The 60,948-nt window shown below is 36.6% G+C and overlaps 8 protein-coding genes across 10 annotated transcripts in view; 5 read left to right on the top strand and 3 right to left on the bottom strand.

Annotated features, from left to right (window-relative positions):
* The first annotated feature begins 6,525 nt into the window (after window positions 1-6,525).
* Window positions 6,526-26,952, top strand: LOC116173339 (proclotting enzyme-like). The gene is made up of 6 exons (XM_031490744.1): window positions 6,526-6,824; window positions 25,008-25,319; window positions 25,485-25,713; window positions 25,765-25,949; window positions 26,184-26,525; window positions 26,573-26,952. The coding sequence occupies exons 1-6, from the start codon at window positions 6,759-6,761 to the stop codon at window positions 26,858-26,860; spliced, it is 1,422 nt and encodes a 473-aa protein (XP_031346604.1). The 5' UTR covers window positions 6,526-6,758; the 3' UTR covers window positions 26,861-26,952.
* Window positions 26,953-31,104: 4,152 nt separating this feature from the next.
* LOC116173343 (mitochondrial fission 1 protein-like) lies at window positions 31,105-32,101 on the top strand. Its single transcript, XM_031490750.1, has 2 exons — window positions 31,105-31,300; window positions 31,466-32,101. Exons 1-2 carry the CDS (start codon window positions 31,256-31,258, stop codon window positions 31,871-31,873), a joined length of 453 nt encoding a protein of 150 aa, XP_031346610.1. The 5' UTR covers window positions 31,105-31,255; the 3' UTR covers window positions 31,874-32,101.
* Window positions 32,102-44,101: 12,000 nt separating this feature from the next.
* LOC116174929 (lysosomal alpha-glucosidase-like) lies at window positions 44,102-46,778 on the bottom strand. Its single transcript, XM_031492964.1, has 7 exons — window positions 46,420-46,778; window positions 46,163-46,366; window positions 45,700-46,110; window positions 44,703-44,851; window positions 44,480-44,654; window positions 44,343-44,433; window positions 44,102-44,297 (listed from the first exon to the last, which is right to left on the bottom strand). Exons 1-7 carry the CDS (start codon window positions 46,594-46,596, stop codon window positions 44,125-44,127), a joined length of 1,380 nt encoding a protein of 459 aa, XP_031348824.1. The 5' UTR covers window positions 46,597-46,778; the 3' UTR covers window positions 44,102-44,124.
* Window positions 46,779-48,375: 1,597 nt separating this feature from the next.
* Window positions 48,376-50,062, bottom strand: LOC116172991 (cytosolic Fe-S cluster assembly factor NUBP1 homolog). 2 transcript variants are annotated; one of them, XM_031490278.1, is made up of 8 exons: window positions 50,044-50,062; window positions 49,862-49,990; window positions 49,572-49,813; window positions 49,271-49,372; window positions 49,060-49,222; window positions 48,752-48,945; window positions 48,515-48,701; window positions 48,376-48,457 (listed from the first exon to the last, which is right to left on the bottom strand). In XM_031490278.1, the coding sequence occupies exons 2-8, from the start codon at window positions 49,893-49,895 to the stop codon at window positions 48,432-48,434; spliced, it is 948 nt and encodes a 315-aa protein (XP_031346138.1). In that variant the 5' UTR covers window positions 49,896-49,990; window positions 50,044-50,062; the 3' UTR covers window positions 48,376-48,431. The 2 variants fall into 2 exon arrangements, with proteins under 2 accessions (XP_031346138.1, XP_031346137.1); XM_031490277.1 differs by lacking the exon at window positions 50,044-50,062 and having other exon boundaries at window positions 49,862-50,036.
* LOC116172990 (tektin-3-like) lies at window positions 49,366-57,732 on the top strand. 2 transcript variants are annotated; one of them, XM_031490274.1, is made up of 8 exons: window positions 49,366-49,560; window positions 54,675-54,829; window positions 54,882-55,133; window positions 55,177-55,668; window positions 55,719-55,941; window positions 56,615-56,769; window positions 56,836-57,484; window positions 57,533-57,732. In XM_031490274.1, the coding sequence occupies exons 1-7, from the start codon at window positions 49,516-49,518 to the stop codon at window positions 57,044-57,046; spliced, it is 1,533 nt and encodes a 510-aa protein (XP_031346134.1). In that variant the 5' UTR covers window positions 49,366-49,515; the 3' UTR covers window positions 57,047-57,484; window positions 57,533-57,732. The 2 variants fall into 2 exon arrangements, with proteins under 2 accessions (XP_031346134.1, XP_031346136.1); XM_031490276.1 differs by lacking the exon at window positions 49,366-49,560 and adding an exon at window positions 54,403-54,623.
* Window positions 57,733-57,879: 147 nt separating this feature from the next.
* LOC116172994 (huntingtin-interacting protein K) lies at window positions 57,880-58,394 on the top strand. The gene has a single exon (XM_031490282.1). It carries the CDS (start codon window positions 57,980-57,982, stop codon window positions 58,334-58,336), a length of 357 nt encoding a protein of 118 aa, XP_031346142.1. The 5' UTR covers window positions 57,880-57,979; the 3' UTR covers window positions 58,337-58,394.
* Window positions 58,395-58,447: 53 nt separating this feature from the next.
* On the top strand, window positions 58,448-59,671 carry LOC116172993 (cytochrome c oxidase assembly protein COX11, mitochondrial). The gene is made up of 3 exons (XM_031490281.1): window positions 58,448-59,218; window positions 59,263-59,430; window positions 59,474-59,671. The coding sequence occupies exons 1-3, from the start codon at window positions 58,835-58,837 to the stop codon at window positions 59,615-59,617; spliced, it is 696 nt and encodes a 231-aa protein (XP_031346141.1). The 5' UTR covers window positions 58,448-58,834; the 3' UTR covers window positions 59,618-59,671.
* A 1,257-nt stretch (window positions 59,672-60,928) lies between these two features.
* LOC116172992 (luc7-like protein 3) overlaps window positions 60,929-60,948 on the bottom strand; it is a 3,718-nt gene continuing 3,698 nt past the window's right edge. The window contains exon 3 of the mRNA XM_031490279.1: window positions 60,929-60,948. This exon is cut by the window's right edge and continues 116 nt beyond it. The gene's annotated coding sequence lies outside the window, so the exon portion shown is untranslated.

Genomic DNA, 60,948 nt, shown 5'->3' with positions numbered 1-60,948 from the left:
ATTGTAGGAGAACGACCCTTTATACTGTGATGTCTTATGGAGAGGTATGGTGAGAAAGTTTTTTTTCCTAATATTTATATTATGGACGTCTGTTCTAAAAGAAATATTTTCGAACAAGTATGGGGGTTTATGCGTGATTAATATGTTATGATAAAGTCCGAGTCGATGCAGTTTTCTTTGGTTTTCCATGTTCAGCCATTTTAATTTATTGAGGGTGTGTGATATCCTTTCATATTTACGTATTCCAAAAATAAAACGTAAACAGCTATTTTGGACCTTTTGAATTTTATAACAGGTTTGTTTAGTTATGCATGGTCCGTAAACGGCATCACAGTAATTTAAAGGTGCCAGCACTAAGGAATTAGACAGTAACGCTTTTGTGTTTTGTGGCAGCACATGCCTATATGAATATAAACGCCGCAGATTATTATATGATTTGTGAATTTTTGAGTTTACATGTGTTTGGAAGTTTAATTGGTTGTCCATGTATAGTCCAAGATTTTTTACTACATTCGAGGGTTTCAAACGATCACCTTTAAATTGGATAGATATTTTTTCTTCGGCAAGATTTCGATTTGACTTTGTACCGAAAAATATCAACTGTGTTTTTGCGGTATTCACATTGAGACAATGGTCTTCTGCTGTATTTACAAACGCGGCTATATCTTTGTTAATAGAGTCTGCAACTGTGCTAATTTCTTTAGGAAGTATTTTAAAATATATTTGACAATCATCAGCATACATGTGAATACTGCCTAGTTTTAAAGAGGACTGTAGATTAAGGGTATAGATCGAAAATAGTAGTGGCCCGAGTATTGATCCTTGAGGAACACCACAAGTTACCGCTACCAGGTTCGAAGAGACTCCATCTATGACCACTTTCTGATACCGATCAAAGAGGTAATTTTTAAGTAATTGTATTGCAGAATTCCCAAAACCGATGTAGTGCAATATTTTTAAAAGAAGATTATGGTTAACTGTATCAAACGCCCTTGAGAAGTCTACCAAAATTAGTGCAGTGATGGCGCTTTCATCAGTATTCCGCATGATGTCATCGGCTATATCCTCGTCTGAAACCAGATTGAATATCAGGAAGAATAAAAGACGCACTGAGAAATATGATCTTTTTACATTTGTTTTTTCGCAAGCTACGTTTTGTAAGTACCGCAATTTTGAGCTTTGCCATAAATTTACTGTTGTAACCGTATCGTATTGAAATCGTCGATCTTTTACATTTTGTGGTTAACCGAAACGTAACTTTTTTTTTACTTTTGCATCGCTTGTTTTTTGTGTTTCAACCGTATTAAAATTGGATATTTTCCGTAAATTTATTTTATTTATTTATTTTCATGCCTACTTTATCTGAGGAAATTTTAGTTTCCTGTCGTCTGTCACTTTACCGGCCGCATCTGTGGCATTGCTAAATGACTGCTGTCATCACTGACAGATTGACATTAATTAAAAGTTCTATACAAAAATTGAAATTTTAAATTAAAATACAATTTCGGGAATGGCATTACTTGACTCGGAAATTAAGTAATCTGACATCCTGACTTTTATGTAAATAACTATTGTAGTCAGATCGTTTAATTTTTTTGCTTTTCGATTTTGCAGCACCAAAACTATAGCTTTTGATTTTTCTTGCATTTGCTCTTCCGCTGCTTCCGCCGATTTGTGTTTTGTTGCTTTCATTCTCCTAGGGAGTTTGCCGTAATTTTATTTTAGTTTTTCGGAAGTGACCGCCGTCATTTTCTGAAACCGACCGATTACTGGAGCTGCCGTTTACAATGGAGTTTAGACCCGAGGCTTCCGAAACCGTCCCACCAAATCACTAATCCTGCCGAGTGCCGACCTCGACCAAATGGTGGCGCTCGAGCCCGTCCGTCCGCCCGCTAGTTAGTTCCGCCGCTCCCAGGATTGAATTATTATAAGTTGTATATTAACTTATGTTTCTTTTGAATATTAGATTGCAATTATTATTTCGCTAATACTTATTTAATTTTGAACTCTCACTGTATTGATTTCTTATTGGATTTACAAGGAGGGAATGCTCGGCAGCAAAATTTAAAAATTTTTTTAAGTAGATCTTCACTTAGTTCCAATCCAGGTGTGAGAACTTGAGGAGTGTGAGGGCATTGTTACTTTTAAACGAGTAGTCCACGTCGAGGTGGCAACTGGTTTCGACACTAGTAAAAAAAGAACTGCCTTAAAAAAATATAGCAAAATCAGAGTGTAATTTTTCTATTATTTATCGTAACTGGTCAAAATGTCATTAGTTACAGATAATAGTACCTACTGTTTCACACGCGTAACCCTTTCGGAAACCAGATTGTTTTTCGGGAAGAATACCAAATTGTTCTCCGTGAAGTTTCAGCTGCAAGTTTAAAACCTTTTGAAACACTTGACAGGATACATGTGATGGAAAGAGGACGCATGTCAAAATATTGTTGGGGGTCAGATGTTTTGCCCAAAGAATGAACAATAGTAGGTTTATTTGCATGCGGGTATACAGAGTGTTCTATACAATGAGGTGAGTATAATAACAGGTATGATGGTTGTAATGCAACACTTGATCATAAAAAGTGTTAGTCCATCACTTCCACAGGCGTTTGAACAAAACTCCAAAATTATTTTGAGGATATCTGACTCAGAAAGTGATGATGACAATACCAATGACGAAATCTTCAGGATCACCTGTTGTACCACGACAGCATTCTTTATCAATTCTGCATCCAACACATGTATTGTGGGCATCAATTTTGCTGTCATATTAATTAATTGGAATATTATTGCTTTAGCTTCCGTATTTTTATTTCCGTTCGTGTGCGATGTATTCAATTGAAGAAAAACTTTTAACACTTTTAAATTAGTACTTATTGAAATGCCATCCACTAAGACACCGTAAACAACCCCCAATTTTATCGGAGGATATGAAACTGAATGTTTAAGTATTTTTGAAGTGTTTACTTTCGAAATCCAGGGGCTGACTGGGTACTTAAGGGCCAGGTGGCATTGCATAGGTTACGGGCCATTAAAGTATTAGTGTAGGTGGTGGGGAGGGGGGGGGGTTAGCTCTGAGGTACACCACAAAAACAGTACTCCTTTCTCGAAAATCAATTACCATACAGTTTTTTTTTAAATTCCAGCTGATACTTAAAAGTAACAAAATAAATATACAATCCACACGAGGTGCGTCGCCTATCATTGTATTTCAGCACTTTCATGCTACGACAAAAAATGATAAATTCATTCTAAAACAATTCAATTAAAACAGAATTTTTTAACAACCTAACATCAACCCCAATTAGAGAAACGTGTTAATAATTTTGAGCCCCGAAAAAAAATGTCTCAGATCGACCCGGAAAAAAAATTTTCTTATAGAATGTGGCCTCTAGAATCCATAATTTCAAACAGTTCCAAGATTGGGCTACTAGTTCAAAAGTTACAGCCCTTTGAATTTTCTTTCGAAATTGGTTTCTAGTCTATAACTTTTTTTTTAGAAGTCTGATCGAAAAAGTACGAATTGTTTTGGATTCTACGCACCAAAATTAATAAGAAAAAGTGTTTTCCCGAGAAATTTTGGTGCAGTCGATTTTTGGTAAAAAGGAAGGTTATACACTGCCTTTTTTTGAGCCCCGAAAAAAAATTGTCTCAGATCGACCCGGAAAAAAAATTTTCTTATAGAATGTGGCCTGTAAAATCCATAATTTCAAACAGTTCCAAGATTGGGCTACTAGTTCAAAAGTTACAGCCCTTTGAATTTTTTTTCGAAATTGGTTTCTAGCCTATAACTTTTGATTGAGAAGTCTGATCGAAAAAGTACGGATTGATTTGGATTCTACGCACCCAAATTAATAAGAAAAAGTGTTTTCCCGAGAATTTTTATTGTAGTCGATTTTTGGTAAAAAAAGGAAGGTAATCCACTGCCATTTTTGAGCCCCGAAGAAAAAATTGTCTCAGATCGACCAGGAAAAAATTTTCTTATACTAGAAAATTACCATACAGTTTTTTTTAAATTGTAGCTGATAATTAAAAGTAACAAAATATACAATCCACACGAGGTGCGTCGCCTATCATTGTATTTCAGCACTTTAATGCTACGACAAAAAATGATAAATTCATTGTAAAACACTTCAATTACAGAAAACAGAATTTTTTACAACCTAATATCAACCCCAATTAGAGAAACGTGTTAATAATTTATTAATAGTGCAAGAAACTAAATACAGCACATACTTATAAATTTCCAACGGGCCATTATGATCTACAGGCCAGGTGGCAACCGCCACCCGCCCCTCCGGGTCAGTTCGCTCCTGTCGAAATCTGCAATAAAATGTGGGGTGTTAAATAAACGCCAAGTTTACCACGCCACTGGAATACAGCACCCCCTGATGATCAAAAATATTTTAGAAACATGACGACGGTAATTGTGTACAACTTTGCTCTAAGACTCTTTCGCTATCTTTTATGGTAACGGAACTATGATCCGAAGGGTCTTAGATTTCCCTTTATCGTCGGCGCTAGGGATCGCACCAATTAGGCTGATAATAAAAAACGAGAGCCCCGACAGCGAGGTCGGAATAATAAAGTAACTGAACTAACACCTTTAAAATGTAGTGGAAGAGCCTATGAAGAATTATATAAACAAACTTGAAATATGTCAAGAATAAAAGGGAATAAAAGATATATGTTTCAACTTAAAAATCATTGAAGAAGCATCGGGATTCTTTCCTTTTTAGTCCTGTCTTTATTTGTGCCTGAATTTAGTCAAGACATTTTACCAATTCGACCCACTATACGCACAAAGTTTTTCTGCACAACAAAAAAACTTAAACATGTATTCCTTTATATAAAATCTCTGAAAATCGCGATATGGAAGAAATTCTTGTAACGTAAATTTAATTACGGGGTTTACTTATTTACAATTAACTAACAAAAATGTGTAGCAGTCTTTGAATGAATTGATTTATAACAGTTAAAATATTATTTATCACTCACACATAAACAATTTATACCAGCTCGAACTATTTATTACTTCGGCTGTGAAACTGGAACTGACTGATTTGTTTAATAGCAAACGCCCCTCTTTCTCAAACGCATTCGAACGCCTAATATTTCTCCAACAAACGTCACATTTCCCGGAAGGAATGTGTCACATACGCTTTCGTTTATTACCGCCAATGACTAATCTTTTATGGCGCCTTGATGTCTATCGGAATTTATAAAATACTCGCTACATTATTAAAGATCTACCAAGAGAACTGTATTTAATACAGATTTTTGCCAAACGATTCTCAAGTGAATTATTATAATAATTTAATTTGAAAGAGCGCAAATTGTGATTAACGCATTGTGCTCAACTTTTAATTTTACATTCGCCGATATAATTTTTTCAATTTTGTTTAAGAACAACCTGTAGATTAGTATCACAAAAAGAGGATCCCTGTGCAATGAGCATGGTCAACCCCATCTCAAACTTTAATTTGATATGGAACTCCAAAACTGCACCGGAAAACATTTGTAACTAGATTTTGACAATATCATGCAATGGTATGGAAAGATTATTTGGGTGTGAGTCAGTTTTGCTATAGACACACTTTCTTTTTTAAAAGATCAACTACGAGTATATACGCCCGCGAAATTCCATTTTAGACAGTTTTTATACCTATGAAAACTATAAGAGCAGATTTATATCACACCGCAAAAATAACGGAATCAAATACAATACAAAATTAGCGTAGGAAAGGATTTTCAATTATGTAGCATCCCGCCGAGAAGAGGTATGAACTTCCGTTTTAAAAGTTGAACAACTTAAGGGCACAAAGTTTGTCTCGTACTGACAAAATAAACGCAAAATTAAATCAAGAAGTTAAAAATTAGTTAAAAATTTGCAAGTTGTTCAGTCGCATTTCCTAAATCAATAATTAAAGTAAACTGACACTGTAAAATCATCCCTGAGTTGGGTTATTCTTTTGTCCAATTTTCCGAGGAGCTGAAAACAAGAAGTCCTTTGGTACCCATATTCCCTACTGTTGCGATTATGCTCCATAACAGAGACTTTTTTCTTAAAAAATATAGCCCAACAGCCTTCAACTGTCAAAATTAGATACAGCAAGTCGTAAATAGCTAACAAAATTTGAACATTGAAAACCTGTCAGCGTTCTAGAAGCAACATTCATAACTAAAAATAATTTACACGAAAAAATTCGGAAAGGTTACGCGATGGGATGGACAATCGAAACGAACCACGTAAAATTTCTTTTAGACGAAATTTCTGCATAAAATTATTTTAAAATGGAAATGTCCTCCTACTTTTCTGGCGACCTGTTTATTGCCGATTTTTTAGGGTTTTTAACCGATCAAGGATAAAGCCTATGCGTTTGGCAAATAAAATTGCACGAGTAGCATAATAAATTAGAAAAAAATCATCACGTGCAACGAGTAAAGACAATGCGCTCGTGGGAGTTTTTACGTCAAATCTGTATGTATACAAATAAAATGTAAATAAAGATAGATAGTTCATAACGTAAAGTTTGTTGTGATGTAAACTTGACGTGCAGTCGGCTTCTACTTTTGTTGATATTAAAATAGTACAGTATATAGTCAGTATTAAAGCCTCCAATGTGTACATTAGCTCCCGTGCGTCTCGGAATTATTAATTGATAAATAATGCTCGTTAGACGTATTTACAAATACGCGATAATTCATAAGTGCTAGTACTCAATTTTCCTTGTTAAAAAAAAGTGCCACTGCCGGACATGGAAAAAAATGTTTACCTATTATTGTATTTTTTTAGTTTTTGGAACGAGGCGCCCGCTAATCAGGTGAGAATTTTTATGTTAATTTATACACGTGTTATCCTTCGTTAAGGTCGACATTTACGCACCTTTAATCGCATCTAATAAAATTATGCACTTTCAAAAAAAAGTGCTGAAATAAAGTGTGAACTTTCTCTCGCGTAATTATTTTTCTGATCAAATTGTATTTAGGTAACAGCTGATTTACATGCATTGAAAACGTCAGTTCTTTATTTGCTTCGAGAAATCTCGACGAATGGCAAGCAGTGCAATTATGAGGGTCATTGTCATGGCAAACGTGCATTTGATTTGTTTGTAATTAACTGATGAGTTAAATTAAAAATGGTTATAAACCGCCTTTGGCCTAATTAGATTAGATTTTTTGTGGAATAGTCTAACAAGCCCATAATTTTCAAATCTAAAGAGGAGCAATTTTCGGTAATTAAAACCAAACCGAGTTCAGTACTAACTCCCGTAAAATTATATAGGCTTTGCTTAAAATAGTATTGGATAGTGGATACAAAAACCGAAAAAAAAGAAATGTATCGAATACTTTATTGAATCCATTCGTAAGAAATTGCTAACCGAAGAATTTGTTGTGGTAGATCATCTTCAGATACTCCCCATCTCACGATCAGAATTCGATTCAGCGTAAATAGGTATAACAAATTTAGCATAGGTATCACCTGAATCGGGTTAAATAAATGAACAGAAAGCTGCGTACGAAATATAAATTCTTTTACAAATGAAGATGTGGGGAACAAAACCTTTAAAACTTCAGTAATTGCCTCAGTGGATCTCTATTAGGTTAGTGCACTTTAATCGTCAAAATTAGCGTGGGTACTCTCATACTGCACAAGTGCTCTTACTTTCATTAGACGTAAATGAGAGGAGCCAAAAGAAATGATTTATACACTTCAAGTATGTTCATGAATTTAGCGCATCCTTTCTGTTAATTTTAACTTGCAATTAAACGTGGTTGTCAAAATACATTTATGAAACCTCATAACTAGCAAAAATTGAAAATTTGTATACACCTTAGATATTTTCCTATGAAAAATTAATCGAAATTAATATTCGAGTGACGGGTATAAGTTAATATTTTCAAAAGCCCAAATCGAATACCTCACCCTTATTTCCCGTTTTTCAAATATAAGACTGCTCTAAATTTGTAGAAAGGTTGTGACCTCGTAACTGATAAATAATTTATAATAATAATATACATTTACGTTACGGAAATTTTTTATATACGTCAGAAAAGGAAAGGACAATAGTTACAAACTTGTAGAAGCCTTTGTTAATAGACTCTATTTTTGTTACCATTTTACAACAATGGGAAAGGAAAGTTCGCAGGGCATGTGGAAACACACATTGTTCAATTAGTTTCAAATTTTATGTCAAATTCGGGATCCGTCCGCCTGTGCTGTAACCATCTCCTACACTATTCAATCTATTAAATTCGCTTTTTCTATATTCGGAAACATATACACCGTTTCCCAGATAAGGATGTCTATTTTCTATTTTCCAGAAAATTTATCCCATAGGTATTCTCATACGTTTAGGGTGTTATGCGTGGCTCCACCATCCTGTTGAAACCACCAGTTTACAACTGTTGTTTTTTTTTGCGCAGTAGATCGTTTTATTCGATTAAAATGCTACTCGATACAGTATGTATCTTTTTTCGGTCCTGAGGTCGTGTCTTTTATTTTTTGTATATGTTCAAATAAGATCAGAACAAAATCAAAACGAAATCGGCAAATTTCTCTAATTTGACCATCGTCTTCTATGATTTTAATAAATAAATAATGTTTAAACGGGGCTCCTATGTCTTTTTCTCTGGAGGTGAGGGGGGGAGGAAGGTGACCTATTTAAATTTTTTTGTACAAATTTGGAATTCCCTGGCTGCTCTAATGTTATATTTCTTATATGTATATGATACAGATTTATTAACATTTATATCGTTCTTACAGCCATTTTTGGCTGTAAATAAAAGAGGACTATAGTAAAGTTATGTGTTGTGTTTGCTACGGGGGTTCCTTCTGGATTTGAAGATTACCATCGGTTCCGCCCGGCAAGGCAAACCGTCTTCTTCTGAGGCTGCTCAAACGATAAAAATAAATGCTCCGGCTAACTCAAATCGGTGGGCTTTTTTCTCTTTTGAAACTGCGTAACAAACCTTAAACTGCCGCCTACCAGTCTTCTGCCTCAACTCCTACTCCTCCCTTTCTTTCCCCTCGTTCTTTGTTAAAGACAGGCACATTGAAACCAAATAGATAATATATTGAAATGATATTAGCGATACAAACAATTTACAGGGATCTAGCAGTTCTTCTCTTCTCCTTGTAAAAACACTAGCTTAACAATGACAACTAAACTAAATAAAAAATCCTATTAGGTGAAACTAATTTACTCAAGGGGTGGCCATCCTCTACAGTTTGAAAATTGCAACAACAGGTAATCGTTTTTTAATCCAGCGTGGGCTGGGACTTATTTAAATAAACACAAAAATTTATCCTACTCTTCGGTAATCGTTCATTGGACTTTAATAATCAATCAAATCAAAAATTTTTTTACTATAGCTTAATTACCAAAAAGTGGAATTTTACAGAATATTACAAATTTAATTTAGACTAACCTTTACAACATTTGTACAGCCGATCTTGTGAACTGCTCTTTCCTCTGGTACAGGGTGGATGTGATGAAACCTGACACTTAGGTCTCTGTGACTTCCTAGGGGGTGGCTTGAATTTAACACACGGAAACAAAAATCCACGGTGCCTATCCTTCCTCGGAACGAAAGCAAAGTTTAGTGTTTGAACGGAAACTTAGTCCAGGAAATCCTTCGCGTGGCGAGTGGGAGACGGCTAGTTGCCAAAGTTTCTACACAGCACGGGTACTTAATTTTATTTTATTAGTTTATTAGCTTTGACCGCCTGCGGGAGACGGATTTTTGAGTTAGCGGTACGGCAGAACACAAACTTTTATGATCACTATCCGACGGTAAACCGCGATGGTTCAAAGTATTATTTCACCAGCTCTTCTTGGGGCAAATATCTCTCCGAAACGCAGCGCTCCTTCGACAAATGACCGTACGGCACTAGTAGGAAATTCCACCTGGGGCGGATCCCGAAATTCTGCGCCTTGAGGACTAGGGCAGCACTTTGACTTATATATCCTCGAGAAATCACAACGTATCCTAACGCGATTCACTGCATCCAAAGTAAACTGGGGTGAAGCTCAAGGGTTCGCCCAAATATCACCTGATTGGAACCTGGGTCTTCTTCGCCAAAAAAATCAACACGAAAAGAAAATAACACTTCGGAACGGGTGCAAAAAGCACGCAACTGGGAGCAACCGAAATAAGCCGGTGGCTCAAACCGCCAAGTGTACCAAAACGATCGCTCAAGGTACGTGTTGACCGCTTGACGTACTAACCGCGAGTCTCTTAAAAACGCGATCACTCAAAGTACGTGTTGACCCCTCGACGTACTAACCGCGAGTCTCCTTAAAACGCGATCACTCAAGGTACGTGTTGACCCCTCGACGTACCAACCGCGAGTCTCCTTAAAACGCTCCCCTTCTTCAGAATTGAAATGAAAAAACCACACCCAAATTACCATAAAACAAAAATGGATCCCGCTAGAAATTCTCCCATTGGTTTAGATAAAGAAGACTTAACCCACTCTAACTTCGTCGTCAACCTCAAGGAACTGCTGACTAAAACTGATCTCACGGTTTTCTGCTGATGACGTGAAAACTCCTTATCTCTTGACGGCCGGTGCTACATCCGCTCCTATTCTTGGTCTAGACGGCGCCAAAGTTGATAAACGAACGACAAAAAACTCGCATTACTCATGATGACGTCAATCAGCTTTGCACTCTTCCCACGACGAAATTAAATCTGAGCGAAATTAAATCTATCGGACCATAGTCTTGAGCGAACCGAAATGCCCAAACACAAAATTTCTAACCGGAACAAATAATGAAATATACAGGGTGACCTTCACTATCATGACAAGAAATTTCGAAATTTTTAATGAAATTTGGCGCGAAATCAAACCACTCGTTACATGTTTGATTGGTGGTACTTCCCTGTGAGAGGTTCCCTTAGGAATCCGAAGTTGTTACCTTTTAACATCTACGTCCCGTCTCCACTGAGCTAGTGAAAGGGGAGCGCTACTGGTGAGGGACTCAGAGAAGGAAATTCAGGTAGGGTGGTTGCGCCAATTATTCTATTTGCGTATGTTCTTCTGCTTCGGCTATTAGCTAAGTTAGCGTTGCAACGGTTTTTTAAAAATTAGGTTAAACACAGTTCTTGCTACGAGGATTAATTGGTTTCACACAAGGAGCAAACAAAAACTGTGTGGGCCACTACGTCGGGAAAATGACAAGTGGAAAGTGTACAATGACTTGCACGAGAAAAAGAAATATACAAGCCAAGTGGTAGAAATTACATCACAACTGTTAATTTATACAGCATAAATGTATAACGATTAACGACTTATCGTAATTAATATGAGGACGTTATTGTTATTATTGCTAACTATTATACACTGTGTCCAAGATACGGATGTCTATCATGGGGATCTCGGAAGTCATAGAAGATACTATGATAGTCAAATTAGAGAAACCTTGCGCAATTAAACAGTTATTATCATGCTGTAAAGAAAACCAGAAAATTCCGATTACTTTCGAAGATATGCCAGAAAAACCGAAATTTGCCGATTTTGTTTTTATTTTTTCATGACATTATTTGAGCAGATAAAAAACACTTTCTAATTGTCACTATTTGAACTCGACAAGACAGCGTTGAGAGGTTTTTAACACAAAATTTCGTTTCTGACAAATCACTATCAACTTTATTTTTATATATGGCCCGTAAAAAAAGTACATACTGTATTGAGTATCAATTTTGATTACGAATACAACGATATACGGCACACAAAAAAACCAACGTTGGAAACTGTTGGTTTCAATAGGAAGGTGCACCCGCGCACAACGCCCCAATCGTGCCAGAAAACACTTCATTAACGATTGCATAATGCCAAAAGTACTAAAAGTAAAATATACGAGTTGTTCTTCCTATAAATTGGTGACATTGTTACTTGCGGGTAACAGAAGGGCGGGATAATTCCAACAATTCCAGATGCTGTGAGAAGTTCAGCGTTTTTTGCTTTTTATTTTTTTAGAGGTGCCTCTGCAGAAGATCTTAAGTTGTTCTATACTACTACGATATTTATCTTTCGAATTTCCTTAGGAAAACATAATTCGGAGTACCTAACCGGCAGAATATGAGCGTTTTCTACACAGTGTTTTGTTGCGCCATTTGTTAATAGAGAATTTTAGCCGCCCTTTTTCCCCGAAGTCTGCAATCACAGTGAACGAATCATGGTCGCAGGAACGGTACAATATTGTTCCGGTGACATGTACTAGTATTAATAGTGTATATATACAATAATACAGGTCAATATTTTAATAAACATGAACTTATGATTTATATCTATTTCTTACATGCTTTCACTACTTTTACAGTAAAGGTTCCCATTGCAGTTCTGTGGAAACGCGTTCCACTTTTAGTGGTACCGGACGTCAGCATCAAAGAATTTATTTGGGCGTCACTGATCAACGAAATTAAATTCTAATTAGGTAATAAATTCACAACATGTAGAAAGCTTCTAAAACTAAAGCCATAAAGGTACCTATTAAGAATATCGCCTATTCCCATTTCATCGATTCCCGCTTTGTCGACTAATTAATTGTACATACTAATCTTGTTTTATTTTATAAAATGTTTACGTTTCGTCACCTCGTTCAGCCCATTACTTATGATCTATGACCTAATTAGATTTTCACAAGCTTTGAAATTTTGAAGTCATTTTTCATGACAACTACATTTTAGATGTTTAACTTTCGTACACTGGCGAGTTTTTTAGGGGATGGTAACCCCAAAATTTTTAAATTGCAACTCCTGTCGAATTTCGCCATCTTTTAGAGGCAATAAAAAATAAACACGTTCCAGATCTTATAACACTGGATTTTTTCTTTTGGGGGTTTTTAGAAAGTGGATGCAACAAATCCGGAAACAATCAGCAAAATCGCATACTTGCAGAATCCACCAAATCACTAGGGATGCTCCAAAGGATTCAAAATTTCATTTATAACCGTTTGGGTCGAAATCGAGGAAAGTTTACAAAATTTATTGTAAAAATGTTGCTTTCTCATTTGGTATAGGTAGGATTGGTAGACTTGGGTTTTGGTTTTCGAAATGTATTTCCGAGTGTGTTTCTGTTCTTAATTGCCTTTAACATATGGTAAAACTCGACAGGGGTTGCAATTCATGCCTAAGTAAGACATTTTCATAAAATCTGTGCCCTCTCACATTGACAAATAGTTCCTTTTTTGAAATCGGTGTTTTTTTGATAACTTAGCAGACCGGATTTTTCAAATTTTCTAATGAAAACATTAATCGGTACACGAAACTGCAAACCTTCGCGCATTTACCCTAATATCTTCAATAATAGCAAAGTTTCCTTGTAATGTAACCCCACTCGAACGGGGACACTCTGTGTAAGGGGTACTAAATTAAAATTAGGTTCGAGGCGCAACTAGGTTTTATTTTAATGTAAGTGCGCCATACACTATACAGTTTTCAGAAGTTCTACAGTAAATTGTACTGATTTGTAAAGTAAATACGCAAATACATATTCCAGTTCGATAATTACCATTGCAATCTTGTTTACATACGGCCTTCGTATGTCAAAGCACGTCAACAAAAATTATATATGTACATTCGTGACACACACATCCTTAAAGAATTTTTTGCATGGAGATCTTTACCTTTATCACAACTACGGTTATTACTACAAACATCTTCTTAATTAAACAATTTGAAAACGAAACAAAAACATCGCAAGGTTTAAAACCACTTTATTCCGGAAATGTGTGTAATAAACGATTATCAGAAAAAAAAATAGACTTGATAAAAACAAAGCAACTTTAAATCAAAATAGTCAAGATCTTACAATGGCCAATGCACCTCAATAACATGGCCAAATTCCAAATTTCGACAGTTAACCTCAAGATAAACTTTTGTAAATTGTCCATGTCGGAGTGAAGCGCAACTATTCTACATCTGATTATGAATTGACTTGTTTTCTGTATAAATTTGCTCCAAAAATATCAATAATCCTAATAAAAGTGTTTGATAGAACTTTTAAGATTTAAATGTTGATATTTCTACGCACATTGTAATACATACAGGGTGTTCATTTGAAAACCTCCCACCACAGATTTATCGAAAACTTCTGATTAAAGGAACAAACGCTTGTTTTTGTTTTCTATCTGAACAAATTAAGATAAAGAGGTAAGAATGGAGTCACAGTTAAACGGCTGATATTTATGTTTTTTATCATCATCAATATCAACCTGTTTTACTTGAGTATAACTGTGACTCCATACGTACGTCTCTTCTATACAGCACAGGTTCAACATGGAACAATTTATTCACTTTATAAATTAAGATAGGTCGATTAAATTCATTAAATAAAGATTTTTCTAATTTTCTCAAAAATGAATTTTAAAAAATCAAACATCAAAATAAAGCACTTCGAAAGACCTTCCAAACAAGCTATTACTCGATACCAGTCATATTCTGAGGACATTTGGAATCATTGTTGATCATAAGAACCTGTACTGTAAAGTGAGGCGGACCATAGACGACTTCGTGATATTAAAAAAATTCCATACATTTCAAAAATGTTTGGAACATTTTCGAATGATTACAATGATAATGCAAGATAATTTCTCTTGATCCCAAAAAAAGTGTGAAGATACTTCAAGTTTTTAAGAGGATTAAAAATAATGAAACTAGGAACAAATTTAATAGACTTTGATACGAACTTTAAGGGATCTAGAGAGCAACTTAAGAGAAGGACTTCTAAGAAACACTAAGAAACGCTTAAAAAGAAACTGGGCAAAGGTTCAGGGGAACGTAAATAAAATTGGAGAAGTGTTTTACATTGAAAAATGGGGTTGACCTACCACTTTTATGACAGACATCTGCGTTTTGGATCCCTAGAAACCCAGATCTCAGTGATCGTCGATCCGTCTGTCTGTGCACCGATTCCTGCCAAACTATTGAACGGAAAGTAACTAAAGTTGGCACACGTTTTCTTAGGCAAAATATGAACTGAAAAACAGAGGAAAATGTGCTTATTGTCGTTATTATGTCAATTAAACGTTCTGGTGCCAACTTATGAGAACTGTATTTTCCAAGAAAAACGAATTTCTACTGAGGATGGTATTTGCGCGGGATACGGCAAATAATTATTTCGCCTTGCCCGCTCACTCTTAGTAACCAATCTGGCGATCTAATCTCCTTAAACAAAGTTGGCGCACACATCCGCATAAAGAAGCATAAGTTTTTTAATTTTTTTTTTCAGACAGCAGTAGTAACAATTCCAATCTCTTCCACGACGGGATTTTCAAGATAAGTAAAATCTAGATTCCGAGCAGGAAGAACGTTGACATAAAACCCTTCCATTATGACAAATGTCAATTTCGTCATTTAATCGGAAAAAAATTGGACAATTTTATAAATTAAATTGAAATTATTTAATAATATTCATTAACAGTATAAGACATCTCGTATAGTCCTGAGGAAAGTTGCCCAAACGAAGTGGGGGGGTTCAAAAATAACCCAACGAGCTTTTGTTTATATTATTGAAAGCTGTTTTAATGAAATTTAATTCCAAAAAACATTTCGGTCAGTTTTAAATTGTTTATATAATAGTGCCATCAAAATTTAATCTATGGTGCCAAAGTCGTTATTGACAAATGTTGCTATGGAGATCGTATGTAACACAACCACTATTAAAACGCTCTTCGACTATATAAAATTAAGCTCTTGGGCGTCGGTGTCCAAGTTGCCTTTATTAAGAAATCTGTACATCTGCATGATTTTCTTAGAGCAAAATTAAATTCCAAGAATTGCCGTTTCCTGGTTTTGACAAGTTGGCAAGTGGACGCATGACAAAGTATTTTCCATGTTTCTGCCTTACAAACGAACCTCCTTATACTAACCTCATTCTTATTATGATAAATTCTTTGTGTGGGTATTTTTAATTTTGATTTTATACATACTTCCTAACGCGTTATATAGAGCATAACATGCGTTGCTTCATTGTGTAACGTTTATCATTCCAGGACATTTTCCGGTTAAATTTAGCATTGCAGTCGCCTAATCGTAAAGCCCCGACGTAGTAAACTAGATAATTAGGAAATGCATCTTACATAAAAATTTCGATTTATCAAAACACCTAGGTACTGTTCAGCTCTTTCACCTGCGACATTGGTATTTGGGTTATTCGACGGAAACATTACTAAAATAAAGGTTGCAACACAAAACACAAGTTATTAAAATATTTGCGCATTAATGTTGTAGTAAACATCGAGGTGAACTTCGTTATCAATTTCAGATTTGAAGTACTAATGGTCTTACGTAAATTTAATGTTACTTCTAATACATCAAAACAACACAAGTAACATTGAGAAAAGGTCTGCTACTCTGTGCGCAATGATGCGGTGAATCATCTTAATTATAAAAATATAAATTAAAAAATTTAAAAATTCCAGCACGTGTCTCGTTAAATGCTTCCTTATGTTGTTTTCACACGAAATGGGCAGGCGATGTTCTGCGATACTAGAATACACTAAAATTAATGGCCATACTTCACTGTTTTTGTCATACCAAAAACATGAAAGTTTCCGCTCGTCATCAATTTCTGGCGGATTAAATTAAAAGGATTGTGCAAAGTGTGTGTGTTGTGGCCAACCGCGAGAGGAAGGATTTATGGTAGGCCTTTTAGGAAGTTGGACATCTGCATTTTCATGTCACAATTTCTAGCCTTACTTTTTCCAGACCATCCCGGCTGTGGGCCTACATGAAATGAACGGGGTTGTTATCACACATTAATTGGGGGTTTATTAAAATGTATCCTCCCTAAAGTATATATGGTTTCAGTCCAAGAAAGTTTAGTAACTAACAGCAGCAATAATTCAATGAATATGCTAAGGTTGGTCCTATTATTCAAGCCTAAAACGCCGTAAAATCTAAACGCCCATACTGTCGTTCGGAATGTTTTAAATACCCAATTGATTTATAAATTGAAACACCATTCATAGTCACACATGATTTCCGATTACGTTAATATTTAAAAGCCATTGACCTAATTTAGCTAAATTAAATCGGTATACTAATCTTTTGTATACGATAATTAACTACAGCATCCGATAACTTTCCAACGAAATTTACTTATTACATAAAATTGTGTTTAGTCATGGGAAAGTAATGAATTTGTCCAAACAAAAAGGGTTGAGTAAAATCTAGAGGCCGTTCATTGTACTCGCTGTAACATTTAAGTTGTTACCGTAGTCAATGATATGTTTAAATGGATTTTGTTGACAATTCATTTAATTTCAATGGAGATTTATTTCTGACATCATAATTAACTAGGTTATTTATTGCGATTTTTTTTGTCAAATTTTTAGCCGCCAGTCAACTTTGACGATATAATAAATCGCCGTTACCATTTATAATGTCTCCTCGGAATGTGATTCGATTTGGGTTGGTAAAAATGTTAAGAAACACTAATTGCTAATCGAAAACGTCGGTTTTTTAACACGTGAAATGCTAATATGTATATCAAAAATTGGAAACGACATTAATTAATCCACCTCTAAAACAGACATTTAGTTATTCGTATACACGTGAATGGTACCATTGACGACAGGGTACATGTGCGAATTGGAATGTGAAATCAAGGTCGAAAATGCAGTTTTACAATATAATTACAACGCAATAACAATTCATTTTATAATTTAACAAAATGAGAAAACTGGGTGGCATAAATTTTGAACCCCCTATTTTTTAGGATAACGATGGTTCAGCCAAATAATGTCGACTTCGCGAAATAAACATAAAAAAACATTATCTAGGCACAGATTAACTACAGTAGTTAACCTGTGATCTAGGTGAATACGGTGTCGTTCCCAGGCCAATATAATTATGACGATCGAATTTTAAAAAATAATGCGAAAAAAATTAATGTACTTCAGTATTTACCAGTCTCGCCCAAGCTTACTTCATCTAATAACTACTCTCGTCCCGAGAATTAATACCGTTATTGCAATTACTGAACTAATTATTTGAAATTGACTAATTCTCTAACTTTCTTTTCATAATTTAATAAAAATGTAAATTTTTCTTAGCAGTCAATAATTATTATTATTTATACCTTGGCTGCTTGAGTTTAGCTCAAGTATTATTGTTCCCCCATAAATTTTTAAAGTGTTGCGAAATTACGAAATTACTCTCAAGATTTTCTAACCTGTGAGAATAATTTAAAAGATACATTTTTAGATGCCAAAAAACGATACGGTTTCATTCAACGCTTGCATTGAGGCCCTTATGACAAAAAGAGCGGGCATCGTTACTTTGTACTACTAAAAGTGCGATCGAAACTCTTTTAGAATTCCGAATGCTGGGGCCCTAAGCAATTCAATTTACGTTTACGCCAGGGTTACTAAACCTGCAACTTTTTTGTTTCAAAAAATGGTAGTAAGAAGTAAGAAGTAAGAAAATGGTGTAAGACCACCCTCTAACTCTTTCTTGTAGTAAAAAGTTACGCTCTTCGTTACTTTTCCTGCTACAGTCGTAGAGGGTTGTCAAAAATTGTAGGCCAAGAAAGGTTTCATTTATTCGAAAGACATTTATGTTTGACCAACAACTTGACCGCCTTCTTCCCCTTTCGGGTTTTGAAAAAAAAATGGTCTACGTCTTCATTAGCTTGCTTTACTGAGAAACCTTCACCTGCACTCAGACGTTGCTCCTAAGCCATGGTCACTACCATTAACTAGGTATAGATGACCTAAAGAGTAGTGTGTCTTGGATAATCGTGGTTTCCAATTTTAGTTAAATGACATACACAATAAATGTGACTTGATCAAATTTTAAGGTGGAACTTACGGAAACGGGTGGTCCAAAAAAACACTTTTGACTTGTCGAACGCAGCAGTTAGAACCTTTGAATAGATTCCTTTATTGGTAGATGCGTATTTAGACGGACCAACCAAAAGGATGCAGGTTAAACGAAATTTTTTCATACTTATATAAATTTGTTCCGAGGAGCAGTAGTATGGGAACGGGTGGTCTAGAAAATATGCGCCTCATTCAATACAAAATTTCATTGCACTTTTATTGGGGCTATGAGTCTTTTACAAGATATAAACGTAAAACCGAAAAAATGCCCTTTTTGTAGGTACATTTTTGCTTCCACGGGAGAGTCCCCCTGACCTGAGATAGTAATATTGTGCAACAAATGAAGCCATTATAGTTATTAAGGTATCAAGGGCGTTATGAACTAAATAACGCCCCAGGTCAACAGTGTAGAACCCGAGGGCCTCTGGCCCGAGGGTTATACGTTGACCGTGGGCGTTGTGTTCATAACGCCCGTGGTGCCTTCAACGTTTTATGTCATACTTGATGATTTTCCAAGAATTAGCGGTGCCAGATGATTAAAAGAGAAGATAATGAGAATCATCAAAATTAAGTTATCCATGGTCGTAACCGAGGTCGTAACTATGGAGATAGATATTATATTTGTCAAAGTCAAACGTTCCTAAAACTGTCTGAAAAATGGCAGACGAAGCGTCTCATTTACCGGCGCACGTTCTTGCGCGAGCCGCAAAAGCGAATGAAGCCATAGTGTCACAAAAATCGAAATCCTCTTATGAAAAAGAGTACGCTACTTTTGCAAAATGGATGGTGAGTAATTCTGTGGAAACAATAAACGAAACCGTTATGTTGGGTTAATTCCAAGAGTCGGTATGTTTAAGTAATTTTTTTCACTACTAGCGTCTGATGACATGATTATTAACCTTTTTTCCACTTGTAAAGTAGGCTTTCTCGGCATTTTTCAAAGTGGTTAATAATTTTTTATTATTAACTAGTAGTCAATAATGAGAAATGTCACGCTGTCACTTTTAGAAAACACATCCCGAAATTTCGCTCAATGAACGTTTAGAAAAGTTCTCTAAAACGAATAATTTTCACCATTCGCAATTTCCAGAGAAATTACATACCTAAAATTATCACATTTTGAAAAAATTCGAACGAAATTACTCTTTGAAACATCTCAATGACAGAACAAAATATGGCCTGTTTGACTTGTACTTCCACTTACTTGATTGACATGTTAAATTAAGAAACAAACAATTCTGTCCAACCGTTAACTCTCTTATCAATATAATATGTTAATTTAGAGGATTTCAAGTGCTAGTAGTGAAAAAAATAGTATATATACCACGGTAGAGAAGTATATTATTGCCTTCGCACCTTACACCCCTCGGCGCAAGCGCCTAGAGATGTAATCTTGGTGCTCAGGCAATAATAGTGGACTTCTCTACCTTGATATATAATGTACTATTATTAGTCATTAAACGGAAAAGTGATTTACACTCAGACTCATTTTCTCCCAATTCGCTTTGGACGAAATTTTCAATGCTACGTAAAGGGTTAGGTAATGGTAAAGAAGTAGATTAAGAGTTTCGAAAAATTTGTGCAGGTACAAGGGTAATTAAATTAAGTTCAGAAAAATCGTAGAAAAAAATCAAAAATCCTTACTCGCGTACAGATAGTCTTTTCTTACAGAAGCACCTGATCCGCAGTATCTGATGTACAAAGGAGAAAGAAAATGTATGGGTATGGGGCAAACTGGTGCGGTGTTCTCTGGACAGTCCCATCAGAATTGTTCTTTTTACTTCAAAGAATAACAGTAGGATAATGCGACATCAACACAGTTCATTTTATTTAGTTGTTGAAAATAAAAAGTTCGTACAGATTCATTATTCCATATTTATAGGATTTACAGAAATAACGCCCTTGGGCGTTATAGAAATAACGCCCGTTGCTACGCATAATTGGGGTTGTCATGGTGGAGTGCATTATTTGTCATTTAATGTATCTTGATTTAGGATTATTATAACTGAATAATAATCAAGTATGACATAAAAACAATAAAACCGTTTGTAGGGTCTAATTCGGATTCGTCTAATTTGATGGTTTTATTCTACTGGCCTAATAAATAAACCTGCTTTTCCTCTTCAATATATTTTTAACGCTGCCAATGCTTTGCTGTTATTAGTTTAATTATTGGGCATATCGTTTTTACTTATGTCAATTTTGGTTGAGTTCTGGTTAAGTAGTTCTTTAAACATTTAGGGGTAGCATTTGTTACAGATTACAAGGTTACTAATTGCTAAATTGCAATAAAATTTTTACAGCGTTTGTATCCCATAAGTCAACTACACGTCCGCAGGACCTTACATTTTGTCCAATACCAGCATTTATTTTATTTTCTTTCCAAAAATTTAGTACCACGTCATTTTTAATTTAAAAAAGTGATTTGGGAAAAGGTGATGGCTAGTTATAAGCAAAAACCCGTAAAAATTGAATATTTTTCATGGTCGCACTGATGGCCACCATATTATGCTCAACTCGGTAAAGCAATTTCCCACCATCCCATAATTTCATATAAGGGTAAAATTCATACCAGATTAGAATGTGCAGTGAGCTAAATTTTCACATTTCATGTTGATTTACCTATACGTAAAATAATTCCTTACCACAACTAAGGGTAAACTAGTGAGAGAAAGAACTCACCCTTAATATTTCTTCAACATCGCTATAACGGTTTAGATGATACATTCGGGTCGAACACTAACGTTAAACTAACTTTATGTGTAAAATCTCCCCTGATAACAGATAACCGTGACTAATATAAAACAGGTCATTTTCTTTAGTGTGACCAACAACTATGAGTAAACGCTCAAATCGCTTCGAAATATTTTACGCTTATTAATCTTTGAAGGCAACCGATTTAATAACCAAAATGCACGTGTGTTGACACCAAGATTTGATCATGATAGGTAATTTTCCCGGAAATGATGTTTTCGAAAAATTTAATGAAAATTAATAATTTCATTTCTGTACATAAACAAAAACACGTCGTGATTTTGTGTTGTGTACAACATTTTTTTGAGGTTTTAAATTTTGATCCCAACTTTCTATACACTTTGTAACATTTGTTGTAAGTTAGAAGCGGTACACACTTGAACCAAAGGCTCATAATCCTGATCTAATTTGATCTGCTCATTTTATTTTATTTCGTAGTCAGGATACGAACACAAAACGTTTTGTAAGCAAAACGATAAATTTTGGCCAAGGATCTCGAAATCCGTTAGGATGCAAGACATCAAAAGTACCCCATCATTAGCCTTAACAGTAGTAGTGAATCTGTTCCTAAAAATTACTCAAAGAAGAGCCAGTTGCAACCACAAGCACTAGCACCTGATATGGTTATATAACACTCCCTCGGCAACCCTATTTATGCTTATACCGAGTCTGTAAAGCAAAATGCTAATGATTTGAGCTCCATGTCAGATACATGGATGCCAGACGGACATATAATCGTAGCGAGCACACTTGATTATGTCCACAGAGCAAGAAACTTCCTACTCTGAGGTTATGTCCCCAGTCGTTTTTGGTATTCAAAGAGAAGATTCCTAACCCATGGATGGCACACGGATTAGGTTTAATTGCTGGTCGCCCTCATCGGAATAATTTTTAAATAATTGTTTATCGCAACTAAGGTAAACTACTCATTGAAAGAACTCACCCTTAATATTGCCTCAATGTCGCTATGCTTAGGATAAAGCATTCGAGTCAAGTATTAACATCAAACTAAATTTGTACGGTACGCTGCGTGAGGTAAATTGTGTCCTGATAACAGATTACCTTGACTGTTAAAAGTGGTCTATTTACTTTACTGTGTATTACGAAGAGTTGATAAGTAAGCCGATTTAATAAGCGACATGCAAAAGAGGTGGGTATGACACGTGTGTACAAAAAAAATGTTTAGCCCTGTTGTAGATTTGCTTCATCATCGTAGGTAATTGTACTCAAAAATAATGTTTTGGCAAACATAGTCGTATAATGAAAATTAATAACAGCCATTTGTCATAGGCACACTTTTATTCCTCTACATAAATTACGCTACACGTCGTGCTCTAGTGTAGAGAATTGATTGGGGTTTCATATTTAATTTTTTGGAGACATTTTCTTGCGAATCTAGCTAATGGAGTTCTTCCCCTGCCACTTTATAGTGTCTTATATTGAACAAAAAAAGACGTTCTTTGGTTTGAGTTAGGGTTATTTTTAAGAGATTTTGAATGTTTTACTATTATATTAATTCCTTTCCCATTTTTTGAATTTTCATCTGTTTTTCGCAATCAGGACACTAAAAAGGCTGCCAAAAATTTAACACGTTTCGTTACTCTTTCAACCTACTTAGTACATAGTCATGATATATATCGAAAAAATCGTAAAAAAGGGTCTTGTAATCTTTGCTTCTCAGATCCTTCATTAACTCGTCTTTCCTACAAACGGTTTCTCTTGCCAGTTCTTCTTCGTCAGCAATGAATTCTTCCACAGTTACTGTATCTTTTTCGGTTTGGGCTTTCTAGACTCTCAAGCCTTTAGGGCAGCTATTTCCCTTAGGGCTTTATCTTCCTTCCCAAGTTTGCAGTACAGAAACCATTCTTGACAGTGTACGCCCTTTACCTGTTGTTGTCATCTTCGGCCCTAGCCTTGTACCGGTAGTGCTGGACACGTACCTGTCGCCTTTCTAATTTCGTTGACTGACTGAATCAGTTCGCCTTTAGGGCCAGTTCCCGGCGCTCAGGCATTCCTTCCAACTTTAGCTGATCCAGCCCTATAGCACTTTGGTCCAGTTTTGGAGTACTTCATGTCGTATATTCGCTTCACCACACCTTGCACTCCGAAGACATAAAGCGAAATATTTCTACCCTCCCTTAGGCGTAACTGATACAATAAATTACGTCCAACAAAACTGATCAATTATCACAGACTATGGTAATAATAGATTATATTGAAATACACTTATGAAAAAAATGTCCTTGCTGTTGTAATAAATCGATTACTTAACGTCTAAAACAGGAATGGTTTTGTTCAAATTTATTAATTCATCCTTGGTCTACTCAAACTTATCAGACAATCATCAAGCTTCCTTTTTAGGAATGTTGCACTGCACTTCTGTTTTACACCTTCAAGCTAGAAAGTTGAATTTGAGGTTCCTCCCTTAACAATGCAAAAATGGCAGTAATGTTTTTGTTACTTTTTGCACCCGACAAACAAATTAAGAAACAATCAAGACCAATAAAATTACCATTAACTCTGACCTACTGAGAGAAATTCTAAATAAGTCGATATCCTTGGGTTACTCAATCAATACATATTAAACAATGATATTGGAATTCTACTAATTAAGAGATTAGCATCTTATACTCGTGCCTTGCCAAAGCCACTAGCGTACAAAGATTAATCGCAAAAAACCTAAATCGAGTAAGAAAAATTTGTATTATCAGTTATGAGCACGTAATGCTTTGGTGTGCATAACCATGTTTGATTACTAAAAGCTTCACCACGTAAAACGTAAATCCATTAGTGCTACCATTTTATTACGAATGAACTTGTGTTCGTATCACCCAATATCTCGATTTATTTGCATGAGATCAAAGAGAGCCGGCCTTGTAAGTCAAACTTATTGGACGGTTAATTACTACGGGATCACATGGATATCGCAAGTCATAGTAAGGGTCAAAAATTAAAATTAACGGGCCACTCCACTTAATGGACCAACAAGGACACTCGCCAAACAGTGAAGAAAAAAGTTTGTCAGAGTTCCAGATCCTCGAATTCTTCCAGTTCTTCAATTTCTTCTATTCTTTTAGTCATCGAGTTGTTTAAAATTTCACGTTGTTCCATTTCTTTACTATTCGAATCGCTGATGGGTTCTTCAAATGATTTACTTCTGTTTCTTTAACTTCTTGAAGCCCGGAAAATTGAAATTTTCGTAAAAGAAAATGTACCGCGTTTGTACTAATAATAGGTGTTTGCACTGGTCCTGCAAACCACCGATTTTTCTCACTACAGGCAAATAGACCCGTATGAGTTTAAAGATTTCTTTCGCAAATTAATTGAAAAAATGCCAATGACGGGAAAGGTACTGAACGCTTTCTTTTGCTTCACAATGTATAAATCGATAGAAAGAATTTTAGCTTTCCATTGTTACAGATTCCCTCCAGATTTAGACATGTACTCGTCCATGATCTAAGCACGGAATTTGAAAGTGACCACCACCGACAAGGTTTCCGAAACGAAATGATGACTTCAAACCATGCCGCTGGCAGTCCCAAGAATCCGTTATTTACAAAATGGAGTCCATGGTCGAGATGCGAGGATTGTTTGCAGAGACGTATGAAGAAGTGCATCAGCCCGAAGTGCAAGCAATCGAAGTTGTACGAAGAACGGCCGTGTCCAAGGCGGCGATGTCAAAGGCGCCGAAGAGGCCAAGTGAACGGTGATTTTAGAATAATACATGTTGACGTAAGGGCTTGAATTTTGCCAAAATAAACAGAAGTGGTGGTCGGTAATGTTGCAAAATTTATTAATAGCCTAACATATTTGAGATGACACCGTAATCCGCTTCTATTTATTTTTATTTGGCACTACTAGTTACGTCATTTTTTCAACAGAGTCGCGATATTTTAGGACGATATGAGAAAAGGAGGTGCGTCACTCCCAGGACGTACTTGGACTAAATGGTCCAAATGGTCAAAGTGCAGCCAGAAATGTCGTACGTACAGGTACAGAATGTGCAGAAAACCCGAAAAATGCAAGAAAAGGAAGCGTCAAAAGCAAGGGGCGTATTGTTACCACGACAATTCCAGATGTGAGCGGTATGTGTTAGACTTAATGGACACGAATAGCAGACGAATAGGTTATTTTCGTCGACTAAATTTAACGTTCAATTAAATTTGTCAAATTTTAGACACGACACGATACGAGTATAATAATAAGCCACCACAAGTTCAAAGCACGGATGAACGGGTTAACGTTAAGAAACCTAATTGTGGCAGAGCGCGTCGAAAAACGAAGATGTTAAAGATTATCGGTGGAAAAGAAGCGAAAAAGTACAAATGGCCTTGGCATGTTGCTGTTATCAATAGATACAGAGTAGGTAATTCCACTTATAAGCTTTTTGGCAGTCGCATCAAGGTCGAACAATTTGATGCCATTAAATTGAATGGATTCAATGAACCAGTTTGTTTACAAAATAATTCTTTCAACTGAGCTACTGTAGTAAACAATTTCTTTGCCAACCAAGAGTCTCCACCTCACAATTCAGTTTTGCCAGTCACATGCAGAAATGAAATCTTCTTCAATGCTGAAAGTCATTTTGCGTTTCAGGAGGTATTTTGTGCCGGCACACTAATAGCACCACGCTGGATTTTAACAGCAGGTCACTGTGTCAGAAGCTATCTACGAGTTCGCCTAAACGAACACGATTTAAGTAGCATCGACGGTCGAGAATTGGAGCTAACGGTCCAAAAAGTATTCACGCATCCCCGTTTTAATCATCAAACGGTCGATAATGACATAGCACTCCTTCGATTACCTCGAGCAGTTAGTTTAACACCTGTTTGCCTGCCGACTACGGAACCCGAATCTGAAGAGATGTGTTCCGTCATGGGATGGGGTAAGCTTAATAGCAGTGACGAGTACGGTTCGACGGTGTTACACGAGGCGAAGGTAAGATTTGTACTTGTCTTCCGGTAGGGAAACGGTTTCTGTTGCAGATACCCGTGGTACCGTGGGTAACTTGCACGAGATCGTACAAAAAGTACTTTTTAACGACAAACATGTTTTGCGCTGGTTGGGCGTCTGGCATTGCCGATACCTGCGCAGGTGATAGTGGCGGAGGGCTTATGTGCCCATCTCGGAACGGAACTAAACCCAACCGATACTCGATCCAAGGAATAACAAGCTTTGGAGATGGCTGTGGACGACGTAATAAATATGGCATCTACACAATGGTGTTTAATTACTTAGGATGGATTAATTACATTATCGAGACTTATTCATAGTGGTAGCTAGTTAGGTATTTATTATTGTTATTGTTATTATCGTACAAACGTTTATAATAAATTAATTTTAATAATAAATTAAATAACCCGTTTGATGTTACAGTTGGAAGTCTAAAGATTAAAGGAATAAGGAATTGTAACTGGAACCTTGAACGCCGACAGGATTTTTTTATGGTCCATATCGGCGATTAGGGACACTACACCGACCATAGTCGACAAGGGAAACTAGCCCATTTTTCCCCAAACCTCATCACCATATAAGTAGTATTGCTGGCGGTCGCAATGCGTGTAGGAAAATTTTATAGCGGGCAAATTCGGGAAAACGGATAAAAAACGGAAATTAATATCGCGGTCGGACAAAGGTCAGTCAAACAGGCAAAAGATCAAACTTACTTTCGGCACGTAGAACGCAAAAAGATAGATAGATCCGTCCAAAATTGAGGGGTTTCCTTATTAAAAAAACCAATTTGGTACAAGTGGAACAGGGAATATCCAACTCGTCGCGCATTCAATATCGCAACCAATCAATTCGATTTTTAATTAAGTACTTGGCTACTGTTCGTGCTAAAATTCTCGAACATCTGGAAATCGATTCGTTAATTAAGCGCGCAAAATTTGACACCAAAATATCCTCGGTAGGTGCTCCTTTACTGTAACTCATTTAATTAGTGCATGCTAAGTATACATACTCAAAAGGCCAAACGGAAGCGCGTGAACTCTTTACAATAATTAAGTTTATGTTAATTACATGATTTCGGCCTATAAACAATTAACGGTGCAGAAACCAAAAAATATTAATTGTCCTTCATCTTTTCCAGGACAAGACACTTCGGTGGTTACAAAAATAATTCCAAATTCCGACAGGAACGGTCTCCATGGCATCGCGCAGAATTCTCGAAATTACGGTTTTCTATGTAACGAAGCCCAAACCAATCGTTACTATACAGGGTGGACCTCGGAAACGGTAAACTCCACTCAGAAGTGCTTCGTTACAGTAGTAGCTTTATTGAAATTTATAATCTTATACCCCGCGTCCCACGGATCATTACAACTATTGGGGGTAATATAATATTATAATCACTTACGCTATTTTTAGCGTTTATTAGAGATTTATATTCTCTACGGAGTCGTTTGTATGCGTGATGCAATTCCGCCGACCTATCCCCCGGTCTGTCATTTTGGTAAAGTTGTTGGACGTGTCTCACGACCTTGGGAGCTGCACGTTATCGGTTATCCTTATCCCACCATAGGTTACCCCGTCACCTCTCGTATGTGGGATTTTAAAGGAAATGCACTGTTTACTCATGTCTATGATACCGTTCTGGACACGTGTTGTGGCCATGTCCAATTCCTTTTTTGAGTCTTAGGGGTGGATTAGTAGATCAAAAAACATTCGATCCCGAAAGGGTTACATCAAAAACATCGCATATCATGGATGTACTCCCTTTCCACCAACAGTTTAAAGTATGCCGTAGCCAGCACCCAATTTTCCCTCGGTGGGTTTGAAATATCAACTTGGCAGCTTGGGCAAAAGTTAAGGAAGGTTTTAAAAGCCGAAGATGTTGAGTGGGGGCTGCTGTGTGAACATGAGAGGTGTTGTTACGGGTTGCTGACCGCTCACGCCGCTGTAGCTTGGCGCGTAACCAGCTGTGCAGTCAGGGCACTTAAGATTCCCCGGTTTTGAAGATTATCAAAAACTAATGGTCTCGGATACTGGAAAAGCTCATATTTTTATCATAAAGTGAAAGTCCACATTTTGTAACACTACGTTTTAAAAATTATAACGCTAAGATGAACCCCTTTAGCGTCGATATATATTTCTTTCAAATACCCCCAAAAGAAACAATCGCAAACGCTCAAGTCTGGCGAGCGTGCAGGCCACCTAATATTCCCCTCAGAGAGACCAGAGGCTGAGGGAACATTTCTCTCAAAACATTCATAGAGACTCGAGCCGTGTGGGCTGTAGCTCATCTTGCTGGAACAGTTCGGGTTGGGAAAAAGTTTTGCGTGGTAGGTAGGACGCGCCCTCCTCGGCTGAGGAATCGAGGAGTCTGGGGTGGTAACCCTAGCTAAGTATCTAACGTGGTTGCTTAGCCTGTTCGCGGATCGACCGAAGTCGGCTAATACCGTAAGCCCTTTCTCAAGGGGCGATAATTAATGTCTGCGGATAGATACCCGAAGTTACCACGGGGAGGTGTTTGTCTCCGCTAGTCTGTCACGGGGGGCACAATTAAACAACTCGCATACAATTTTCAAACCAATACGACACTATAAAATAACGCTTTACACACCACTCGCAGAAAAAACGCACTTTAGAATGTAGATGCCAACCTCATCGGTTACAATTCTGCCACTGCGGCTAATAACAAAGAATATAAAGAAGATTCATATGTACAGGGTTACGTTTGAAGAAGAACATATAACGGTTATGGCGACATCGTTCCCATTTAAGAAGACATAAAAAAAAATGGGATTATTTTAGTGCCACTATTTCCAAACACTACTTACTGATAGATCGCAGCCGAAGGCCGGAGGATGTTTCCGTATTTAAACCCCTTAAGCCTGTTTGGACAGCTAGTAAGGAAATGGAGGTTTGGACATTTTCCTGAAGAAGTTACGCGTTTTACATTTCTAACAGTTCTCCATTCTACGAGTATTTAGAAAAAGTAGGTTGAATATATTTGATAAGCGAAATGTGGATTATTCAAAATGCATAGGTACCTAATGGAAAGATTTCTGAAGATAGAAATTTTGAATGTACCAAGAAGCAGGCTTCTGCAAAATTGGCCAAACTTTTGGAAAACAGAATTAAAACTACTAGCATTATCCTTTAAGACATATTTAAAGAAAGGGGTTATATTAAATTGTATGACATATGAGCACAAGTTATTACTGAGATGGAAAGTTGTAAGAACAAATCAAATAACAAATAATTAATCCATTATTCCTCCAATTTGCCTATGCCTGACCCACGTAGCCTCTCTGTGAGTGGTTCATTTTGTTCCTCTGTGCTCGATCACTTGTCTTGTAGTAGCTCCCCTGGAACTGGGCCCTCCCTTGATTAACCAAAAAATGCGCCGACGGATGCAGTCCTCCTGAAAAAATATTTCTTATTACGAAAGAAAAGAAAATCAATATGGGACAGTTCGGGCAACATTTTCAATAAAAATTGCAATTTACGTAATCTGCAATTTTCCATAGGTGTCCTAGATTCTACAAAAAAAAATGCTTGCTGATTCACTATTCAAGAATTAGGTATACTTTCCTTTAAATATTAAAATATATACAGGCATGGAAGAAATGTTTGCCAATAAACTGGAAAGAAACCCAATAAACATTATGCGAGTGTGAAGTGAGATATACACAACTGACTAAAAATGCTGATGCCATTCATGCGTCTTTTGAGTAGGCTCGTTGTATGATCTGTGAGGCTAGTATCAATGGCATATTTGATTGCCACTGACAATGTCAACATTGGTAAAGTTATGTCTCTTTCAAACCCATATAATATTTATTGGGTTTCTTTCTTGCTTATTATAAATCAGGCCTGCAATATTTTTTTCCATACCATTCTTAAAAGTGTCCATATAATTGCACATTTATCCCATATTAAATTTAACCGCTTGCATCTTTTCCAAAGTTCCAATATTTAAGAAAATTCTGCAGGTGCGAAAGAGAGTTTCATAAAAGTTTGATAAAAGTGCACATCCGCCAAGACAGAAGTGTTCAATGAGATTTTCATTTGTGAACGAGAATGTTAGGTATACGCTTTGGCAGGGTACACTTCTTGTAAGGTTTTTATCAGAACTGTGGAGACTTGAACAAGAATTATAAAACCTCAGAAGGGTGGATATCCGCTAAGGTGAAAATATTGAATGACGCAGCCATGAACGAGACGGTTATGAATCTGAAAGTGACACACTTCTGTTAAGATAAAACTATAAAAGAAATGGAATTTGTAGATCTAAACGAAAACTTCAGTAAGGAATTGTAACTTATTTTATTTTGTTGATTCACATGTCAAATTACTGACTTGTTTATTTTAATTGACATCCAGTTCTTTTATCTTTTATCTTATCTTGTATTTAATTTGTGTTGTTCAGAACTAATGAAATCGCCCTCGTAAGTGCAACAGTAGTTGCCCCATCTATGATTGAAATACAAAAGAAGGTAGAAAAGTATTCTTTTTAGCTGAGAAACAAATTTCTGTTCTGTCCTAACCGATACCGAAAGGAAACTTTTGGAGGATTATGACGCAGTGAATACAAAGTCCGAGTAAATCATTTCGTATGGTAGTCTAGTCATAGGAATTAAATACACTATTTCGGGAGGTGGAATAATCCCGCTTGTATAAAATCTACATTATCGACAAATTTATAAACAAAACCTAATAAAATGGATGACGTACTAACAGAGACTGTTCCTGCCGAAGAATTAAAAGTAAGTAACTTACGAAAGTTGGATTTAATTCTTTTTAACATTTGCGAAAGCGTAACTGAAATATCCATTAGAAAGACAACAATGCAACACCTGCCACTAAAACAGCCATGATCGAATGACAATTAAAGCTAACCTTTGCCCTCATATAAATTGTAATTGTTCCAGAAATTCGAAAAGGCATATCACGAGCAACTATACAAGCAGGATGTCACCCCGAAAGCACAATTCGAATACGCCTGGTGTCTCGTACGCAGCAAGTATCCGGCCGACATAAAAAAGGGAATATTTTTACTGCAGGAGTTGTTTCGAACGCACGAGGAGGGCCAGAGGGATTATCTGTACTACTTAGCAATTGGCAACGCGCGAATAAAGCAATACACCGAGGCCTTAAAGTACGTACGCTCATTTTTAAACATTGAACCTGGTAATTCGCAAGTGATAGCGTTGGAAACGACGATTAAGGCTAAAATGGACAAGGAGGGGCTGATGGGAATGGCGGTCGCCGGTGGTGTAGTGTTAGCTATCGGAGCTGCAGTGGGATTAGGAATATCCATTTTAAATAAAAAATCCTAATAGCTAATTTTGTATGGGTGGCTATACGAGGCTACCTGTAATATGTTCTTGGTTATTTATTATTACTTTGTTGATTACTTTGAATTATTCAAAATGTCAAATATTTAGTTAGTATGTAGGATAACAATAAAATTGTGATTTATTTATGGTAGACCCTTTGGTTTTCAGTAAACAGACTGAAATTTGGCTATGTAAATTAAGTGTCTCATTAAATTTGCTTTGTATTCATCTTTTTAGTTGCACCAATAATTCCTTGTATACATAACTTAATGTTGCTTATGAATAGCAAATGTATTTTGACAATAAAATATGAAATGAAGAGCTTTACCTTTAGCAAACCTCCAGTTGTAGGTAAATGGCACTATTTGCCCATGGAGATGGCTGGCAATATTATTGTTACATCTGTGCAAGCAAATTAGGCGTTTAGCAAGTAACTTGTACTGCAAGTTAGCAGTATAAATAACAAGATCTTATGTGCACTGCAGTTTAAGGAACTTGAAGGAGTCTGGGAAAGATACAGAGGAACTTGCACTGAGTTTAGAAAGAACTATGGAAAAAGTAGCAATAAAATTTCACTTAAGCTTGAGGGAAGATAAACATGAAGATGCTTAAGGAGAAGTAGTGCAGATGAGTTTGAAGGAAGAAATCGAACGGAAGTTTAGAGTAACTTAAGAAATGTTGGGCAAAACATCACAGAAACCAGAGCTGGGCAGTGCTTTGAAAAAAAGTGCTTGCTAAAGGACTTCAATTACTTTTAGTGCTTAGAGCTCTGTGCTTCAATTACTTTTCTAATTCAGGAAAAAGTGCTTCAATTACCAAGCACTTTTTAAAAGTGCTTGGAGCTTCAAGCCTTATTGAACTGCTTGAAGCTCTTTTATACAATTTCGAGCACTTCTAAAGAGCTTCAAGGACTTATCAAGGGCTTCAAGCACTTATAAAGAGCTTCAAGCACTTATAAAGAGCTTCAAGCATTTTCAAAGAGCTTAAAGCACTTTCAAAGAACTTCAAGCACTTTTTAAGGGCTTCAAGCACTTTTTAAGGGCTTCAAGCACTTTTTAAGGGCTTCAAGCACTTTTTAAGGGCTTCAAGCACTTACAAAAAGCATCAAGCACTTTCATAACGAAGCTCTTATCGTGAATTAGGTGACGAATTTAGAAAACCCTTAGTCTTACTCATTCCTTCACGCCTACTCTGACGTTACCTACGTGTTCTGTGCTTCTAGTCTGCAGTCTGCACATCCCACTTTTGACTTCTTGTTTTTCGTATTGTACATACCTACTAAAAGTTTACAAATTTTCTCTGTGCATTTCTTCACGTAATACTATCACTAATTTCAATTATTTCAGAAGATACGTCTCGGTAGGTACGTACTTACAAGTAACAAGTGTCAAGGAATTTCCCAGCAACATTCTGGATTTTTTTCTTGTGGTACCTACTTTTATAGCACATGCAGTTATTATTTCTACATTAGTCATTACCCATGGGTACGGGGAGAGTACTGTACCGATAACAACATTTTTTTGTTTACCTAATCGTTTTAAACGAAAATTTGGACAAGCAAAACTTTAGCGATAAAACCACTAATTCCTCCAATATAATTACGATACGGAAGTACTGTTTCTAGCGTGTTTTTTAAAGTGTTTCCAGCAGGCTAGAAACCAATTTTGAAAAAAATTCAATGGGCTGTAACTTTTGAACTATATAGTAGCCCAATCTTGGAACTGTTTGAAATTATGGCCACATTCTTTAAGAAAATTTTTTTCCGGGTCGATCTGAGACAATTTTTTTTTTCGGGGTTCAAAAAAAGGCAGTGTATAACCTTCCTTTTTTTACCAAAAATCGACTACACCAAAATTTCTAGGGAAAACACTTTTTCTTATTAATTTTGGTGCGTAGAATCCAAAACAATTCGTACTTTTTCGATCAGACTTCTCAATCAAAAGTTATAGACTAGAAACCAATTTCGAAAAAAAATTCAAAGGGCTGTAACTTTTGAACTAGTAGCCCAATCTTGGAACTGTTTGAAATTATGGATTCTACAGGCCACATTCTATAAGAAAATTATTTTTCCGGGTCGATCTGAGACAATTTTTTTTTCGGGGCTCAAAAAAAGGCAGTGTATAACCTTCCTTTTTTACCAAAAATCGACTACACCAAAATTTCTCGGGAAAACACTTTTTCTTATTAATTTGGGTGCGTAGAATCCAAATCAATTCGTACTTTTTCGATCAGACTTCTCAATCAAAAGTTATAGACTAGAAACCAATTTCGAAAAAAAATTCAAAGGGCTGTAACTTTTGAACTAGTAGCCCAATCTTGGAACTGTTTGAAATTATGGATTCTACAGGCCACATTCTATAAGAAAATTTTTTTCCGGGTGGATCTGAGACAATTTTTTTTTTCGGGGCTCAAAAAAAGGCAGTGTATAACCTTCCTTTTTTACCAAAAATCGACTACAACAAAATTTCTCGGGAAAACACTTTTTCTTATTAATTTGCGTGCGTAGAATCCAAATCAATTCGTACTTTTTCGATCAGACTTCTCAATCAAGAGTTATAGACTAGAAACCAATTTGGAAAAAAAATTCAAAGGGCTGTAACTTTTGAACTAGTAGCCCAATCTTGGAACTGTTTGAAGTTATCGATTCTACAGGCCACATTCTATAAGAAAATATTTTTTCCGGGTCGATCTGAGAAAATTTTTTTTTCGGGGCTCAAAAAAAGGCAGTGTATAGCCTTCCTTTTTTACCAAAAATCGACTACATCAAAATTTCTCGGAAAAACACTTTTTCTTATTAATTTGGGTGCATAGAATCCAAATCAATTTGTACTTTTTCGATCAGCTTCTCAATCAAAAGTTATAGACTAGAAACCCTGGTTTCCAGTAATATGAAAGGTGCTTTATATTGTTTATATTTATATTAATTTATATTGTCAATTACTGTGATTCAAGCACTTTTAATGGCTTCAAGCACTTTAAATGGCTTCAAGCACTTTCCAAGGGCTTGGTGCTTTGTATTTTCAATTACTTTAGAAAGTGCTTGGTAATTCCAAGCTCTTTAATCACATAAAAGTGCTTAGGGCTTGCAAGCACTTTTATCAAAACAAAGTGCTCGCCTGCTCGGTGCTTAGTGCTTCAAGCCCTTTTCAAGAGGGCTTTACCCACCTCTGACAGAAACTGAGGTGCATTTGAACAGAGAAAGTGAAAAACAGGAAAATTTAAGAAGGGATTAAGCAAGGTTTGAGGGGAATGTGAGAGGTGCTTTTTATGCAGTGGTGGATTGTAGATAAAAGCACAATATAACCTTAGAGGCTCAAAAGGGGGGTATAAAGTTACCTTGCTCTAGCCACCATATAATGGGGCGGTTTCAGAGAAGAGTGTGCGTTGGATACTGGATTAAAAATTAACAAAATACGGTGGGGGAGACCAAGTGACCATATTTGAAATAAGAGACGTACTTGTCGTGACCCGTGGCAGGTAAATGGGGCAAGACTAATTCATAAGAACTATGAAGAATACATTTAATGGGACCTTAAAACAAATTTGGCAACTATTATTGGTGGAAGCTTAACAGGAATATGTGGGAAACTTAAGGAGAATTTGACAAAAGAGAAAACCTTAAGAATTAAAGGAGGAAGAATCAATTTTAAGGAAACGTGACACGAACGATGGAGGGGGAAACGGAGGGTAGAATTTATAATTACTAGGGGAGGGGGTGCAGACGGAGAAGAACTCATAGATCCTTAGGGAGAGCGATCAGAGGGATAGGAAGAGTACGTAGAACAACTATAGGTATTATAGGGCAGAATAAGAACCGTTAGCTGAATTCAGCAACCAAACATTAAACGGCAAAAACTATAGGGTTTAGTATACTTAGGTCAGAGTTCGACAAAGCTATAAAGGAGCAACAGGAGCAGATGCAGTATCAGCAGAATTAGTAAAACACTCGGGAACAAACGTGCAGCATCTGCATAGGCTCTTTAAACTATCAAATAGTATATATACGAAACAGAGGGCAGATGCCGGATGACCTTCAAAATGGTAGGTTGATTATGATCCCGAAGAAAGGAGACGTAGAAAAATTCGGACATTTCAGGACAATTAGCTTACTGGCCCACGCATAAAAAAACTAGCTAAAATAATCTCCTTATAGGAGAATAGAGGATAGAGGAATAAGGGAAGCTGGCGGATGACCAGTTCGGGTTTAGGAAAAACGGTGACACGCGCGAAGCTATACGAGTATTAACGCTTAGGACAATATTAGAGGAGAGCTAAGAGTAGGAAAAACAACTTATATGGCTCGTAGATCTAGAAAAAGCATTTGATTTGCGATAATGGCAGAGCTAGGAGATAGTATAGAAAGGGAACAGAGAGCGGTGATTAACGTAGAGTGATATGAGGCCGCGGCCAAGATGCAGAGGGGGGTCAGACAGGGCTATCGCCAGCAATATTTAATCTACATAGAAACCATAAGTAGAGTAAGCAGGATTTCTACCCAAAAGCTCTTCAGCTCTTTCTTTTATGTCTAAGAATATGTGTACCAAATTTGGTTCAAATCGGTTCAGCCGTTTAGACGGAAATGACAGTATACAGATGGACCGACTGACCAACATCATCGAGATTTTGTTTGATTCAGATTCCTGGGTGCTTAAAAACGTGTATTTCCAAAAAAGTGAGGGAGCCTTTTTTTAACCCCCTGTAATACCTCCCTTACCAAAGTTCGGGTGGTAAAAAGCATTTGAACAAAAGCGGAACCTGCTTAAAGATTCGGGATGGATATTAGGAAAAAGTAAAAGTATGTAGGATAGAAGCATTCCAAATGTAGTGCTATAAGTGTTAGAATGTATAGATAGTAGTCGGCTGAGGGTAATTGTCAATTAATAAATAAAATAGAAAGTTATCATTTGATTGAATTAGTTTGTATTCATCTTCCACATTAAAACAAGAGGTTATGGGCTATCTCAGCACATTGTGAAGTGGTTGGTTTTTGGTGAAGTTTGAAGAAAAACGTTTGTGAGCCGAAACTTAGAAATTTGAATTACATTACACATCAATCAAATGGCAGATGAGGAAAAATTTGTGTTCCGACAATTTGATGGACGAGAATTTAGCAATTGGTATTTCCGGCTACAAGTAGTGCTAGAGGACAAAGGAATTGAAAAATGGTTGGAAACAGATGCAGCCAAAGCTGTAACAGAACCTGATATCCGTGAAAATAATGTGGAAATTGCGAAAATCATTAAGGAAGATCGCGCATGTCGTTTACAAATAACTCGTCGTGTTGCGGATTCGCATTTAGAGTATTTGAAGGAACGGAAAACAGCATTTGCAATGATACAGTCGCTTCGTACAACGTTTGAAAGAACAAGTATAGCAACAGAAATAAGTGTAAGAAAGCGAATGTTACTGCTACGTTGTGAAGATTCAAGTAATCTAACTGAACATTTCCTCAACTTCGACAAATTAGTGCGCGAATTAAAAGCATGCGGAGGAGAAATGGATATCAGAAATTTAATTGTCACATTATTTTTGACTTTGTCAAGGAAATATGATATGGTGGTCACTGCTCTTGAGACGATGGATATTAAAAACTTAACAATGGAGATTGTTCGCTCGCGTCTGTTAGACGAAGAGAGCAAATCGTGCAATTTGGATGCAGGTCAAAGTAGTTCAAATAGCATTGCCAGGTATGGTGGTGTAATACGTTGTTATTTTTGCAAGAAAGAAGGTCATAAACGCAACGAATGTCCAAAGTTACTTCAGAAGAAGAACGGTAGATCAAGTAAAATGAACAATGTGAATTTGAAGAAAGGAAAATCGAATTTGGCAATTAGTGAAAATGCGGTAGATGATGTGGCGATTGTTGCTGACACGAGTACATTTGCCTTTGTTGGCCACACAAAATCATCAATTCGCTTCATAATTGATTCAGGTGCTTCTGAACATATGGTGAACGATCTATCATTGTTCAATGAATTATGGGATTTGGAAGATCCAATTATTGTAGGTGTTGCGAAAAGTGGCGAGTCGATTCAAGCATACAAGCGAGGTATAATTCGAGGAACTGTTGTTGTGAATGGGGATGAAAAACGTTGCACACTGACTAATGTACTTTTCATCAAAGATTTGAAATATAATCTGTTTTCGGTAAGCCGATTGGAGGATGCTGGTCTAGAAATGATTGTGCAGAATGGATTGGTCCATATTATGCGTGGTACAAGTGAAGTAATCACCGGTCGGCGGATTGGACGCTTGTATGAATTTGAAATGAGACGCATTTTGAATGAAAACGCACACGCGGTGATAAAATCCACTGGCAGTGTAAAGCAAAGTTTAAAACTATGGCACAGGCGACTAGCACATATGAATTACGCCGATGTAAGAAAAATGACATCGTTGGTTAACGGTGTTGGCGTATTAGTTGATGACGCGGATACTATTTATGAACCTTGTATCATGGGCAAGCAATCTAGAAAGCCGTTCGCCAATTTAGGCGGAGCGCGATCAAAGCGTACGTTGGCTTTGGTACACAGTGATGTTTGTGGGCCGATTTCACCATCCACATGGGATGGTGACATTTATTGATGACTTTACTCATTTTATGGCAGTGTACCTTATCAAAGAAAAATTGGATGTCTTCACTATGTTCCAGAAATACAAATTAATGGCGGAAACGCATACTGGGCAGAAAATAGGCGCGTTACGTTGTGACAATGGAGGAGAATACACATCTAATCGGTTCAAGGCACAATGCGAAGCATCTGGCATTCAATTACAGTATTCGATTACGTATACACCGCAACTAAATGGTGTCGCGGAACGAATGAATCGAACGTTGATAGAGAGGGTAAGGTCCATGCTCGAAGATGGACATATGGAACGCATATTTTGGGGTGAAGCTGTATATTGTGCAACTTTTGTGATGAATCGTAGTATAACTCGAGCGATTCAGTCGGTTGCAACACCATACGAGCTTTGGATGGGGAAGAAAACAGACATTTCAAAATTCCGTGTTTTTGGTTCGCCTGCATATGTACATATTCCTGATCAACTTCGTAAAAAGCTGGATGCAAAATCAACCAAGATGGTGATGGTTGGTTATGGAGTTAATGGGTATCGACTTTGGGATTCTTCAAAGAATCGAATTGTTGTAAAACGTGATGTAATATTCGATGAATCAAAACGCAATGAATCATCGAACATATTTTACGAGTCAGATCAAGCGAAGAGTGGTGTTGACGAGGCGGAGATTGACGATGTTGGAGATAAAACAACGTGTAAAGGAAAGGATAGTATTGATTCAGGCGGAGTAATAGATGTTGGACGAATTGATACTGAATTTGATAATCAAGAATTATATTCCGGCAATGAATTNTAATATATAATAATAATAATAATTTATTGCCATAAGTTTTACATTTTGTAAACATTAGCATTGTCAGAGAAAAAATAAAGATTATACGAAATAAAGATTATACGAAATGGGCGTTGTATAGGGTTAGTCGTGTTAAATAAAGTTTCAACTCATATTTAAAACGATGCGTTGGCATTATTTTTTTAAGTGACAGTGGTAGCATATTATATGCTTTAATGGCGGATTAATAAGGTCCTTTCTCAAATGATGCAGTTCTATGTAGAGGAATTCTCAAATCTTTGTTGGTACGAGTCAGCATTGCGTCATATGTTTCAGCGTTAGTAGTAAACAAAGAGGGATTTTTTTTTACAAACATTACTAGGGAGTATACATATAATGCAGGAACAGTCATTATGCCCAATGCAGTAAAATGTGTTCTAGCAGATGATAGTGGTTTTGCGCCAGAAATAGCTCTTATTATCTGCTTTTGAGCGATAAATATTTGCTGAGAGTGACTACTAGAGCCCCAGAACATAATGCCATACAATATGTGGCACTGAACGTACGAAAAATAAAACATTTTAATACCATTTATAGAGATTTGAGTCCTAAGACGCCTTATAAGGTAACAGATTGAACTTAGTTTGCGCCTAAGCTGATTGCAGTACGCTGACCATTTCAGTTGAGAATCTAATGTAACTCCAAGAAACTTTGTTTCATTGCTTTGTGGTACCGTTTTGTCACCATTGCGCACATACAATGACCACGCATTATTTTTACCATACACCGATAATACCGTCTTTTTGTGATTTAATTCTAAGGAATTATTCCTACACCATTGGTCCATTTTATAGACAATATGAGATGCTCGGGAGGATAGTTGGCAAACATTGGGCGCCGATATTATACATGAAGTGTCATCAGCAAATTGATAGACTGACGTTACGGGGAGTGAATGACTAAGATCATTCGTATAGAGTACGAATAGAATGGGACCGAGTATCGACCCTTGGGGTACTCCATGGTTAATGGTCAACGGTGATGAGTAAGCAGTTTGTAAATTACTGTCAACAGTATGCGTAAAACACACTCTTAAAGTTCTGTTTTCTAAATAGGATTTAATTAATTTAAGTCCATTTCCTCTAAAACCGTATCTTTCTAATTTTGATAACAGTACACCGTGGTTCAGAGTATCGAACGCCTTACATAAGTCGAAATAAATGGCCGCGACACATTGACGTCTGTCTAATTCATTTAATATATGAGATATGGAATGAAAAATTGCGTTATGAGTTGTGGAGTTCGGTATAAATCCAAATTGTGACGCAGAAATGATCTTATTCCTTATCAGAAATTTCAGCATTCTTTCAAATATTACCTTTTCAAATATTTTTGAAAATACAGAAGGAACTGACAATAAACGATAGTTGTTGATGTCACCCATGTTTCCTTTTTTGTGTAGCGGAATAGTTTTTGAACTACTTTTTAGCATCGTGGGAAATTCAGCTGTAGAGAGGCATACATTTATCAATTCACTTAAAGGTGCAGATATGTAAGGGGCTGCCGCTTTTACAATTTTGGTGGGAATTTCATCTAAACCTGTTGATTGTTTATTTGGAAGGCAGGTAATTACATTAAGAATTTCACGTGGGGTAGTTGGATAGAAGTAAATAGTTTCATTCGTGGACACAATGTCTTTCACGGTGTGAGTCTGAATATGCGCAGGAATACGTAGTTCTGCAAATTTATTAGCAAACGCATTGACTATCGTTTGGGGATCAGTAATTAAAGTTTGACCAATTTGAAGTTCTATTTGATTGTGATTATTGGATTTTCCTATGATGCCATTAATTATGTTCCAAGCTACTTTAGATTTATTTTTATTGGCCATAGCGATCTGTGATTCGTTTACAGAGATTTTATAATTATTTATGAATGCACAGTATTTCTTTTTTTCTGAAAGATATTTTTGTTTAACTAGTTCAATATGCGTTGTTTTATACAGGCGATAGAGATCTTTAATGTAATTAGTCCACGGTGTTAAATTATTTGGCATCCAGTTATTTGTACGAAGTTTAATAAGTCTTCTTTTTTTTGGAAATGAAAGGTCAAAATGGTAATAAAATATATTATAGAATGCTTCATACTTAGCATTAACACAATTACTGCCTAGCATGTCCTTCCAGTTCTCAGTAGATATTTTAGATAAGAATAAAGTCACATTGTCTGACGTGTAAAGGCGCTTACAAATATAGGTATTATTGTTTGACACTGATGCTTTTAATTCCATTACTTGAGCATAATGATCGGATAAGGTACAGTCTATAACATGACAGCTTAGTATATCATTATGAGAAATATTAGTAAACATGTGATCAATACAAGTGGACGTTTCAGCTGCGACTCGAGTTGGTTGGTTGACATACGATTGCATTCCATAAGAATTGAAAATTTCAAATAACCTCATGGTTTGAGAATTTTCTACACATGTATTGATATTCCAATCACCACACGCATTCTCATTAGTTCAGAAATTTTGTAAGCTTCGAACAAGACAGAATTAACAATATTAAAAAATAAGTCAAAATTGGCTTTAATGTTAGTTGGTGATCTGTAAAAACATATTAGTACATATTGATCAGTTGTCCCGCAAATTTTGATAACACAATATTCACAAATTTGTTCTACAGGAGCAGTTTTAAGTTTAACCTCAGTGCACTGGAGATTTTGGCGGCAGTAGATAGCAACTCCACCACCTTTCAGTGATGTACGTAGATACTTACTCAGTAAGCGATAATTAGATAGTGCAATGCTAGGAAATTCGGCATTACACCCATATTCAGTGAAGCATACCACAGATGGTTGGAGGCCATTAATGTAGACATCAACAGCGTTGATCTTGTTGGAAATATATTGGATGTTGACATGGAATAATTTAAGTGTTGGGAGGACGGATTTTTCAGCATCCACTATCCTGGTAGTATGAGATACAGCGAAACTTAGGTTAGTTGGCGAGGGGTCCGATTTATTCAAAAAAAAGTATTCACACATGTTCCAGTAGGCCAAGTCGCTGGTAACAAAAACTGATCTTTGAGCTCTGGCAAAATAGAGATTTTAAAGGAAGAGTATGTGTCAGGATGCTTTGATGTTAATTTTTCAACTTGTGCTGAGTGTATACCCTTGTTTTTAAGGTGATGAGTAACTTGTTCAGCATTAGTAGTTGGATCTAGGCGTGACACATGATAATTCAATCTTTTAACAATTCCTTTAATGGAACAATTTGTATCACAGGATCCAGTAGCTAAACTGGTCATTTTTCTTCGCCTACCTTGTTGTCTCCATTCTTGCTTTTCTTCTGCTATAGGATTTGGGTCTGATTTGGAATCAGGAACATTTTCCTTAACAGTTAAATTTCGAACGTCGCTGTTAATTTTGAGAATCTTATTCATGATCCCTGTTTGAATGTTAATATTTTCATTTAGCGTTGTCGATGATTGCGACGATTTTTGTATTGGCGTTGGAACTTTATCTTTATTTTCATTACACGGTTGAGGTTGAATAACTTGAGCCGTACTTTTCACCATATTGGCAAACGTACGTGTTTTCTTATCATTGTTGTGATTAGTATTATCATGAGACTGAGAACTTTCCAGTTGTTTTAGAATGAGGGAATTTTGATACTTAATTAGATCTAATTCCGCTCTTAATGGTAAAACAATTTTAGCATTAAATGCTTGTAAAGCTGAATTTACCGCATTAGTTATCAATTGGTTAATATCATGTTGGCAAGGTAAATCATTCAAAGACTCGGCATTGTAAGCGTTCGATTCCGGCAGGCTTACTTTTACTTCATTATTCAAATGGACTTCACACTTCTTACAACTCCAAGGGTTGTTTGAGGCATTTTGTTGAAGTTTGACGTACTTCTCAGTAGAGATGTTAACACATTTGATATGAAACAGAAAACCACAGGTTTTACATGCGATTGAATCATCATATCTGCTAATCGCACCAGCACATTCACCGCAAACACTAGCAGGCATGTTGCCTGTGCTCACGTACAACTGCTTTTTTTAATTTAACTATTAAATATGAAATTTTATAAGTAACACTTTAAAAACACGTCCGCACACTTCAAGGAACGAACAATCAAATGATGGCTCGATGAAAAGAGAATTAAAAAATCTATCAAATAATCTAAAAATGCCATATGGCGCCTATTTAACTTTAGAAAGTTGGTAAATGTTCCTCAAAAATAGCCATCTTGAATTTTTTTTTGACATCAATTCTAAATTAAACGTATCAAAGACAGTAACTTTTATATAAAACTTTTTTTTATCCCTCTTATACTTTCGATGATATAAGACATTCAAGGAAATGCCCAATTTTAGTTTTTTTGAATTTACGTCGAACCTATGCGACATTTTGAATTTCCAAAAGGAAATTTTAAATAAGCATCTAAAACTGCAAGACATTGCCCATTTAACCAATTCTCTATCCTTAATAATAACAAAGTTACCCATGCAATCCCACCCGATCTGGGACACACTGTATATTCAAACTCACAAAACTTCCATGACAAATAACCCAGACGAGAGTAACTAAGTTCTCCAATAACTACACACACGACACACTTCCATTGCGATCGTTTACAACAAAGTTCTAACAAAAATTAATTCGCGCAATACTGAGCCCATAACCTGATGAGGTCTGTGGTTAAATGTATAAAGAAGGCTTGCACGAATTGAAAGGTAAACAGTTGATAGTGTTAAAAAGAACTGTAATCTAACATGACATTTTTCAATAGGTATCTGATTTTTCTATCACTCTCATAGCAACACATACATTCGAAATCGTTAAGGGCTGGTTATTTGATTTTTCCATTAACCAAATATACCTACCTGCACAAATGAAATCCCAAACTCCAATAAGGGGGCATGAAAGGTTTGCCGATTATTTCCAAATATTGAATCACAACATCCTTAGGTGTCGGGCCCATAAAAAAGTAGAAATCTAATACTCCCCCAATTGTTCTAAATGTTATCGCAGGTGATGGCTGTAGAATAACATCTAAAACAGTCATTTATATTGAGGGGCTACATCATTGGCGCATACCCATTGCATTGCTGTTTAACAAGAAAACACCATGACTTTTACCAGAATTCTCCATCATCATATAGAATGGATGGCTGCCGTACAAATTCATCTAAAATACAACTTTTAATAAGTGTTGTTTGTAAATTCGAAAGTACATTCTCAGTAGGTATGCCATCATGCGTAAACATTGTAAATTGCTGCCAGTGTGTCGACAGCAAAAGTGGTGAACGATGTTCTCCTAGTCCGTAAATGTAATTCGAGGGCAATTTCGAAGACAACTGTAAAAACTGATCACTGAAGACCATATTTCCCAGATTAAATGTATCGAAACTGCAAACACAACAATTAGCTTAATTGTCTCAACCGAGAGTGCAGTACATAGGCGTGCGCTCTCCTTTTCGCATAATTCGGAATCCCCCATTTTCCTCGTTCAGTTGGAGATTGTAGGATAAATTGGAGGCCGCCTTATCCACAATTGGCACTTCTGGATACGGTGGTTCGAAGCGATTACGAAACGGATCTACGAACTAAGTGGAGGTTTTAGGTTAAGATTATAGGCCGCGGATGGACTGAACAAGAACATTAAAAAATGTCATTGTTTGTCTCAAAACAAATTCTGAAACAAAAAACTAAATTTTTAGGATTATATGGATTTTTACGGTTTTTCATTGTTGCAAATAACAATTCTTCCCTCTTGTGCAGTCCATACACACTGTATAATTTACTCGTCAGACCTAAGTATTAAACTGAGAATCATGAATAAGCAGTTGCTACATAACAAAATAGTATAAATATATAAATTTGAAATTCTCTGTCTGTCCGCCTGTACCACCCAGGAATTAACCACTCCTACAGTTGTCAATATACAGAGTGGCCCAACGAGAAGTATACAGGGGGCTTTTAGGGTATTAAATTTCGAAAAATCCTCGAACACGTTAATTTTGTAATCGAGGGGGACAACTTTTGGAATACAAATCACAAACCCAAGTCTTCACCCCTCTACGTAGGGAGCTTAACCCCTAAAATTTTAAATGGAATCCTATGGCAAATGGCACATTATTTAAAAGCCAATTTAATCGTGATTACTGATCTGCTTTGTTTTTTAAATTCTATTGATAATTAAGTAGTTCCAGAACTCGCCACTAGGGCATCTGAGCAATACCAATATTTATACCGTATTTTCTGTAAGACAACTAAGAGGTGGGTCCCAAAATTGAACATTTTTTTTGATGGGGAACCTAGTCAACTTTGGGAACCAGTGCGCTATAGTAACAGATAATCAAGGAGGCATTAAAAGCTATAGAAGTGAATTCTAGGTTTTTTCAAAGATACTGACAAAGAGTGTTATTAAAACCACTAAGAATAATAATCATACCTTAATATGTAATCGGTTTTCGGCTTCGTACTTAACAATCATTTTAATTATTTCTACATCATTCCCATATGCACTTCGATAGTTGCGTTTTAAAAATGCAGTCAGTCCATATGCAGTTTCTGTTACATTAACGTATTTGTAACTATCGTAATTGGGGGGAAAGTAACAGTAGGGCACGTCGAGAGGTGCGTATTTCTTCTTTTTGGACTTTGATTTAACAGGAACCCAACAGCAACCTCTCAACTCGCATCCTTGCATGTTCGCACCGTACTCGGGGTAACAGTCCAATTTCTCTTCGTTTTTGAGTAGTTTGCACTGCTTATAATCGGGCTTGGGGGGAGGTGGTAGATCTTTTTCGGATTGAGAGCTTTGAAGTTCATCGTGTATTTTAGCACTTGGTGTGTAATGTTCCTGAAAGATATCATTTGTCTCACTGCGTGCAGAGTAATTAAGATAATCTCACCTTATCCTTAAGATTATGATGCGAATGTTGAATTAATAAATCATGATCAATGTTTACAACACCAAAACAGTGTAATAAATATATAATTGGAAGGATTAAAAACACAGCCAATAACAGGATGAGCAATAGGATTGTCGCTAGACTAGGACGGGTGCATTTAGAAATACTGCTGGTTTCTGCAGAGAAACGAACGTACTCTTCTGCCTATTAAAAACAGACTTTCAAACAGATTCAAGTGACTGAAATGTGTAACTCACTTTGGCATGCTTTGGGGAACACTTGTATTCATTACTTAGTGAGGACTCCTTTGTGGCAGGGTGACGTAGAGGAGGTGCTTCGTTACAAAACGCCTCAAACGATACAGAATCACTGTTATTCAGCTGCCTCGCTCTTCGTATCCTCCAGGCAATGAGTAAATCTCTAATTCGGGTCATTCTGTAAACTTCACAATGTATGTAAAATTAATAAACGATTTGTTCTTCGTTTTATTGTAGATTATAACTGAAGGGAGTGTGGTAAAATAAAGATATAATATCAAACGTTATCATTTGTAACTGGACTGTTTCCTATTGATAAAGTGCGATGATGCGGTTTATTGTTTGGTTTGGTTAACCTTTTGACATAGAACAGCTGATCAGCTGAGCTGATGCGCGCTTTAAAATGAGATTTCCCCCCAGGCGCAAATTTCGTAAATAAAAAAGCTACTTTTCTCAATTGTAATGATGCCCCGGGGCCCGGCCAAAAGAGATTTTCATTTGTATTTTTTTTTTGTATTTTTGTGAATAATGATCCTAAGATTTTTCGATTAAGTTCAAAGGTCTGTTCGGATGCTCGGCGAGGACTTCCGTGCTAGTATTCAATGCTAGTACATATGCATAACTCAATATAACAGAAAAGTTTAAACAAATATAAATTGTGCACAATTCTTGTGCAGATACAGCGCATTTTTTTAACCGAAATAGCTTTTGTTTTGACATCACGTCTCAATCACCCTTTGTGAGTACTCTCTTCCCACAATCCGTTCTTGAGGTATAAGGGAATATACCCGATCACAATAAGAGGTCGAGAAGGAGGGCTATGGTTGGTAGAAATTAATTCCTTTCATTGAGACCTTTCATTAGAGTACCAGAAGGATAAAACTAGTTCTACTCCCCCCCCCCTCCGGCCTTGGCTACCTGCTGCAAAAAATTCCAGGACTCTAGGACCATTCCCCTAGAAGTAGTTTGAAAAGGCAGAAGTGGGTCCGGACAAAACGCAAACAATAGCACATTTAATTCTTAAAAAATTCACAGAAGTGAAGTCCAAAAAACCATACCATTATGTCAAATTTCCTACTTACGTCACAGTGGCAGAAGGCGAGCGTTCATATATACTCTTTCAAGTACTCTTTAGAGTAAAAAATCCCTTTCGGATTTATTGAGCTTTTCATTTATTTGAGTGAGATAAAGGTAAATGTTTGGAGGTAACGTGGCTATTTGTAATCTTTCAGAAATATTGTATTATTAGGTAGAAATGTTGAATTAGAAATTAAAGCAGGATTTCCGTTAAAATACGAGAGACGCTTTTTGCCTAGTTTGAGTCCGGAGTGCCGTTCTTTTGAAGACGTCTTTTGTTCAAGTTGAGGCCAAGAGGGTGCTGTCTGTTTAAAAAAGTTTTTTTTTAGGTATACCAACCCCGACCTGCTGACCATTGGAAGCAGTTTTTTTGTTTTCGTTCAAGTTCGTGCCCAAGCAACAGTTTGGAATAAAATTTGTCTTTGTAATTTCATGCAAGTTGTGTGTTAATTCGGACCCTTTATAACGACGAACAGAGAAGTTTCATTCTCAATTACAGTTAATTTTAATGATTCTCGCTCAAAGTTAATTTTAAGTGTTAGTAAAAATTTAATTACCTACATGACCGTTTGGAATTGAAGGATTTTGATTTTGCGCACTATCTACTCGAAAACGCCTAGCAGCAGACTCAAATCTCTGTATACGATTTTTACTACAGAACACTTAAAATGATTGTAACAAAAGATAGTATCTACCAGACATTTCGCAAACATCAAATTTGAATTGAATGTTACTATGAGAGCGCACTAAAAATGTGTTATTCTTTTTGTATTTCTGATTTCAAAAGCAAGTTGCTTCTCCACTGTTTTGAATTTATGACTGATAAAGGTTCAAACGATAAAAGAAGATCTAGTTTCATTTAAAACTACAAAAACTGAATCACACTTTTACAAATATTTTTATTACAAAACTATAATCGCATAAATAAATAAATACTAAGCGGTACACCCACTCATAATATCTGAAACAAACACAGTGTAAATAAACGTACTAAAAAATTTATAAGAAAAAAACTCACTATCAACAATTGAAGTCAAAGCTTTCATAGCAGGAGAACCTGGTAACTCGGTTAAGTAATCTTTGCCCTCATCACAGCATCTGGCCAATTTAGGATCTAAAGGCAAACTTCCCAAAAAGGGAATATTGAATTCATTGCACATGCGTTGTGCCCCACCAGTGGTTGCAGGAAATATTTCCGATTGTCGCTGTGAACGTAACAATAATGAAACCCTACATAGCAATTAGCGAAAAATACCTGGCAGCAAGGGCATACAAAAATGGACATATTTTCTATAACACCCAGTATGTTTATGTTTAGTTTCCGACAGAAATCAACCTCCTTCCGAACATCTAAAAGGGCGACCTCTTGAGGTGTTGTAATAATGATCGCGCCTGTTAGACCGGCCTTGGCCAAGTATGTTGCAGCTGATAAGTGTTCGTCAGACGTACCTTGAACGGAAAAGTTTACGTTTATACATCAAGATGATAAACAAATATGTTGTGAAGTTTCCATTGACGTACATTGATGATCTTTGTACCGCGATAACAAAGTTACACAATTACCTGGGGGTGTATCCATAAGGAGGTAGTCGAGATTTCCCCAATCAACTTCGCTTAAAAATTGACGAATCATTCCATTTTTCTTGGGTCCTCTCCATATGATTGCGTCATCAACGGAAGACAAGAGAAATCCAATGGACATGACGGATAAGTTGTCCTCAACGTACTAAAGCCGTCAGTAAGTCATAATATTAACTCAAAAGTTGGCACATACCACTGGTGACCATCCCGACCCCGATTGGTGCACTTGTTCGCCATTTACACCTAAAACTCTCGGTTGCGATGGTCCACAAATGTCAATATCTAAAACGGCAACCTGCAAAACATATTGATTATTTTTCCATGTCGAGGAATGTGCAGAACTTAAATTAGGCCACAGTGCTTAGCACAGAGTGACACAGACTTCCCGATGTTTGAAAATACGGGAGTGTTAGATCAGATTGTGAATGTAGCACACAAATGTTCTTTGGAGGTCCAGAAGAACGAAGAAGCCGATATAACAGAGTAAGACTTACATTTAATTCAGAGTTACGTTGCGCAATTCCACGACTGAGCAGAGCAGTTAGTGTGCTTTTACCGACACCTCCTTTACCAGACAATATCAAAATTTTGTGTTTTACTGCTTCTAAACGATCCTTCACCAGCTGTATGCCGGGGTCGACTGCCTTAGTTGCACCGGAGGAACAGACTTGTTGATTAGGGCAACCTGCACAGGCTGACACTTTGCCGGCGTCGGTACTCTGAGTGCCCGGACAATCTGTGATGAAGGCTTTACACAAGGGGCTTAGCAAAATAAGTAACTTACGTTCAGGAGCGTTTGGGGGTATCACTTCGGCCATGCTTATAAGATGTCAATAACCTCACTCATTTAATGTTTCTGACGATTAGCTGTTGATCTCGCGCTTTTATGTAGTGAACTTTGCCTGACGCGTGTCTGTAAAAGTAAAATAAATAGAAATAGAACTTGCATGAGCAAAGTACACAAACTTCTTGTGTTTAACTTAACCTTACATTTTTTATTGATTGTCGTTTTTTATTTATACAGGGTGTCCAATACCGAGATTAATCTAACCGGTTATTCAAAAACCCGTTTCAACTAAAATATTTTCAGTTTTATACGATTTCCGGTTACACCGGATCTTGACTAAACGAAATTACTCCTGTCAATGAAGAAAAATTTCCTGAAACTGGTAGAGTTCACCTCTCGAATCTGAACAATATACTAAAAGTCCGAACCGACAGGGTGTAAGCTTAGGGGTGGATAGGGATTGAAAGGTGCACTTTTAGCGCATTTTTTAACGTAGTTGGGTGCGCCATTGCAGCTTCTCTGTCCGTCCGACCGTCTGTCCCTCCGTCTGTCCGAGGGCCTTAACAACTTTCTTATTTATCTTCTGAAAATTTTAATCACAGATGCTTCTCTTAAAAGCAAACATATCTCATATTGTAAGCATTAGATGCTTAGATTACATATGAATACATTACTTTGAAATTTTAACCATGATGCTTCTAATAAAGAAAAACGTATCACATGTAGTAAAAATCGAACACTACAAAAGTCATTTGCAAAGGCAAACACATCGCACATAGTAAAAATTAAATGCGCGCATGCGCAGGCCGCAAGATGCCAGCTTTTTTACTTATGAAGATCTCTCTTTAAAATTTTAACCATAGGTAGACGTTTCTATTAAAAATAAACATATCGTATATAGCATAAATTAAATGTGCGCATGCAAAAACATTCTTTATTTTAAAGGGTGCCCATTATGTATAGAATATTATAGTGTATATAGTCTGTTTCGAATTAAGTCGGCACTATTGCTAAATTTCTTAGTTAAATTACAAAAATTTGGTATTTTGTCTACCCGAATTCCAATCTCGTAATTTAAAAAAACAAAACAACATCGCATTTTTAAGATAATAACAAAAATGTGTCCTTTTATACGGAACACCCTGTATATTATAATACCAGGTTAAATTCTCTACAAGAGTTTTTAATGGACCATCCCAAAGTACAAATAACCATGATCTTTCAATTCAACATTTTGATCTAGTTATCAATGGAAATGGTAAAAATACATAATAGTATTTAAAACAAGCAGAAAAATACACAATTTAGATAATTTAACCGTATTCCTAACTCTACAACTAAGAAAGTTAGCAATCGTGCCGACTTAATTTGAAACAGACAGACAGATTGTATACTTATCTCAGTAAATAACGACTGTATACCAAATAATTGTAAATAAAAGTTATTTAACATTTCATTTTCCATAATAAGGCAGCATTCAGTTGATTTTGAAAAAAAAGGGTACTAACATGGGACGTCATTGAAAAAAGAAAAAAAAATCTCTTTCAAATAAGCCTACTGAAAGGGTACATTGCTATTTAAAAAAATTCAATTGTTTTCCATTAGTCATTTATTTTCTGAAATAAGAAACTTTTACCTAATAGAACAATTTTGTATGTCGAGATATACTATATTCCATACATAATGGTCACCCTGTATACCGGGAAATATTGTGCGAAAAATTGTGGAAAAGTGTCAATGCGAACATTGCAAAGAAGCAGAGCTGGGTAAAGCCCTCTTGTAAAGGGCTTGAAGCACTAAGCACCGAGCACTTTGTTTTGATAAAAGTGCTTGCAAGCCCTAAGCACTTTTATGTGATTAAAGAGCTTGGAATTACCAAGCACTTTCTAAAGTAATTGAAAATACAAAGCACCAAGCCCTTGGAAAGTGCTTGAAGCCATTAAAAGTGCTTGAATCACAGTAATTGACAATATAAATTAATATAAATATAAACAATATAAAGCACCTTTCATATTACTGGAAACCAGGGTTTCTAGTCTATAACTTTTGATTGAGAAGTCTGATCGAAAAAGTACGAATTGATTTGGATTCTACGCACCCAAATTAATAAGAAAAAGTGTTTTCCCGAGAAATTTTGGTGTAGTCGATTTTTGGTAAAAAAGGAAGGTTACACTGCCTTTTTTTGAGCCCCGAAAAAAAAATTGTCTCAGATCGACCCGGAAAAAAATTTTTCTTATAGAATGTGGCCTGTAGAATCCATAATTTCAAACAGTTCCAAGATTTGGCTACTAGTTCAAAAGTTACAGCCCTTTGAATTTTTTTTCGAAATTGGTTTCTAGTCTATAACTTTTGATTGAGAAGTCTGATCGAAAAAGTACGAATTGAATTGGTTTCTACGCTCCCAAATTAATAAGAAAAAGTGTTTTCCCGAGAAATTTTGGTGTAGTCGATTTTTGGTAAAAAAGGAAGGCTATACACTGCCTTTTTTTGAGCCCCGAAAAAAAATTGTCTCAGATCGATCCGGAAAAAATATTTTCTTATAGAATGTGGCCTGTAGAATCGATAACTTCAAATAGTTCCAAGATGGGCTACTAGTTCAAAAGTTACAGCCCTTTGAATTTTTTTCAAAATTGGTTTCTAGCCTGCTGGACACTTTAAAAAACACGCTAGAAACAGTACTTCCGCATCGTAATTATACTGGAGGAATTAGTGGTTTTATCGCTAAAGTTTTGCTTGTCCAAATTTTCGTTTAAAACGATTAGGTACACAAAAAAATGTTGTTATCGGTACAGTACTCTCCCCGTACCCATGGGTAATGACTAATGTAGAAGTAATAACTGCATATGCTATAAAAGTAGGTACTTCAATAAAAAAATCCAGAATGTTGCTCGGAAATTCCTTGACACTTGTTACTTGTAGGTGCGTGTACCTAGACCTACCGAGACGTATCTTCTGAAATAATTGAAATTAGTGATAGTATGTTACGTGAAGAATTATGCACAGAGAAAATTTGTAAACTTTTAGTATGTAGGTAATAATTCTTAATTACAAATATAAAAGGACAATAATAGATAATTCCTTATAATCAAAGGAATACAGATATAAGGGTTAAGACTTAATTAAAAAAATTTAAACTTCTACTATTCTTGGTATTTACTATTTTGGCGGTTTGATGTTATTTTCTGGCCTTTTATAAAAATGTTTAATTTAGTGGCAAGTGCGTGGTAATTGATTAGGTAGGTACTTTTTTGCAGTTCAGGTAATGCATTTTATGTGTTATATACGCGGTAGTAAATTATCTGATTATACCTATCGTAATAACTATAACCATTGTTAAATTATTTAAACAATGCTATAACAAAACTTAACGTATGCCGGTATGCCCTGAATATGAGAGGGCAGCGTTAATAAATGACAGAACTTACCTCTTCCTTTTTTTGTTCGCGAAATCGTACGACCCCTTTCACAGGAAACCACACAATACGAAAAACAAGGTCAAAAGTGGGATGTGCAGACTGCAGACTAATCACTAATGAAGTACAGAACACGTAGGTAATGTCAGAGTAGGAGTGAAGGAATGAGTAAGACTAAGGGTTTTCTAAATTCGTCTCGTAATTCACGATAAGAGCTTCGTTATGAAAGTGCTTGAAGCTCTTTGTAAGTGCTTGCAGCCCTTAAAAAGTGCTTGAAGTTCTTTATAAGTGCTTGAAGCTCTTTATAAGTGCTTGAAGCCCTTGATAAGTGCCTGAAGCTCTTTAGAAGTGCTCGAAAATGTATGAAAGTGCTTCAAGCAGTTCAATAGGGCTTGAAGCTCCAAGCACTTTTAAAAAGTGCTTGGTAATTGAAGCACTTTTTCCTGAATTAGAAAAGTAATTGAAGCACAGAGCTCTAAGCACTAAAAGTAATTGAAGTCCTTTAGCAAGCACTTTTTTTCAAAGCACTACCCAGCTCTGCAAAGAAGTCGTTTCAGAACCTCAAATAAAAGACCACAGTTACAGTTCTGTCGACTACCAGCATTGATCTGGATCGCGGAGTTTGTTAATCGTGGAAAATTTGTCATTCCATCAGCAGCGATTTACAAAAATGGCGAACTTTGTGAAAAATGGTTCTAGATGGAAATGATGTTCAAAAATATTGTTGGTCTGAAAAACACACACGACGCCTTTTTCTGAAGAATAATGGCTATTCAAAAAACAAAGTGAGAATACATCCCTAAACGATTAATAGGCTTTTTTTCAGAATAAAATGTACCAAATGTACCCCAAATTAGGTACTAAAACTCGTTTCCATAGTACCCTATCCTGTTTTTTTGAATTTCCGAAAGTGACCTTATGGCATTTAATTAGTTTAAATGAGGAATACTTGGGACGGGAATATTCCGAGAAAAAATTTACCGCACTCAGGTGTGGAAAATAAATATTAAAAAATGAAATTACCACTACACCATAACTATAATTAACTATAGGCGGAAATGTTCAATTACCACGTGAGTGTAAAGCATTGGGGGGAAAAATGATTGCCAGTACCGTTAGTACCTACATACCGTACCCACCTTTCTTCTTTTGCTCGACTCATTATAATCTACCAGACCAACATCCCTTACGTTATACAATAATTATTGATCAAGTTGGTGAATTTTTAGTGAAATATGTAAGTCTATTTGTCATTAGAAGATTTTTTTCAATTCTTTCCAAGAATTAAAAGTGAGGGTGAAACAAAAATTGTCATGGCGGACAAATCGGAAACTGTTATGTACTCAGTATGTTCTTATGCTTAGCTTACGCTCCATTTCAACCTCATTTTGCCTTAGCAACTTCAACCATGGAGCACAGTTGGTGCGGTGCCATGTATGGAACAAACAGCAGGATCTCCAACTCCCGCACGTATCGGTCAGTATTACCAAACACCTCGCCCGCACCCTTGGCGACCAACACTGGGATACGAAAACATCGAAGTAAGGCCGCTGTATGTTGAACAAATCAAATTTTACGCCCTATACTTTATGCTAAATACGCAGACCCAGTCAACCTGTTACAAATGCAATTGTGGATCCTTGCTATACCCCTTACGGCATGTCGACGGAGCCCCTCAAGTTTCCCAATTTGGTGACTGGTTTTGAACGAAATCCCGCACACGCTGCACGTGCCGCACTCTACACACGTTACACCCCATTAGAATGGACGCACACGAATTTGAAAAACTACAACGAATCCGATACAAACAGAAACTATTCCGAACGCTTACGTGGCGATTTTATCAGAGTAATGAGGTAAGATATCTATTTGTAATACGTAATACAGATTTTCCCGTAGAGAAACGGATGAAAAAACGCAAGGAGGACAGAGGGAAGCTGGCAGGCGATTAGGTGAAAGAATCACGGATACGACATTTTGGAGGAATGAGGCGAGGGCGGAACTGGAACGACTAATAACTGAAAACGACTTGCTGCAAGAAGCGCGGAGAAGCCTTCAAAAATCAATTTTGGACATCGAGGGACCATTGCACATAGCGCAGGAGTGCTTGTATCAGCGCGAAACGCGGAAAGGAATTGAACTAGTGCACGACCAACCCGAACAGGCACTGCTAAAAGAAGTGGAAACATACAGAAATGCTCAAGAGCGCCTCAACGCCCTTATGAACAGAACCAAGAGCCAACTCAGCAACTGCAGAGCGGCTCAGCACGAGCTCGAAACTGACGTTCACAGTAAAGAGTCCGCCTTAGGCATTGACAACATGTGCCACCAGTTGAACAACTTCTCGCGCGGTATTAATTATTACGGAGGAATCGAAAACTACGATCCCACGTAAGTAGCGGCTCCGCCTCAAACCTGGAAACTACCATCACTAACGTTAGGGTAAGCACGACGACCTCGTGGGCCGAAAACAGTAACAGAATTGTCCAACGGTCGCAAGCCGAAAGAGGAAAATCGGCACAGTTGAGATCCGACATCGAGAGTCTGATTAACGCGGTATCGGCCGAAGTTTGGGACTCTTGGAGTAATACGAATAATGCGTTGGCTCGTAGAGCGGCCGAAACGTTGGAAACTAAGAGCAAACTTCAAATGCATCTTCATAAGGTATACTTTTTATTTTTCACAGATATCAGTAATCATCTTCATGGCGAAACGTTCTATTCTAAACATTTTTCATTTGGATTTGCACAATCTTACGTTTTGATTTGTGTGTCTATGTTCATCAATGCGGTACAGTTATATGTAACGCCCTGTATAGGGAGTATGTACAGACGGGTAATTTTTTCTATACATATATATATATTATACGCGTAACCCACACGATTCGGTAGTATATATACTACCTATTAAGATCCATAGCAACCACTCAGGAGGTGAAGAAACGGGTAGAAGTAGACGGTTATATTGGCAAAGTATAATAGATACAAATTCCACCTTTTATCTCACATTTCGTACCGATCGTTATTCGTATACATCAAGAAAAAATTACAGTACCTTACATTTAGCACTATCTGGAAACGGTGTCCTGTCGGGTAGTGAAAATGTGCCCTTCTCTTTTTAGAGTTTGTAGCATGACCAAAATTGTAGTAATTAGTTAACGTGGCCATCTTTAATCATTAATGAAAGTCTTTCATATGCGTATAAAGGCCGTTCATTGAAAACCCATAGTCGTTTTGTGTTTTGGATAGGTTTGTTCTGTCCTGTAGATACTCGAGTACTTGTTAGATATATCAAATTAATTAATGTGCTTCATTACTAGGCGTATTACCAATTTTAGGTGCAACAAGAAATATTTGAAATTGAAAAATACATTGAATTATTACGCAAAGCCATTCAAGATAAATCTGCGCCCATGAAAGTTGCGCATACTAGATTGGAGACGAGAACACACCGCAAAGATGTTGAATTATGTCGTGATATGGCCCAAGATAGGTAAAGTTTCGATCAGACTAACCCATGAGGTCTTGTCTTTATAATGTTATCAAATTAACATTTTAGATTGGTACAAGAGGTGCGAGATTTACAAGACAACATAGAATACTTACATCGTAAATTACAAGAAGCCGAAGCTCAACATCAACAACTTTTGAAAACAAGAACCACTTTAGAATCCGATTTATATAATAAGGTCAATACATTGTTCATTGATCGCGAGAAATGTATGGGAATGCGACGCTCATTCCCGATCACTGCCACCATTAAATATTAATTGTAGTTCTTTCACTTTTGAAATTATAGAGTTTTTCTTTGTACCTTATTCTACACACTAAATACATTTTCACCTACTAGTCCAACTAATTAATACATCAAAGGCACTAACTTTTACATGGAAATGCAAAGTTTTGGACAAGGACCAGTGTTACCGATCGAAGATAATTGCTATTTTCATATTAACACAGGCGATACCACATTTCTTTGAGGTAGAAATCATCGCTTACTTAGGACTTAGGAGCATAAGGAATTTCAAGAAATTCGCAAAGAACATACCCAAAAATGTAGGTAGAGTTCCTTCTCGTTAAATAATTGCATGGTGGCCGAGAAAAAAAGATCAAATGCAAATTTTGGGACATTTTGGATTCATAGTTTATTGGAAAAAAAATTAGGTGCTTTAGCACTCAATTCCTTTATAATGGAACTTCCATGGAAGGTAATAATTAGATGCTGTCGCCCTATGTTAATTTAATCATTTACCTAGACAATAGACAACAGTGCCTGTCTTAAGAGAGAAAGAAAGAAGAGTACTTAAATCATCAAAAAACTAAAAATTTGTCAGATTTGGAATCCAGGGGAGATCCGGCTCGAGTTATATATAGATTTATATCAGATGTGCATAGGTATAAATAAATAAATAAAACTCGATTTTTGTAACAATCAAACGATGACTCAACCAGAGAAATGTACCGTTAGATTGTAATAGTGAATGTAAACAGACAAACGCACTAACGCATTCTGCTCGAATGAAGACATAGGCCCCCATTGGGCTGGCATAAAAATGATGTAATTTAATGATACGCCACTGGTGTATGTCAAAGAAGCACTACCACAGAAGGCATGTACTTTAAGCACTTCTTTATGCACATAACCCCAAAAACCTTCAAAATTATTTCTAAATATAATTAAATTCCAAAAGTTACAACAAACAATGAGTTCCGAGCAAGTCGTCAATGGGGGTTCCGAAGATACTGACGAGAGATCTCAGAAAAAATCGGCCAAACATGATTGTGGAGCAGCCGATCTGGAAAAAGTAACCGACTACGCTGAGGAGAAGGAAATATCGACACAAGATTTCTCAGGTGCAATATCGTTAATTGGGGATCAACGAAATAAACAAGCGGCCGAGAAGATAGCGAGAGAAAAGGAACTGCTAAAAGTTCTAATTAAGAAGGAGGATGTTGATTTAATTGTACGTGAAATGGAAATATCACGAATAAAAGCCGAACGAACTTTAAGAGAGCATCACGGGAATGTTGTGAAGGCCCTCATTGCTTTAACGAACTAATTTCCAACTGTTTCTTAATAATGAAATAATTGTCTTGTAAATAAATTTGTAATTGATATTCGACTAAATGATGTACACTGTTTACAAATATTCTCTATCCATAGGAGTCTTTTTGGCTTTCTTATCTCGAGCACGAGGGAACCATCTATGTTTCGTTGTGAAGGTGATGTTCATTAATTCTTGGCGGGCTTGTTCGTCAGTTTTCTTTTTAAATATCTCCATGAGTTCTGGTGTCAATTTGGTTTTGAGTACTGATGTGTCTTCTTCTAACTTCGGTTCTGGTAAAGGTCTTGTACACTCGTAGGGGAAATCCTGCTGTGGGTGCCATGCGACGAAAGTACTTCCATCATCGGTCAACACAATAGGTGTGCTGTTTGTTCTTTTGGAATACAAACGATTAGACAAGTTTCTAACTAAAGTAATATTTCTCAACATCTTTTGTAATCATGCACAATCAACAATGTTGTGAGGTTATGTTTGAAATGTTAACCTTAAAAAATGTTCAGTACTTTCAGAATCTTTTTGAAAGATCTCTCACATAAAGGTTTCTATCACAAATTGCTATTCAGCAATCGAAACATCCACAGTAGCAATGTTAGGCAATCGAAGATTGGATCAAATCAAGCACTGAAATCGAAGTCAACCCTCTATTATGTAACAGCAGCGGGTGTACTAGTTGTAGGTTTCAGCTACGCGGCCGTACCTCTGTATAGCATGTTTTGTCAAGCCTACGGGTACGGTGGAACTGTGGCCGCGGGGCATGACAACACAAAGGTGGAGAGCATGGCCGCAGTTAAACACAAGCCAATCAAAATCAAATTCAATGCAGACACCGTGTCCAGCATGAGGTGGAACTTTAAGCCACAACAATTGGAAATACAAGTGAGTATTTTACGAAGTCCTTTTCAATCTGTAATTATCTCAAGGTAGTTCCAGGCGAGACTGCTTTAGCATTTTACACTGCCCAAAATCCGACCGACGTACCCGTTACTGGTATAAGTACGTATAATGTTGTTCCTTTCGAGGCCGGTCAGTACTTTAATAAAATCCAATGTTTCTGCTTTGAAGAACAACAGCTAAACCCACATGAACAGGTAATACTGCGGAAGAGTACTCGATTGTACTAGCAATTTCTAGGTCGATATGCCCGTTTTTTTCTACATTGACCCGGAGTTTGCTCAGGATCCGGCAATGGAGTATATTAAAGATATTACGTTGTCATACACATTTTTTGAAGCAAAAGAAGGATTGCAGTTGCCCATGCCTACGTTTATTAAATAGGACTAGTTTGTTAATGTGTATAAGGAGGATGCAAATAAAAAAGTTATAATTTATAACTGGAAGAGTTAGTATTCAATGGTACTTGTAACCAGAATGAAAACACTATGTACTTTATTCTGTGGTATCCATGTAAGCTATAGCCGAGGCCCTAGGGGTCAACGGATTTACGTCTCTGTGATGGGGGGGTACCTCCTAAACAATGGCTCTCGACCTTTTTCTTTTAACTAGCTCTCCTCCCTTCAGCCCCTGTGAAAAGCTGATGATTTTCAAACTCCCCTTATAAAAGTGAGCTAGACGCACGTCTATCGATGGAACGGATATGCCTAGTTTCCTTTTTTCATCACATCGAGTCGTTTTCCTTTGCAAGTCCGCTACATCAATGATTCTGGACACCACCATGCTCTGCATGACGCCACTTAGAAAAATAGGTGTATGCTCTTAACATTATGGGAACTGCTGTACTCTTCTTCTACTTTGCTTTTTTTCAAAGGGTATTCTTTTGCAATCTAAACATGAAATTTCCAGCGCCAATTTTAGGTAGAAAATGTAAGCGTTTCCATTTAAAATAAGCAGGTTGTGAACAGTTTTTGGTATAAACGCAAATTTTTGTTCTCGAAAAACATTTGTCGTTCGATGTTCCGAACGAGGAGGCAGATACCAGCCTGAGGGGTCAGGTTCTATAAATTCTTCAGACATACTGTATCCTAGATTAACATTAAAAATATCCAAAATGCAACTAGACTACACAACTACACCAAATATTAGGAATTATGTTAAAATGAACAGTATGTGTATAATAGACTCCAGCATCCCATAGCGTAAAGAGGACGTTTCTGTAGTTACAAAAGGGGGGTTATTTAACTTACTAACCAAGATCTTCCGAGTTTTTGCTTTGATATGATTTAGAATCTTAGAAATCTTAGGTGAGATTTACATTTAACAATGGGTAATATTAGTTTCGAGATTAGTTTCTTTCAATAGAGGTAGCAATTTACTGTATTCAGAATTCCTCCTATTAGCTAGATACCAATCTAGGTGCTAAATTCTTACCTTTTCGAATGAGAAGACTGTGAGAAATTGTAATATGACATCACTAAATTATATTTACACAATTATAATAAGAGTGTATTTAACATGATTACAAAATAAACGAACTACGCGTAACTGCACGATCAGACAGTCATTTAAATTTTACCGGGGAATGTTCCCTCTTCTATCTGAGTATTCCACTTGTCGATCCAGGCGTTCGGACACATGACTGTGAAGACCTTCTTAAAATATTGACAGGGTTCGTAATCCGTGCCTCTGGCCTTTTGGCAGCGATGATAATC

This window comes from Photinus pyralis, unplaced genomic scaffold, assembly GCF_008802855.1.
Source record: "Photinus pyralis isolate 1611_PpyrPB1 unplaced genomic scaffold, Ppyr1.3 Ppyr1.4_LG6, whole genome shotgun sequence".
NCBI lineage: Eukaryota > Metazoa > Arthropoda > Insecta > Coleoptera > Lampyridae > Photinus > Photinus pyralis.
Note: the sequence above shows the minus strand (reverse complement) of the source record. Positions and strands in the feature narration are given on the sequence as shown.

Bases quoted from the DNA above. Each gene is read 5' to 3' on its own strand.
- LOC116174929 (XM_031492964.1), bottom strand. From the start codon at position 46,596: ATGACCCGAATTAGAGATTTACTCATTGCCTGGAGGATACGAAGAGCG. The intron at 44,852-45,699 runs GTATGATTATTA...ACCTCCACTTAG, and splicing joins AAAACCGATTACATATTAAG to TTCGTAGATCCGTTTCGTAA. The intron at 44,655-44,702 runs GTACTGCACTCT...TTGTGTTTGCAG, and splicing joins AAAGGAGAGCGCACGCCTAT to TTTCGATACATTTAATCTGG.
- LOC116173339 (XM_031490744.1), top strand. From the start codon at position 6,759: ATGGAAAAAAATGTTTACCTATTATTGTATTTTTTTAGTTTTTGGAAC. The intron at 25,950-26,183 runs GTAGGTAATTCC...TTTGCGTTTCAG, and splicing joins CTGTTATCAATAGATACAGA to GAGGTATTTTGTGCCGGCAC. The intron at 26,526-26,572 runs GTAAGATTTGTA...TTTCTGTTGCAG, and splicing joins CGGTGTTACACGAGGCGAAG to ATACCCGTGGTACCGTGGGT.
- LOC116172990 (XM_031490274.1), top strand. From the start codon at position 49,516: ATGTTCTTTGGAGGTCCAGAAGAACGAAGAAGCCGATATAACAGA. The intron at 55,134-55,176 runs GTAAGATATCTA...ATTTTCCCGTAG, and splicing joins GATTTTATCAGAGTAATGAG to AGAAACGGATGAAAAAACGC. The intron at 55,942-56,614 runs GTATACTTTTTA...TACCAATTTTAG, and splicing joins TTCAAATGCATCTTCATAAG to GTGCAACAAGAAATATTTGA.
- LOC116172993 (XM_031490281.1), top strand. From the start codon at position 58,835: ATGTTCAGTACTTTCAGAATCTTTTTGAAAGATCTCTCACATAAAGGT. The intron at 59,219-59,262 runs GTGAGTATTTTA...AATTATCTCAAG, and splicing joins CACAACAATTGGAAATACAA to GTAGTTCCAGGCGAGACTGC. The intron at 59,431-59,473 runs GTAATACTGCGG...AGCAATTTCTAG, and splicing joins AGCTAAACCCACATGAACAG to GTCGATATGCCCGTTTTTTT.
- LOC116172994 (XM_031490282.1), top strand. From the start codon at position 57,980: ATGAGTTCCGAGCAAGTCGTCAATGGGGGTTCCGAAGATACTGACGAG.
- LOC116173343 (XM_031490750.1), top strand. From the start codon at position 31,256: ATGGATGACGTACTAACAGAGACTGTTCCTGCCGAAGAATTAAAA. The intron at 31,301-31,465 runs GTAAGTAACTTA...TAATTGTTCCAG, and splicing joins TTCCTGCCGAAGAATTAAAA to AAATTCGAAAAGGCATATCA.
- LOC116172991 (XM_031490278.1), bottom strand. From the start codon at position 49,895: ATGGCCGAAGTGATACCCCCAAACGCTCCTGAAC. The intron at 49,814-49,861 runs GTAAGTTACTTA...CCTTCATCACAG, and splicing joins ACCCCCAAACGCTCCTGAAC to ATTGTCCGGGCACTCAGAGT. The intron at 48,458-48,514 runs GTGAGTTTTTTT...TGTTTGTTTCAG, and splicing joins TTTGACTTCAATTGTTGATA to ATATTATGAGTGGGTGTACC.